Raw genomic sequence first — 72089 nt, forward strand, 5'->3', positions numbered from 1 at the left:
TGCTCACAGTAATCTTTATGAAATCATGGTTTATAAAACCTAGAGATACTCCACTTAGTGTCCAGTACAGTAGTTTCTAAATAATAGAATGAAAGATATACCCTGTGGCTGAAATAGAGAATAACTGATGACTGATAGCCTGTGAATGTTGACTTATTTCTATCATTTACTGGTTTATTTCATTATGATACTATTTCTTTGAGCACTATTTTCAAAAGATGACATTTCACTAATGACATTAAAGAAACAATAATCTATGTTTCTGTTCCTGAAAATGGTATCCAAAACTTTTTCAAAAACCTTGGAATTTTTTCTTCTCATTCTAATATGTCTTATTCTATTCCATATTTATTTTATTTTAATATTTTAAATTCATGTACCATTAAAAGATTTGGTTTTCTCAGAAACGTCAGGTATTATAATAGGGTCAACTTTGAGCATTCATACTTAATCTAATTGCAATTGCTTTAGTAATTAAGAAGTTCACACTGCCAGTAAACTTAGTCAAAGTAATTAATTGTAATGATTGCTAATATAAAATATTCTGTATGCATTTCAGAGATATTTATTTTGAAATTGAATTTATACCTCTGAAAATGGTGTTAGTATTTGAATAATAAAAACAATCTACACAAAGTATGGTCATAGCTGTCTCTTATACAAAATCCAAGATGTTATTTAGTACCTTATAAGTAGTGTGTTGAAATTTACATTTTAGTTTCATTCTCTAGTTTTCTTCTTCCTCTGATTTCCTGCATATGCCTAGTAATACTAAATTTTTTGTCCTGATCCAGCAATTTACGAGCAAGCTAGTACTGTGAAACACAAACACCTGAAGAATTGTATTAGTGAGTCATAGCAACCAATTATTTCAGGCAGTAGGATTCTACTTTATATAGTAAACTTAACTGGATGGAGTCTTCAGAAATGTTATTTTTCCATTATGAATTCAGAAAACTACAGTGAAGTACTCTTACAATATAGTCAGACATATCATGGCACATATTAAGTCTTTTGGATATTGCTTTCAGTTTTAGCTATATCCATGCGAATAACCGAGGAAAATTAGACTATGTTCAGGTCAAAGTGGAACATGCAAACTGTTTTCCATATCATCAGGGGAAAAGAAGTCTTCAAGTAATATTCTTCACAACACAAAGAGCCCTTTCCAACGAAGAAACAGGAATGCCAGAAGAGATTTCTAGAAAACATGAAGAGAAGGCTGCAATTCAGACAACTGAGTCAACTATGTATGAGATCTATATGGGACCTAGCTTGTAAGTGGTAGCATCCAAAAGGTCTCATAATTCCAAATGCCTTTGGTCCAGGCATTGTCTATTTTAGGAGCATAAAGCAAACAGTACCAATAGGTGTTGAAAGCTATGCTTTTCATTATGCAGTTTAGAAAGCTTCATTTAAGTAGCAAGAGAGAATAATTTCCCAATGACAAATTTACCTCATCTAAGATCTGAATCACGCTTTGAAGTGCACTTTGTTAATTATGGAAAACTTAGGACTATAATGTTGCTAATTTAGCTACTAAGTGATTTAAGCTAGTGCAATGAATCTGAGTCTCTGTGTCAAAGATGACTTTCTGGTCAATAGCAAAAAAACTGTTCTAGACCATAGGGAGTTTAAGAATTTGCAGATTTGGCATGGTAAGACTGGATTACAGCAATGTGATTATTTGTCTTTTGACAAAACTGGGCTGTGGTATCTTGCATAATGATAAATTCTTTGGGATAGGACCTGGGGGAAACACCCCCATTCATATATCCTGGATCCATTTTGTATTTCTGCAAAATATACACATTCCTCCTGATTAGCCATTTAGACTTAATATTCTAAAACCAATAAATATTTTCATTACAATTTTCATTACAGTCTTGCCTCCAAAATGAGTAGCAACACAAATGAAACACAGAGTAAACTCCTGAGTACTACTGCTTTTCAGTTGGATCACCAATGGTTGGCTGTTTATTGTTCTTTTGTTTTAAACTGTGTCTTGCTAATTTTCCTTATTATTCTTGGACTAATATTCATTGCTTTACATAGACACTCTTGAAACTTTTTATCTTCCAGAGAATAGTAAATAATTTAGCCAGTCTTGTTGCTCCAAAAGTAAACACTTATGCTTATCACACATGCAAGAGAAGAGAAAGAATATTTAGCCTGTTTATGTGGGTGGATAAAGAGATAAAAAAATAATCTGCTTATTAAATTCTAATTCTGGGTGAGTGTTCAGCCAGTTGTATTTTATAGTTTCATTATAATTTAGTGCTTTGAAATACAGAAAAATTACAATATTTGGTCTGAATATGACTTTCATATAAACCTTTAGGAAGGGAAGCTCTCGCACTTGGACAGCCTTGACACTATTCCAGAAAGACTATATGAGGATTACTCTGCTTGTCCATAATGTTTTAATTGACAGGTTTCCTAAAGCTGCTATCATCCTAACTTGTTACAATATATCTATGGATTTTTTTGAAAAGTATTTTGTTTTAAACAGTCGTTATTTCTGCTAAGAATATAGCTGTCACCTTAGTGAAGTTCTCTCAACTCAGTTTACATTTGCCACTTTTTGGGTGGGATTAGTCTCACCTAAGTTTAGACACCTAAAATTTGAGCCAATCATACTGGCTCGTGTATACTCTTCCAGAATAAGCTTCATTTCATAAATCCTCAAAAGAATGTGGAAACCTAACATTCAGTGGACTTCAGTTTGAAAAACATGATCCAGTCTGAACAAATACTGTTTACAAACATGATATATCCCCACTTAGTAACAAGACTGGTATCTTAAAATTATTCCAATTTGATTCCAACCTGAATGAGTTAAAACCATGATGATATTCTGTCCAGAAACATCTATCTATTTATACACTCTAATACGAATTTAGCCCAGCAGAATTTAAAAAATGAATTCATTTTTTGACACTGAAGTCTTACCACTACAGGAGATTTATTTCCTACCTGGCTGGATCTGTAGTCCATGACCGACATGAATTCTACAGCCAAGTCTTCTTGCAGGTAATTTCTCCATAGACAAAATCATGCCAAAAATTCCCATTTCCTCCCATATGTTTTAATGGAACACATGAATTAATAGAGAAAAAAATCAGCTGTTGCATTGAGAGCTCACTTGGTGCTACAAGACATGCTGAAGGAAACATCACTTTAAACAGAACTGTAACCATCTGTAACAGTCTAATTTTAAAAGATCATAATTTACAGTTGCTTGAGATGTAAGCTACAAATTATGGAATTACATCTTTTTTTCTCTTTTTTTGTCTTTTTTTTTTTTTCTTTTAACCAATGCAACATGCATCTGTATTATCCAACAATCCATAGGAAGTATTTTTTAACAAGAATTTCATTGCACATTGAAGAGTGCTACAATTTCTAAAATAAATTTAATACATTTTTGGGGTATTGAATAAAATGCTTCCAATATTTTCAAATTTAAGCAAAAATAATATTTTAGAGCATCTAAATTATGAACAGTGAGGTGGTCATCTTTAATGAATTAACTGTTTACAATCCATGCTGGTAAGCAACCTTTTCTAGCATTTCTGTCTGCCAGTAAACACTCTTGGAATGTTTGACGTGCACTCACTCAGGATAAAGCCTACTGTATAATCGATAACTTGACTAAGGATTGGACAAAAATGGAAGATAGTGAACAAATGGTAGGCTCACAGCTGGACATTTCTTTAAACTAGTTTAAATGTCAATAAAAACTGAGAAGTAAATTGCAATCTGCAAAAGGCTAACAACTTTGTTTGTTTTCCCCCTAGGAGAAGGAAGAGAGCTCAGAAGAAATGATAATTCTCTGACTGAGCAGAGTTTGGCATTGTCCTTTGCCAAAGATTGGACTGTACAGATCATTTTATCCACAAGTAAAAAAGACAAAATTTTATCTGTTAAGCAGTCAGAGACCATCAACCCACCCTTTTTGTAAAAGCCTGTGTTTAATGCCATGTCCCAGTAAGCTCTGAGGTATACAATTGATTTCTTTGGCAATATGAAGGGTAAATTCAGGGAAGAAAACCCAGCTGACTTTAAGATGAGCTTGGTTATTTTATGCATGATATCCTATGATATGAGTGTCTGGAATAGGCCTTATTTGAATGACACAGGAAGTCTTTTTGCCCTGTGTGCTTTTATTCTGATGTAGCATGTTCAGTCAGCACAGAGCATTGCACTGTAAAATGCCTTCTTCACACAGAGTTCAGTAACCAGGCTGGGAGCTGCACACTAAAGCAGACTGAGCGCCTGAATGACCTAGAAGTGGGTACCCCATGCGCAGCACCTTATAGAGATCTAATCCAAGTACAGCATAAATAACCTTGTCCAAAATAGGTCGCTGTAGCCTCTCTTAAAAGAGCATGTGTATGCAGTGGGAAAGTGAATTTAATGCAACGTAGCTGTACCTTATTAACTCCTCTATATTCCAAACTGTGATTACCTTTATGAGGTTTAAATGAATATGCTATGGAGCTGGATTGACTAAACTGCAAAGAGCATTTACATTTCAGAATGAGTGCACTCGGCACAAAATGTACTTTAGAAATGCTTCTGTGCAGTTGTGCAGTTTCAAAGTATATGGACTGAGAATTGCTGTCAACCTGCATACTTTTCAGCAGGTGATTCATGTCTGCTGACAGATGAGCTAATGAGGATTACATTTACTGTAATATGGGTCCTAGATGGGGATCCATTGTCCATGACTTTCTAGACCACTCTGTCTGCCATTTAGCATTTGTCACAAGTCTAGGGGTTGTTCTGATTTCTTTTTCTTGATAAATTCTTCTAAGTTGTCTGTCATCCTGTTCTCTGTATCCATATGCCAGATATGCTGGTCTGGGACCAGCTTTTTTAAAACATTTTTTCTTCTTTCTGAAGCAAATAATAGAAAGCACTAAATCAGAGAAGCTGATGGCCTCTCTACTCTAGTTCTGTGAAACACTGTTCTATTATCAACAAGAATCTTTTTTATAGGTCATGACTCACCTACTGATCCCCCTTCTAAGATGCAACTTTATTTAGAAGTGGGGTGAAGAAAACAAATTACTTGAATCAGTGTAGAGAACTAGAGTTTTCTGCTAGAAGATATCAGGTTAACATAGATTTATACAAAACTCATGTCCAAGTGAGAAAACAATGACAGGAAAAATGGTTTATTTTGTGTGTTCCATTTCCCCAAGGTCAATGTTATACTTTCCTGGAAAAGTTTTAATTTTTGTTGTGTTCAATTCTTACTTTTAACATCTTCCTCAGAACAGATTCTTATTATAACTGGTTCAACTGTCACTGACTTCAAAACTATAGATTGAAAAGTTTTATTGGTATTTTAATGTTCTATTCAAAATGCAACCTATGAGCTGCCAAAGTTTCGTTAACTTTTCAGATGAGGCAAAACCTGGCTGAAGCCAACAGTTGATTAACAGACATAGCTTTTCTATGGAAATAATTATTGTAAAGTATCCTGCAATCCACAAATGAAGATGGCTTCTTTATCTCAGAGAATAAGAAATAGTTTCTTCATTAATTTGACTTTCTGTTGGTTTAGGTCAGCACAGTATGTTGTTAGAAACATAGTTTCTATTATAATAAGATAAGATCTGGCAGTAAAAAAAGTGAAAGAGCTAGGCACTACAGAGCAATGAGACACCGCAAAGCCCGGGAATAATTAGAATGTTACAGTAAGAGAAATTTTGATAAAAAGAGGAAATTTGTAGAATAGTAAAGAAAATCTATCTTCAGCAGAGTAGGAAGGAACTCAAACAGAAATATGCCAGGCAAATTTTTCCCCCATGTGAAGGGCATATACGGTGAAGTAAAGCAATAGTCTCACAAAATGATGTACATTTTTCCATATTCGACTATTCAGAACACGTCCAGTGCCATCAAATGAGGGTGGAAGAATTAATCATTGAACCTGGAAATGGTATATGATTATGCTGATTGAAATCTGGTTGGATATCACAAGAGGAAAATAAAGTTTTGGGGTTTAATGCTTTGTTTTTGAAATATGTACATATATATGCATATACATGTATGCAAGCGCAATGCATATTGATATTCTGTGTATCAGTTCTGGCAGAAAAAGTTTTGTAGATGACTGTTTACTGAAGAGAAAAGACGTGTTGGTCCAGATCCTTGGGACTATTTTGTCCAAGCCCTTTGTAGACTTAAAAGGTAAATCACGTCTACATCAAGGATCTCAAGGATTGCTTTGCTCTTGTGGAACAGTTTTGAGCATCTATAGGCCTTTCTGAAGTCATACTCACTGCAAAGATTGTTCTGGCTGCTGGGGAATATTGAAACACTATTTTCTTCCAGGTGGAGATGGATCTCTAGAGCTGAAAATGGCATGCAGTAGGACAAGAGGGTGTTGGCACCACACAATTGAGACAAATGAGCTTTCCATTCCTTAACTACAATGCAGAATATCTCCTCTGCCTAGCCATGCCAGTGTTCCATCTGCATCTATGCCTTTAATATGGGGATGAAAGAAAAGCCTGTTTGAGCTACTGTTTTCATTTTAGAGGAAATGAAACTAACCTGACAAAGTACGTTGGCTGCCTAATGTCTCCTGCTATAGTCCCTCCACAGTGTTCTTCATTTCATTCCTCACATAGAAGACACTAACAATATTTCAATATTGCTAGTGGATGGAAATCAGGAATTGGCTACATCTAAGTCTAAAGAGGAATTTTTAAAGACAGAGTTTACAGAGAAATATAGCAAGTGAAAAACTATAATGAACCTATAATCAGACAAAAAATAATACTGGTGTGATCCATTAGATAAATATCTTAGCTATACTTTGCAAGCAAAAAGCAGACTTCTCAGCAGTCCAAAGTTCACAATTTCTCTCCCTTCCTTTTCTCCCAGGCAAAAGGAAGAAAAGAATCACAACTCAGAATTCCACAGAAAGAAAAAAAATTAAGCACACAGTCTGAAGTGAACCACCTATTAGAAAATTTTTTTCTGTACTTCTGTAAGCACTGAGCACTGGAATTGTCCCTGATGCTCTGAGTGTGATCTCTCTGAACATTCTACAGCCCTTACTATAACTTGTTTGTAATATCTAGGTTTTTTTGAATGTAAGATGTGTGCTACTTGAACTACTTTAGCAATTCAAAGTCAGCTAGGTGTGCTTACATACTTCCTCTGTTTCAGTTTATCCTATACTTGTATTGAATAAGAGTTATATGATTTGCAGACTGCTAAGCTGGAATACTTCTTACAATCATTTAAATATCTTACATCTTTCATTTTTGTCTGTTTTCACTGTTTGAGGGTTCCCCCCCCCCACCCCCCCCAAACTGGAAGCATCTTCCTCTTCCCAGAAACAACCCAAAGAATAACCCCTTGTTCTCTTCCTTCCCATAGTCTTAATGCCTGAGGAAAAATAAATCGGAATGCCTAGAAACATGTATCAGTACCTCTGTTTGGCTGCAGGGTACTGCTGAGAAATACAAAACTAAACTGTAACTAAACTATAGCAACCATGCTGATCATGGAAGGCTAGTTAATTATAAGTTTCCCTTAGGTGGGAAATTTGCTGGTGGAAAATATGTCATCTCCATGGTGTCACCTGCCAAGAGGAGGATGTGTAATCTCTGTGGCAAATCCTGCAGAGAGACTGTGTCCCAGTATTTATACTCTAAACTATATCACAAAACACTGACTCTTAGGGAGAGTAGAGCAGGAAGAGAATCTAATCCTGTCTAAATAAAGTGAAAATCTTTTTTCAGAAGCTGCACTAGAGAATATACCAAACTGTAGAACTTACCATTGTGGATATGCTTGACTGAATTGTAACTATTTTTCCAAAGCAACAGCTGGAAAAGCATAGCAATGAACCAAGACATAAAACAAAAAGAAATAATGGAAAATAAACATCTACTGAACTTTGTACATTAAAAACAGAAAAGAAAATAAAAGGGCACTAAATTCCTTATATCTTGGATGTAACAAGAAGCCATATTTTTTGAGAAACATCATGGAATTAACTGACATGACAAAAGCTTTTATTTTTTTTTTCTTCCATCTCTCCCCTGTCTATCTTTAATTGATAATATGTCAACATATTGCACGTTCTAACTCCTGTTTAATTATACTGTTAGAAGTGACAGTATATGTGGTATTTAACTAGACTGGCTCTACAGCTCTTCCATAGTTTTTCTTCCTAAATCTATGACACTGCAAAACACAAAAGCAAGTTAAAAGGATAGAAAAGGTGATGGAAAATTTAGATTCCCATGGGTACATTATTGTGCCAATATGTAGGAGTACACCTGTGCATTTCCCACTGAAAGTCAGGCAGCTGAACACTTTGCACTTAGTTGAATGTATATCTGCTTACCAGAAAGACGAACTAATGATTCAGAGTGAATCTAGGTGCCTGAAAATTCCCTAAGAGCCCTGAGTGAAATGACCCTAATTTTTAACCAACTCATGGTTGAAAGTGAAGTTTGCTTTGCACCCGAAGCAAAAAGTCATTTGAGCACTTGTAGTTAATAAGCAAAAGTGCTGAAGACACTCTTCTCATGCTTTGAAGAGTGCCCTATAAACTCTCCTTTCAAATGCATTTCTCTTCAAAGAATAGCCGAGGTAGGAATATTGTTTTATAAAATTACCTAGTGCCAACAATTTGCATTGGGAAAACCTTTGTCAAATAAAGGCATAAGCTTTGTTACCGGAAAGGATTCAAACACACATTTCCTATATCTTGTGTCTTTTTTTTTTTTTTTTGCCTCATGTTGTAATTTGTAGTTGTTCCCTAGATCATCCCATGCTCTGATTGTATTTTATATATGCAGACACTGGACAAAAAATAAGGGAGGTGTTAAAGAGCAGGAATGAAAGTCTGCAGGACTAGAAGACCCCCTCTCAGATGAACATCTTAACTCTTTCACAGCAATTCAGCTCCATCTGTGGCGTCCTCCTTCTGCTGGCCAATGAATCCTAGACTGTGTGGCCAGTGCACACAGCCACAAAATGACACACAAAAGCCCAGCACCAACAACACCTTGCCTTATATGCTTGAATACGAAAGGCATGGGTTTAAAAATCCCTAGACACAGATAGAAGTAGATTATCCTATGGGCAGAAGGGAAGGCTGTCTCTTCTCCCCAAGATTACAGAGAAAGCAGCAGCCGCTAGTGCAGTATGCAAAATAACATTACTTGCCCTCTGAAAAGGCACATCAGTCTACACCGCTCAAGACACACAGGCATTGGGTAGAGATCAATTGCTCAGTCACCTTAGAACTGGCATGCTCCAGGCATATGTGTAGAGACACCTGTCCTCAGTAAAGGCACCTTCATGGGACTGCTATTAGATGGATCCAAATTTCTATATGTTACCTTTAAGCTCTTGCTTCTTGTCCACAGAAAGCCCTGTAACTCATCCAAACCCAAATCCTCAGAGAAATAAGTGAATATTATTCCTGTTGCCACCATTTAGTAACTCAAATTGACAACATATAGTGATGTGTTGAGGTTTTAGTACCTCAAATGGAAAAAGTAATGTAATTGTACCATGCTGAGACAAACTGTTTTGATTCTGTAACATCATCAGTAATGTTGAAAATAATTCATAACTTAGAAAATAAATCATCTCTATCTATTAGATTCAGCACTTCATTTTGGGAATGGTAAGGAGAAGACTGAAGTTTAAAGTAGTCAGTTCTGCTAAGTCATGACAACAGATGAACAATATTTGCCCTTAAAATTTAGAGGACCTTTAAAGAAAATAGTTAAAGCACATTCCTTTTGCATATCTTTTACCAATCCTGTACCATGATTTATTAATCTTGGGTCATTAATCTACGAGATCAATGCATGCTCTCATTATTTCTGTTGCCCTTCTGCAACAACAATACACTTTGTTGTTGTGCAGAGATTCAGAATTTGCTGGTGAAGCAGGCAGTGGACTGAGAGTCAGTTCTGGCACATGGGCATGATAAATTGGGATAAAAGACCACAAAATCTTCTAAAAACAATCTTTTAAACAGAGAAACAAGCAATTTTGGTGCATCAGAGTTTAAGTCTTTAGTTTGACTACTTGAGATCAGGATATGTTTTAGTAGTAAAGGATTTGTTGATCAGCTAGAAGTGGATGAAATTATTTAAAGTGTTCAAATAAGAGAGTATAACAAAGATGTTAAGTCAGCATGTGGTAATAGTGTTACATGCAAAGGCACGGCCAGCAACTGAAGAACAGAATTAAAAAAACCAACTAATTCCATTTATAATAGCTAATCACTCTTCTTTCCCTGCTGATTTTAGATTCAGACATAAGCACTGGAACAGATCATTGATAAAGAGTATACACAGAATTATTTATTGATCCATTCCTGGCATCACATTGAAATAAGAAATCTTTGAACTCCGTTATGTGTACAGTGCAAAAAAAGAAAAGAATTGTGAAAATAAGCACTGAGAAACTATTGAAGTTATACTTGAAACAGTGTGTAGTGTTCCCTTTTTTGTGTGCATCATCTTTGTCCACAGATAGTTGTGCTGATTTTAGATCGCTGTTAACAAGAATGAGCTGATATTATGAGCAGGAACAACTTTTACCATCCCTATTCTGGATTGGTGTTAGTTTATGTGAAGTATTGTACAAACACATAGCAAGGTTCTTTTAATTTACATCTTAACAAACAAGAAAGGTAATGGAAAACAAGCACTTGACGAGATATAACATTCTCAAGGTCAATTCAGTTTGACTGATAGACAAACTAGGAACTGAACTCCAATTGCGAGTCACAGTTCTGTGGTTTTTGTGTGTGACTGTTCTGTCTCTAGAAGAAGTCCAAACCATTCAACAAAACAGTGCAGATCTCAGCATATTGATATGTGAATCACACTACATTGCACTGTGGGGACAGAATTGTAATGAAAGGTCTCAGTCACGTTTTCTTGACCAAAATAGATTCATTAACGTCAACTGTGAGTTCAGTCGATAGCTTTCACAGTTCTGTAATCTAGCCAAATGGGCACTGGCTTCAGTTTTCTTTTTTTTTTTTTTTTTTTTTTTTTTTTCCAAACAGTAGCTCACCAAATGTTAGATGTGTTTCTCGGTAACTGAGGAAAGAGCAGATTATTGTTGGGATGTTCCAATAGACATTTCAGAGAATCTCCATATTCTGAGAGAAGGTGGAGCATTCAAAGGCTTATTTTCAAAATCCCAGAGGGGAATTAAGCTGCCGAATGGGAAACAAAAAAACATCCAGAAAAAAATCCTCAGTTCTCATTTTAACCCTACTAGATTAAGTGCACAGGAGACCCTAATAAAGTGTTTTTATGAGTAATGAACTTCTAGCATTTTTATAGAATATGGTGTGTACCCTTTTCTAAACTTCATTTAGACTTTCCAGGTATCCAAATTTGAGTCAGGCACTCCATGTTTTAGATAATTATTGACTTCAACATATATTACTACCTAGATTATAGAAGGCCCATGATCACTTGGTTTTCAGCAAGTCCTCAGCATGATATTCTGCTAACAACTTCTGAATGCCTTGGCAGCTCTCTGGATGCACCCACCCTGAACCTCTGTGACATTGAGGGGACAAACCCTTATCATTAATTTTATGAATTTGTTGCTGTTATGTATGAGGAATACCAATGTAGAAAGAAGGAGTGTAGGCAGATCTATAAGTCTAAACATATCTACTTCAAAATGAAAATAATCCTTGCAAGAGTATGAAATAAAAAATAAAATAAAAAAACACAAAAAATGAAAAAAAATAAGGTAATAGCATTGTGTGTAAGATGTTTCCCACAACTATCATAATGTCTGATATTGGTTTCCTAAATTACCACAATAATGTTAATTTGTCTTCATATATTAATATGTTGGGTATTAGGGATATAGTTGGCTTACTGTGCTTTAAAGAAGTCTTTAACAGCTGTACTAGCTATGACATCTGGCTAATCCTTGCTAATCCTGAAAATTAAATATCTGTTCCATCATTCCATTGGGCAAAGATGTTAAGTAGTTATTCCAACTGTTTTTCATTTGCCTTTCATCTGGGCACTTCTCCCAGTCTGTGATCCTCGTAATTAATTCACTCTTAGCTTTACAGAAGGAGTCATGGTTCCAGTCACCCTCCTGCATGTTGATCGTCATGCAATATCATGAAGGAGGAACATGTCTTTCTTTTAAAATATTGTCTTAAACCTGGCTGTCATACTTGCGCATTTCACCCAGCATATGGATGCATCTGATGTAGTACGGAACAATAATCATCTGCTTTACTATGCTGTAAGCTCAGAGCCTGCACAGCTGCTAACTTGTGGAAACAAATGTTACCAAGAAAAACATCATTTCAGTAAGAAGAGTTTACATGCAAAAAGTACAAGCAGCATCTTACATGTTACTTGTACTTGTGTTGATATGGCCTCTATATGAGTATCTTCTTTGCAGGAAGAGTATGCTAAAGCAGATATTTATATTTCTATCAATATGGAATTGAAAGTTTTGGTTCACACAACCTACCTCATCCATTACATCCCTGAGATGAAAGGAACACTACAGAAGTAATATTCCGGTAGCTTTTGCACATCATTTTTATTTATGGCAAATCTGTGTAGGTCTGAACCCTGAGGGAGAAAGATACTGAAGGAGAAATGTCAAGGCACAGCCTATTTGTTCAGAGCAGAGCACTGGACTTTGAATATTTTTCCATCATTCAGTTTTGCAGACTAACTAGTAAAAGATTTATAATAATCTCCTCAAAGAAAGTTTAGCATATGGAAACTACAGAGTTGTGCTTCTACCTTGGCCTCAGTCACTAGAAACAGATTTTTTTTTTTTTTTTTTTTTATTGTAATTGCACACAGTGGTGCTATTCCAGGAGACAGGTCAAATCAGTAGCATCTTAACAAGCAAAATCCTAATGCAACAAACAGTATGCTGCAAAATGCACATGCTTCTCTCTCTTCTCTAGTTGTATAATTCTGATCCAAATCCATAAAATCGTAATTGATTTGAGGCTCAGCTATTTAGAGACCATTTCTCTAACTATAGTATTCCAAAGCAGTTGTGTTCATTGAGCAATCAAACTCCTCTCTCTTTCCTCCAGCTGCATCATATAATTTTCAGCTGCTCGTTTTAAGTTAAACTCCAGAATAAATGTTAGCCTGCTTTATCAAAATTTTAGACACAACTTTTCAGATTTGCTTCCAAATAAATTAAACTACAAGAAATCTCCTAACCATGTATCAGAAAAAAAGAAAGAGAAAACTTTTGATTTTATTTTGCTTTCTTGTCACCGGAGGAACCTAGGCAAGACACTTCAACATTTAAGCATTCACAAGTCTTCTCTCAACTTCAGGATAACCCATAAGCATCTGAATCCCTTTGTGTCTCCATTTCTGCTCTGGGCATGCATTCAGCTGCCTGAGGCTGTGGTTATACGGGCAGCCAAGCTCTTTTAATGGCTTGTGGCTGCCAAGAAAGGGAAGCTTTGCAGTTCTCTTGTTTTCTCTCAGTTGCTCCCACTCTCCCCCGTTCCCCTCCCCACTTATTTCTAAAACAGATAAACAAAGGATGTGAACCTGAATTTATCACTTCCCAGATAACATCTGCTGGGGAGATAAATGTCCCCTCCCTCTTCCTCACATTTAAAGGAAAGAAAGTGCTAGTCTCACATTAGCTGCAAACCAGTTCACGACTGTTTCATGTTGTTTCCCACATGCAAAGTATTAGCAGTGACACTGTGTAGCAAGTTCAGTGTGGTTGTTTTGTCATGGAGCTTAGTGGGAACAACTCTAAATTATCCTACCAGATGATTCAGAAATTTGTGGGCCACTTAGTTTATTTACTGTATCAAAATACCTGATAACCCTTTCAGATGAAGAAAAAGCATATTTTTTACCAGGCATGTCTGAGTTCCAAATATCTTCATTAATCCAAAATCAAACCAATGCTTTTTACCTCTTATATTTAAATGCTGGACCCATATCTAATCTGATGTGGTATTCTTCGTCACTTAACTGTCTTATTACTTTGTTTTCACATTCTGATAATTAATATGGGTCCCGCTGAGTCTGCAGGACTTGTAATGGTTTCATTGTCTTTAGAAAAATTACATTCTTGTACAGTTCTTACTGTCACTGTTTACTTTCACTGTTAAATTAAAATATACATTGTTTCTTCATTTTTTTTTCCAGTTTACTGATATCTCTACTTATTGACCATATGCTCCTATCAGTGGAATGAGATGAACTAACTTGTATATTTATGGATTTGATAAACATACACTGTTTTCTCTCTGAGGTTTCCCTACTATTTCTGTGAAGAAGTTAAGGCTTGTAAAATGTAGGGGATTAAGTCTACTTAGTGAACACAAATTTCAGTCATTTCAAGCAAATTAAAAAGTGCAGTTGTAAAATATTATATTTTACCATTATTCTTTTAGAGAAGGCAGGGATCTGGGTCTACAGGTAAGTGATTTTGTTTTCTTGCAGCATTTCTACTCATTGAACAATTTTATTTTTGTTCATCCTTAAGCTATTTACAAATCTAAAGCGGGCAAAAAGTTTTGGATTAAAAGAAATGTTAGAGGGTAGATTGACAGAAACTGCAGCTTGACTTTAGTAGTTCAGAAAGCTCAAGATGTGGCAGATATGGATCTTATTACCTTTTTCTGTCTGTGGGGTTTTGATCTACTATGTGATGGCAAAGTACCTTAATATTGAGTTAAGACAGATGATAGGTGGAGTCTTTATTCCTCCTCTCGAAGCTGTTATATTTTGTATAAAATATTTATACAGTCATTGATTAGAGAATGAGATTTAGCTCTTAGACAAATTGTAAGACATTAATCTGCCCTGTACTTTTAACCTCTGTGATGGCTTCATCAGGTATTCAGACAAGAACAATGATCACAGGAAAACCACCATCCAATCCCAGATGACGGCCCAGTTTCACCATTTCAAAATCTCTACTCAGTATTAGCCACGAGCAGCTGGAGAATGAAGATGCAAATCTTCCCAGATAGGTAGCACCGAAGCAGATAAAATACCAACTATATCCCCATGACCATTTTGCTGTTCTAAGAACTAAATTTCCTTTTACTTTTTTTGCAAGTACATGAAATCAAATGTACTTATAGCAAAGTACAAAGGGTTGTACATATAGGAAAATGTTACATAATTTGGAATAACTTCATTCCTTCATGCATAAAACAAAACAAAACCAACCCCCACATTTAAATTTAGGTCATTAATAACCAAAGTTCTTACTATATTATGAACCAGAGACTGAACTGATCAAAGCCTACCTTGCCTAGGATCTCATTTACTAGAAATAATTCAACTTCTTTAAAAGGTATTGGTTGAAAATAGAGGTAAACTAATTATTCTCTCAGTTACACCAAGTAGCTGTGGATGTGTATACAAAGTCACAAAAGGTCTACTCATATTTTTTAATTACTTGATTGATTGCTTTTAGAAACAAACATTTCAGGAAAAAAATCTATTCACATAGTGTAAATAAAGCCAAAATTGAAGTTGCTTTTTTATTAATAACTTTAATAACCTTTTTATTAATAATTTTATTAATAAGTAACTAACAAGCAGTCAGTGAACTATGCATTCATGATAGGTAAACCTCAATATCAGACACTTAAATAAACACCTAGAAAATTCAAAACCACCTTCTACAGCAAATCCTGATGATATCCCCCACCAAGACAGTCACACACACACATGCACTCCCTCTGACAGGCAGTGTAAGTTATAAGCACACCCCCATACCACACGCACATCCTTTCTCAGAGTGCAGATTCCTCTATTTCTGTATCCCTCTGCTGGAGATGTAGGTGCTCTAGAATTATGTGTGCTCGTGCCAGTCCCTACAAACCAACAAAACATATTCACATGAGTAAGCCCCCACCTTGATTTCACCCATATACATCAGAAGTGTTACACCCACACTGTCACTCCTCAAGCTAGATGCACACACCCCATGGCATCTGATGGAAGGACACTCAGTAAGGTTGAGGTAGAGACTGCAGTATCGGTGGGGTGATTTCTGGCAGTGTCAAACCAGGTTTTGACAGCTTCTTTGTTGCTTTCTTCTCTCTCCCCACTGTTATAAATTTTCAAGTTTCTTTTGTAATTCTCAAGCTGACTTCTTTGTTTTTCATCTGTTTAGTATGGCTGATGGATGTCTTCTTCTTTAGCATTGTCAATTTGGGGCAAATTCCCTCTTAGACAGCTTTGGACGTTCTGTTGACACTCACTGTTATACTTACATCCCTGCCTTATGTTGGCATCCTGGCAACTTTGCTGAGGGGAGGCTGGGCAGGCACCCCCACAAACATTGTTATGGAGCACAAGGGATTCTCTCACTGAGTCTTCTCATTTTCAATCACATATAAAGTTTGCCTTGTAGTGAAAATAATCACAAGTGATTACAATGTATAATTTGTGAGTAATGTTAAAGTTTTAGTGGTCTCCCAAAGTCATTAGGCATAAATAGTCTCAGGACAAGTGCCTTTTTGGAGGAAGATGGAGAATTCAAAATAGCTGGAACATTATTTGAAACTCTCAGTTAATGAAGTTGAACTTTATTGTAGTATTCCAATTAATGAATGCATAAATTTCAATAGACATTAATAAATTTTTTCTCATTAATCTTATCACCATCTCTCTTAAAAATAATAACATGTACCATACTACCACACAGGAGCTAACCTTGCTCATTAGAGATCTCTTTCTTCCAGATTTCCCTTTTCTTGGATTCTAGTTTTCTTTCATTTTCAATTAAATGTATTCAATTATTCTTTCAGATTGCTGGCAGAATTTGCTTCTTTCCCTCCTATCTATTCTTTAGTAAAAGCAAGAAATGATAGTTTACTTCCAAAATAAAGGATAAACTTGGATAGTTCAACATCCAAAATAAAATAAAAATACAATATGGTTCACAAGGTACATTGTTGTTAACATTTTGATGAAAAATGTGCATGTCATTTGCTTTTAGAGAACACACTCTCACTAGATAGGAAGAGCTCCATTCTTAACCAATCACTGGAGGTGACTGAAATACAAATAATATCTTTCCAGCAATGATAATATTTTCTGCACACCAATAGCTGCTTGATTAATTCAGATTTTAATTAGGATTCACTTTTATACAGCCAAATACTATTCAGCTAGTGGCTTATTTTAAACACAATTCCTTTTTCTCATGTTGGAATTCTACTCTGCTGCTTAGAACTAGACGTAACTTTCCATAGTGATTACCTTTGGAAATAATTTCCCTTCAATCTCTAGGGATTTTTATCAACATTAACCCAGACAGTGAGGTAAAGAACTGGATTCATACAGCTAAAGTTGAAGAGAATTATTTCCAGGAATCTGTGAGAAACTAAAAGAATTTGTCCTCAGTTTCTTGGTTCAGCTGGCACCATTCTGTAAACTACTCATTCCTTCTATCAATCTCTTTATTCTAAAGGTAATAAAATATTGCTACTCATGAAACACATTGTATTAATTTTTCAGTTAAGCAACTGTAAGGCTGTAAGGAAACAGCCCTCTTAAAAGAATGGACATTTTTTTACGGTTCTGAACAGAGGCAAGATATAAACTATAATATCATATGAATTACCAGCAGTTACTCATGACATGCAGGACATATGATGGTATTAACTCATCAAGGAGAGTTGATAAGGGTTGGATATTTCTTCTATAAACCTGGTGAATCAATTCTTTGCCAATATGTTGATGATCATCATTTAGGCAAATACTCCTCCACCCTCAAAAACAGTCACACTTGAAGATACATTTTTTCTTATTCAATATTCACGTGAGATCATTCTTGGATAACATATGCAAGACTGGATATTCCTTTTACAGTATTTAAACCATGGATTAAATCTTCTTCAAACCAAATAGTATTAAAATAGGAACTAGAGAAGATTCAGGGTATTACTCATACAGCAGTGGAACATACAAGAGGAAATAACCCGAGAAAGAAGATGAAAAATGCCATAGACATCACTTTCTCCTTTTTTTACAATCACAATGGAAGTAGTAGTTTGGGGATAATAATGATTCTATGCATTATGCATGTTTGATAATGCCTAGAAGGTGCAGTGAGTTTAAGAAGCACAAGGAATTTAGCTTATGCTGGTAATTTGTGACTAGTACGTTAGCAAATGATATAGAAGATGACATCTGAGAAACAGAAATAGAGGTTGGACAGACATTTGGCACATCAAGCATATAGACAGAGACCTGTGAGACACAAAATGCTAGTGGGAGACAATTTCACAATAGGGTAGACAATTTCGTAAGAAACAATTTCACAGGAATACAGAAGCAGAAGATGAAGCATCTCTTGACATCCCTCTTAAAAGTGAGAAAGAGAATAAATGGCAGGAACAAAAAGGAAAATGAAGAAGAACATGGAAGTAATAATCAGAGTGATAAGGGAAGCCCAACATCAATAGCAGCTGAGATGCCAGTAACTCTGACATTTGGCTGCAAGCTTTGATCAGAAGGGTGACTGTGGCTTTCATGGTGACTAGCTCTATCTAAATGTCTGACTCCAAAACTGGGAGGCCACATTCAAATCCCCTATGTGAAGGGTCCTGGTTTTGTCCAGACCATGCTGAGACACTGTCTGGAGCAGTGCTAGTTTGACATTGGCCAAACCAATACCAGGAGACATTATAACAGATGAACAGTACAGACAATCTTGAGCCAGTGTCTGAGTCCATGCCTTGTCCCTGTTTTATTTACTAGTTGAGATGTAGACTTTGTTTCATGGAATTGTTGATACAGAAGCCACTTAGAAAAGATCTGGTCTGCAACTGGAAGGTAAAAATTCAGAATAATATCTGTAGTTGGAATTTCATTTTTATGGAGAAGAAGAGTTAAAGTCATAGCTGAAGGAAGATGAACATCTGTAAAAAATACATAAATGGAAAAAATGCTTAAACTACATGCAAATTAAAAAATTATTAAGGAGGACAGAACAACTATAGAAAATAAATATTTTTTTGAAAATTAACTGACTGGTTTATTTAGATCATGGAAAGCAATGAAAATGTATTTCCCCAACTGGAATTGGTACATTCTTTTATATTATAGTCTTGTATCTTTTTAAATTTTCTTTGATCAGTCCTGATACTGTGTAGAATTTGTCCTTCCTTCATTCTTCCAAATCCCATGCATGTTTGAAATCCTTACTCTTATCATCCACATACCATATTGAAATATGTTTAAATGTGATTTGACTTAAGCTTCAAATCTAACACTCAGCACTATGTTGTTGAGTAGTTACTGGCTCATTTTCTCTAAGATATATTTATTTGAAAAATTCAAGTCTGTGGAGAAAGCAAACTTGAACTGTTTGACATTGGTCAATAGGCTGCAATTGCCTGAGCATGTTGGCAGTCATCCACAGAATTAGTCACAATGTCCTGTTGACCCAGTTTGAATCCTGTGTTGAGATTATACATACTGTATTATTTGGATACAGCTTTGGTTTGGGGAATACAATTTCCAATTTATGCAAGTTTTAATTCTGTTTTCACAGCTGTTGACTAGCTGTCTCCCCACTGCTTTTATCTTGAGGAATTTATCATGTTCTATTCCCTTTTGATGCTTTTATTTAGTGTTAGGGATAGGTTTGCATTTCTTTGCCAATACTACATTCTAAGTCTCACACAAAATCCTCTCACGGGCCTTATGAGAACCCAGCGTGGAGGCTACTGAGACATTTTAGGACCACATCAATCCCCCTTCCAATATAACAGGGTTGGGTTATTTCCCTATATTCTTTAGTCTTCATGCTATTCATTCTTTTTTTCTTCACCAGTCTAAACACCTTCTCAGTTAGTCATAGTGTAATTCAACTGCAATTTAATAACAGCAGCAGTGACTGATATTCCACCAGGCAGTAAGTGAAACAAGGGCATATTCAGCTTCCTCAGTATCTGTTTAAAATCCAGTATCAATTAAGCCCTGGAAGAAATAAAGAAGGATCTGGTAATTTTTTTGATAGGCACAACTTAACCATTTCATGTTTACTCCTTGCTATAACCATGCAGGCAAAGAATTCTTAAGTCAAAATACAGAGTTATTAAAGAATATGAGCTATTTATGAAAGTGGTGCTGCAAGATTCATTTATGTTGAATAAAGACTTTAAAGTGAAATCTAGTAGAAATCCATTAATGTGTAAATGGGAGAGTAAATAAATGCAACTTTCTGGGGACATGCATTACACTGAAGATGTTACTGCTAAGGCAGTGGAAGAAGTAAGACTGACTTATAAAGGTGTACGCTCTCCTAGGCAAATATGCATAAAAACCAAAAGTAGTGCTTGGCAAAAAAAAAAAAAAACTTTCTACTTTTGCGCAACAGTTTGATTGTAAGCTTTTTTGTTTTATAGAAACATATGAATATGATTTAGAGGAAACTAATTACTACTGAGATGAAGAAAGTTGGTGCTTTTTGAGAAGCAGTGAAGCAGTTCTGGACAGAAAATAAATTCAATTCTTATGTTGGAAAAATTATTGGAGAAAATCTGTTTGTGTTATCCGTAATTGGCTTGTTTAAGCTTATGTACTGTGATGATATCATGATACAGAGATGGGTCTTACCGAGAAGAAGAAAGAAAGAAAAGAAAAAGGGTCCAGAAGGGAAGATAAATAAATAGGCACTGTTAAACCTGAGAGCTATATTCTGGGTGTACAAAGATGGCAATGATTAACAAGGAACCTGAAAAAACTGCAAAGATGTCATCAGTACTCAGACATGTTTAAATAGTGTTTACTCTGTCCTGATGTTTTGGATCCCCAACAATGCGTAAGTAGTAATATTTCCACACAGGTCCAAACAGTATGTGCAAGAATTCTGTCAGATTTGTAATTATTCTCTTCTCCACTTCAGAGTTGGTATTTGTAAGAAGTATATACCAACTGTGTATGGGCTACATGGTCAAGAGCAAGAATAACTATTCCAAACTGGTTAGGCTAAAAATAAAAAATAAAAAAAAAAATTTAGGGAAGGACTAAACTGTTTTTATGAGCAATAAAACTATTGCCTCTTTCCTATGGATTTCTGATTTTTTTTCCCCCTAATATTCCAGTCATGTTAATTCCTTTTCCTGCCTAAATCCATATTTACAATACAACCACTCTATTCCCAAAGCCATGCTTCAAGCCCTAATTCCCTTTACACATCTCCATTTTTTCCCCATATCTCTATCTACTCTTTTGGTCTGTACACTGACCAAGAAACAATACATATTGGAACCACCCAGAAGATACATATTGGCTGACTAGACACCTATGTACGGTCAGTCCTTAGCAGCAATGTTTGAGTTCTTCCCACTTCTTTTCCCAGCAGAAATTTGAAATATCTTCTATTAAATTTTGGCCGAAACAAGCTGACAGGTTAGAAAAGTATATCAAGGCAGATAAACTCTCACTATAATAATGAAGTAAACTGAAATTTTAGAAAGTCAGCCTAAATAAATTTAGATTTGTTTATATAAATTATTTATGTATAAATGTACACTAGTGAAAAAATATACTACTTCTGTTTGTTAGTTAACAAATGCAAACAGTTCCTGGGATATAAAGATATAATTGAATTCTACTTGGCTTGCACATCATCAAAATCAATAAATCTTTTGTTATATGAACTCATTTAAAATTTCTCTGGAAGTTTTATATGCCAGAATCCAGTTCTGGATCTTATATCCACAGTGACAGTGCAGTGCTGGACATACAAAAAAATAACAATAATGGATTTTTGGTCACTAAAACTAGCTCTAGCTCAATAAATACAAATAATGAGGTGACACAACCAGGCAATTGTTCTTTTGCTCACAGTCAAACTGTAGTTGATTCAACTTACACTTTTTTCTTGTAGCTGTCACTTATATAAACTTCAGGAGAAAAAAACACAAAACATTAACTTCAATGGAATAAGCCTATGCTTAACTGCTTTTCTAAATAAGTGTAGATTTAAAAGCACATTTAAAAATTAGGTGGAGGCATCCTTGACTGTTTCTGAATTAGGTTTTTAATTAGTAGAGTTGCTTACATGTAACTGAAATTTGCACAATTATGTTATTATTTAAGTATAGCTTCCCAAGGAATGAGAGTTTGTGCAGTTTTGTGCTGAGTATTTATGTGTGTGTTTGCCCCTCTCTCTGCTTTTCTTACCTTTCCAAAAACTTCCTATTGAACGGCCCAGCTGAACTATATGTGGGAAAGAACAAATAACTTCAGTTCCTAGAAATTTCAGGAAAATCAGCAGCCATGTGGGGGGACAAACTGGCATTAGTGCTCTCTGTGGGATAAAGGCTCCAGCCTTATTAGATACAAGAGGCTACACCTCAGAACTATTATGATTGCCATAATAATAGGAAAACAACAGTTCTTGCCTCATAAGAGACACTAGATCGTCCAGAAAAGCAGCCATAGGAAAACTGGCTTCATTAGTTAGACAGAATTACTAATTTACATAATTTGAGTGTGAATTAGATGTTTTAGTCTTCCTAAACACTATGTATCTCTAAATCAAACATGCAACTGGTACCCTAGGTTTTTTTAAACAGTGGAGAGCGAAGTATGTAAATTAAGAAACTTTTTTGAATTATTCCAAAAGTGTGTCATAAAAGAAACCATTGGAACATAAACTATCTTCCCTCACTAGTGCATTCTGCCTCAGCATACCTCTGCTCTCCTGCTGTTTTCATACCTGAAGCCCCATGTATGAGCTTTCTGTCTTGCAGATTGATTTCAGATATGTTACAATCCTGTCTTCATCTGGAGCTGAGGAAGCCCATACTCCCACTGGGACAGAGAATTACTTATATTTCAATTGTGTTTCTTGTTGGGATGTCTATGAAAGGACATTTTCCTGTGCCATTACTCCAACAATAATGAGGAAGGCTGGAATATTTGTCAGCAGAGAAGTAACTGAAATAATAAAATTAGCAAAACCTAAAAGTACAGCAGTCCATTGCTAGTACATGAATTTTCAATTTGAATATTATTGAATAATTCAATGAGAGTAAGCACAGTGACTAACATTATGTTATTTTAAATCATTGTTTGTGTGTGTGTGTGAGACTGTGTAAAAGATGTTTATAAAACCTTAGTGTGCCTGACACAGACTAGCATTACTCTTACAAATATAGATGTCATTTACATGACACTGTATTTATTTCCTAGATAGGATTTCAGCAATCCTTGGCAGGAGATATTGTATAAATAATGTTATTATTTCTTGGAGCAATTTTCAGCAGACATGACCACTTTCAAATTTATTCATCAAAATATCTTCGGGTGTGCATGAAATTTTTTCTTTGAGTATCCTCTACAAAATGTTTCAGCAATGAATACAGAAACAATGATGGCTGCTGTAGTCTTCTGTCTTATGATACTTGTTTGACTCGGTAAGAATGTAAATTATTAATTGAAGAGCTATTGGTTATCGAACAAAAGACATTAGCAGTATATAGGGTAGAAGCAGCTTTGCTGGTGATATCGTTTGAAGCAAAATCTCCAAAATAATAAAAAAAAAAAAGAGAGCTTTGCACCTTTATATGTGTATACAATTTTAGAGTTGAGCAAATAATGGAAATAATATTCTTGATAATTGCATAAATAGACAGGCTCATTTAGTTTTGAAAATGCTCACTGTCTGTTTCACCTACGTAACCAGCAACACACTGCAAATTTTGTAACATCTAAGTAAGTAATTGAATGGTACTGTGAATTGAGAATCTTATGATACAAGACAAAGTAAAAAAAATCATGTTATGTTACTGGTTATATAAATAAGCCAATTAATAGAAAAAAAGCCCTGTATTTTTGCTAAGTAACAGTGTGAATTAACAATTACCTGTGAATTAAAAATTACCTGTTTGTTCACAGCCTACAGTCAAAAATATTCAATGAGGAAATATGTGAATAATTCAGAGAAAAAAAGTTCAAAAAAGAAGCTCCAAATCCATTCATCTTCATATATAAATTATTCATGACAAATTATTCACAAAGCTCTGATTTCAGGTAAGATTAATAGCTAATATTTAAAATTAACACCTGAAGTTTTATATTTTGATTTCCCACAAGCCTTGAGAAGTTAGATGCCAAGATCTCATCTCTATAGGGTTAAAGTACCTAAATCACAGAGGCAATCTGGAAACCCTATTGATAAATTAATACCAAGTTGAATAAACAAATGGAAGTTGTTTGACGAGCAGAAAAAAATAGCTAAACCTCTTTTGTTGTTGATTCGTGTCCTTTATGCCCTATGCTCCACTTTCTTTTTGACAGACCTCCCTAGGCAGCAGCCATCCTAAGGTGAGTCCATTGTATGGACATTACACACCTACTAATTTATGGGAAAGCAACTGTCAAAATGGATTGCATGATGGCTGACTTCTACCACCCTTTCACACCAGGTACATACTTTCATAAAACTTCAATCACTTTTTCAAATATAGCTGACATTGGCCAGCCTGCCTAGAAAAGGAACGGACAGAAAAACAGATACGTGGATCCCCTAAACTTGTAAAAAGTTCTGAGATGACTGAAATTAGTTAAAGATTGAGGAAGATCTTGGTAAACTTTTTTCTTTCTTTCATTGTCTTCAGTGAGCAGCACCTTTGCTAAAAAGTGTACTTTATGGGGAGATAAAAACAAGTCCTGTTATCCATGTTAATTTAACAGAACTAACAAATCTGGCAGAATAAGAAAAAAATCTTTACACTTTTCTCAGTTCTCCAGGAATGTGAACTTTAGATCACTTGCTTAGTTGCCAAAATATAGTTCTTTAGATAAGCATTTTAAACTATAGTACCCATAGCTGTAATTCATGAGTAGCTGCTATAGCTGAAGGCTATGGGTCAGTTAAAGCTCTGAAACATTAAATATTATTCTAAGTTGTTATTAGACACAATTCTGGCCAGTACCCTTATACTGTGTCCCATCAGTCTAACTCTCACTGTGTCCTCACTGTGTCCCAGCAGTCTAACTCTGAACATACTTCTAACATTGATCAGCTAGCTCATCTTCTGAATGAAAAAGGCTTGAATAAGTGGAGATTATTTTCAATCTTTCCATTATGTTTTCAGTATTGCAGATAAACACATTCACATTCTTTGGGTCAGGATGCTATTATACATGCAATGAAATAATTCCTGCTTAAGGAAAAGATTTTTATGACTTGCAAATCACATGGAACATGCTATCATAAAATCGTTGAATCAAGATCAGAAAACAGACTACTAAACCTGCAGCCAGAAGCTTGAGATGACAACATTTGAAATGGTAATTATTTTTTCCCAATGGATCTGTTCTTTCTGGATAAGTTACCATTGAATTTAAATGAAAGGGAGAAATTAATCACATGGAAAAAATAGAAAAAAAACATTATTTTTTTCATTTATCAGTGGTCTGAAACTCAGATGATGTTTAGGCTGGAGACTTTAGCAAGGATAGCTACGGGTAAGAAATGGAAAAGTTTAGAAGTCATTGAGGGACTGAAATCCTCTAAACACAATTTAGCACTGAGTCAGTGGGACTTAAGTTTTTAAGTCACTGAAGTGCTAAATCATGCCTCCAACACTGGTAACATGTTTTGTTATAGTCTATATTGTTTAGCAGATGGGTCGCCTCTCTTTCATTCCTAGTCTTGAATTTTTATGTACTGGGTGTACTGAATCACAGAATGGTTGAGGTTGGAAGGGACCTCTGGAGGTCATCTGGTCCAACTGCCCTGCTCAAGCAGAGCTAAAGCCAGTTGCCCAGGATCATCTCTAAATGGGCTTTTACTGTCTCCAAGGATGAAGAGTCCACAGCCTCTCTGGGCTACCTGTTCCAGTGCTCAATCATCCTTACAGCAAAAAAGTGTTTCCTGATGTTCAGAGGAAGCCACCCATGCTTCAGTTTGTGCCCATTGCCTCTTCTCCTGTCACTGCACACAACTGAAAAGATCCTGGCTCCGTCTTCTTTGCACCCTCCCTTCAGGTATTTATACACATTAATAAGATAACCCCCCAAGCCTTCGCTTCTCCAGGCTGAACAGTCCCAGCTTTCTCAGCCTTTCCTCACAGGAGAGGTGCTCCAGTCCCTTAATTCTCTTAGTGTCCCCTCGCTGCACTCTCTCCAGTAAGTCCATGTATCTCTTGTACTGTACTCAGAAGTGTACCCAGCACTCCAGGTGTGGCCTCACCAGTGCCAAGTAGAGGGAAAGGATCACCTCCCTCAACCTGCTGTCAATGCCCCTCCGTTAGATTACCATTAGTCTTCTTTGTGGCAATGGCACATTGGTGGCTCATGTAAGAAAGACAGCCAGACAGACATATGTACTCATGTACAAAACATGTTCATGTGTACTCATATGTACTTATATACTCATATGTACTCATGTAAGAAAGAAAGACGTACTGAAAGACATACATAACTTGTAATGCCCACAAATTAGTTGCTTTTCTCAGAGTGGTTTTCTTTTTATTGTTTGCACTGGAGAGACATTTAAACCCTGTCTAAAATTATCTGCAAGCTGCTTTTTAAAAGATTAAATACTGGATTTGTTTCTCAAATTAGTATAACAGTTTTAGATAACAAATTTTAAGACCTTGTTTAGCCCCCTGGTGGGACCTTCAAAATTCAAGTGCAGGGAGTCTACAAGTAGATCTAATTCCTCCTTATCTTAAAGGATTTATTCAAAACCCTAAAAAAAGAATTCACTTGCAATGGTGGAATTTCTGCAAGATTTTATGGTGATTCAGAACATTGAATATTGACTTTTCTATAGCTAGTTATTTATATAATATATATGTGTATATATATATATATATGAATTATAGAGCATGAGTTCTACAATTTCATACTAATCTATCTTATTTTGTGCTCCAACTTCTGGAAATTGCCAATACATAGAAAGCGATTGAGATGATCATTTAGGCCTTAAGATCAAGATAAGGTTTAGGGAAATCTATATTTTTTCAGTTTCTGGATCTGAGGAGCTTACTATTTGTAATTTTTAGTAAGGAGCTTTTTTGCCCCTATTCTTTGTCTGAAGAAATAGGACAACATTATTTTGCTGTTTTACAAGGACATTGTGATGATTAACAACAGAGAAAAGAGCATTCAGATTATGAAGCACAGTCAAGTGTACTTATGTGGTACCTGCAAGTTTCTCCTTACACATAAATAAATAAATTAATCCACATACAAAATTTTATGTGGCCATGGGAGTCTGCCATGGAAAGTAGCAGAAGAAAATACTGAGATTCAGAAGAGGTGAATATCTTCATGATTTATTTTGTTAACAGTAAATATATGCTATTTCATTTAGGAGAGATCAAAGCAGGTATGTTATACTTTCATGTATAGAAGAGGTAGCAGTAGTCGCTGAGAAGTACTTGTTGGACAGCATTAAAAATTCTGATCTGTTGTCAGAATGAAGATAATCAGAATATATTATTTTTCTCTGGCTGCTCTAGAAGGAGCCAGAGCAAGTGAAGAAAAATGGTTCAGTATTTACAAACATAACTAAAATTTTACAAAAATAATGACACTGAAAATCTATTTTGTTAAAATTAATGAGTTTTAGGAAAAATTTTTTAAAAAGCATGGAAAGTTCTGAAGTAGGAATAACTGAAAAAAGCCTTGAAATGTGTCATTTACCTATGTGGTGGAAGGAGCTGAAATGGATGTTGCAAGGAAACATTTCAAGCTTTAAAACATTATCTCTACAATGTCAGAATCACTGGCTGATTTGATATACAAAAGATAACCTTGAGAAGGGAAAAAAATCTTTGTCGTGGGAAGAGTTTAAAAGGATTTTCAGTGTTCAGTGTCTATACAATCACTTTTTTCTAATGCAAGCTCATTACTTATTTTATCTGACTTGAAGCAGTATTGCTAATACTCAACTTCTATCTAAAGATGAAGCTGGGGAACAATAGGAAAGAAGACATGTAAAAGGAAAATGGAAGGTGAGGAAAACAAAATTGTATTTGAAGATATAGTAATATCAAATTTGATAAATCACAGCTGTGGGTTTAGAAGTGATTTTCTCAGTTGTAATTAAAACAATTATTATAGCAAGCGTCATGAATGGTAATTGATTCAAGATTTGGCAGTTCCCATCAGTTCCCATATCCCCAAAAATTGATTTATACTCCTTTACTGGTCCTTCTCCCTTTCTGGCACATATAACACAATGAGTATGCAATTATTTTCACATGGATTTCCATGTCAAGGAACCTTTTACTTTTCATAGAAGAAAAACAGGCACATCTTGTGTATTCCAAAGTCCTGCTGAAAGCAAGGCTTTGATGCATTTGGACGTCACAAGTCATCAAGAAAACCAACAGCCCCAAAACGATATGTTTGCCCTTCCTCAAGAATTCTGGGCGAATTTGCACAACAGTTTTTCCCAGAAATCCTTACCAGGTCTGTTGGTTAGCCATTGAGAAAAAGCATGTTAGATTAGATTCTGTATTTGAGGAATATTTCTGTCTGCTTGGTGTTGTGACCAATGTATTCAGCTTTTAGGACTCCCCAGTGATGAATTAGGAAGGCCCTGGCTCATCTGTCAGTTCCAAGAAAAAATCTCTGCAAAAATCTCTGCATCAAAATCATGTTTTGTGTAGCATCTTCTTTAGGGGGAGCATTAAAGATGGAGACTTCCATGCTAACCCTACAGGAAATTGGCACTGATTACCTCTCCCAGTCTTGCCCTTGAAATCTCTCAGCACCCTCTCAAAAGTTAGGTTGCATTCTTCAAACTGGTGACAGTTTAATAGAAGGTCACAGTAATGTGGAGACATTACACCAGTCCATCAGTTATTTTCCTTAATCCACAGATGGTAAACTTAAGTGTGCTAATAGTTGATAAAATTTTCTAATATGCGAAAGTAAGACCAATGCTGAAAATAGAAAACTGTTAAGAGCATTACTGAATCATGCAACTGATTTATTTGAGGACCTTAATATATTAATTTGTAAAAGCTTGTAAGAGCTTTCATTCCTTCTAACATCATCTCAACTCTTCCCAGAGCATTCTTAAACAATTTAAAAAAAAAATAAATTAAAAAAAAAATGTATTTTAATGTCTGTCTTGGACCCTTTGACCACCTCACCCTCTTTCCATTTCCTCAGAGGACTATAGGAAAAATTCTAGTTCTTCTGCTGATAAAAATTGTTTTGGCTTGCATCATTCAGTATTTCAGAGTCCTGAGGCCCAGGGTCTGTAGCCACTGTGTTGGGTAAGATTTTATTTGACCTTATAAAGACATTCTTACCATTTTCCAAATGAGCACATACACAACCAGCCCATAATAGTTCTGAATATCAGATTATGAACAATAATTGTGAAAATAATTTTGATGGTTTGAGGTTTTTCCTCTCAATGAATACTAAAATTAGTGAGAATGACATTAGTGTTTTCTGTATTGAGTATTTACCTACTGTCATCCAAGAAGACCATTGTGAATGCAGCTGGCTCTTTGAGTATCTCAGATTACAATGATTTAGATGAGAATCATAGAATGGCTTGCGTTGGAAGGGACCTTAAGGATCATCTAGTTCCATCCCCCCTGCCATGGGCAGGGACACTAGACCAGGTTGCTCAAAGTCCCATCCACCCTGGCCTTGAACACTTCCAGGGATGGGGCATCCACAGCTTCCCTGGGCAACCTGTTCCACTGCCTCACCACCCTCGTAGGGAAGAATTTCTTCCTTATATCCAATCTAAATCTACCCTCTTTCACTTTAAAGCCATTACCCCTTCTCGTATCACTACATGCCCTTATCAGAAGTCCCTCTCCAGCTTTCTTGTAGACCCCCTTCGGATACTGGAAGGCTGCTATAAGGTCTCCCTGGAGCCTTCTCTTCTCCAGGCTGAACATCCCCAACCCTCTCAGCCTGTCCTCATAGGAGAGGCGCTTCAGCCCTCTGATCATGTTTGTGGCCCTCCTCTGGACTCACTCCAACAGGTCCATGTCCTTCTTCTGTTGGGGGCCCCAGAGCTGAATGCAGTACTCCAGGTAGGGTCTCACAAGAGCAGAGTAGAGGGGAAGAATCACCTCCCTCCACCTGCTGGTCATGCATCTTTTGATGCAGCCCAGGATATGGTTGGCTTTCTGGTCTGCAAGTGCACATTGTCGGGTCATGTTGAATTTCTCATCAACAAACACCGCCAAGTCCTTCTCCTCAGGGATGCTCTCTATCCGTTCTCTCCCCAGCCTGTATTTGTGCTTGGGATTGCCCCAACCCATGTGCAGGACCTTGCACTTGGCCTTGTTGAACTTCATGAGGTTCGCACGGGCCCACCTCTCCAGCCTGTCAAGGACCCTCTGGATGGTGTCCCTTCCCTCCAGCATGTCGACCGTACCACATAGCTTGGTGTCATCGGCAAACTTGCTGAGAGTGCACTCAATCCCACTGTCCATGTTGCTGACAAAGATGTTAAACAGTGCTGGTCCCAATACTGACCCCTGAGGAACACCACTCGTCACTAGTCTTCACTTGGACATCAAGCCATTGACCACAACTCTTTGAGTGTGACCATTCAGCCAATTCCTTATCCACTGAGTGGTCCATCTGTCAAATCCATGTCTCTCTAATTTAGAGACAAGGATGTTGTGCAGGACAGTGACAACTGCTTTGCACAAATCCAGGTAAATGATATCTGTTGCTCTTCCCTTACCCACCAACGCCAGATTCTATCAATTAGCCTTGCTCCTGCTGAAGGGTACCTCCTCAGTAAATACAGCATGACCTAACTCACAGCCATTCATTAACTTATTGTTAAACAGAAAAGTTATTTCTCTAATATGTTTACACACCTTTTTTCAAAAGCTGTGAGGCCACTTTTTCCCTGTTTCCCAAATCTAGTGTCCAGCTTGCCAACATATAAAGCCAATATCACCTTACTCACCAGCTCAGAACTTCTGTTTATCACCCTTTTACATTATGGCAAGGTTAGGAAATCTCGTTATTTTCCCTTGAAAATCTTTTTAAGCCCTTGTTGTAAATGGTACATTGTGCTATGCAAAAGGCAGATCTCCTGAGGCAAGATAAAACTCCTCTATTTGGACTTCTAACAAAGAGCAGGAGGAAACACTCTCAAAAAGAAAAGTAATCATGAGACAAATCAGTACCAGCTGTAATGAACACCTGAGACCCTTAAATCCTATAGAATGAAAATGGCTTTTTGCCTCCTCCTGTAACAATGTGAAAATGGGGCTTTTAGGGGGGTACTGTCTAACTTTAATTTGATTACACCCACAGCATACTAATTCACTGGACAGTAACTCAAAGATACATCATGTTATCCTTTAGTTCCTTTCTACATATACTAATACTAACAGCTGGTTATTGAAGGATTATTTTAAATTTTTTTAGTGTGTAAAAGCCACAGTCCATTATAAAGTCAGTGCATTAGTCTACCGTTTGGGGTTTAAACACTTTCATTGCAAGAAGAACTGTACATTTTTTCTGTAGGCACTGTATTATTCTTACTTCATTCACTGTCATAGTATTGACTAACGATCCAGGGCTTTCTTACTCCTTTTTATCTGTTTGCCCTAGTTCTGTCACTGACCCTAAAAGACAATATGAAAAAGTGGGACTTGCTACTGGTAAATATACAGTGAAAAATTGATTTTTTTTTCCCTCTCACTCATTCAACTTGAATGGAGTTACTTCAAATTCATGAAGTAGTGTGAGAAGCAGAAATTAAGCTTATCCTTTTTTTCCTTGAGCTTTGTTGTTAGCCTTACTCCTTTTTCAGCACTAGATCAGAGAAAAAGAAATAAACAAACTGAATAGCTAAACTCCTAAATTTCTTAATCATGCTGTAATTATTGACAGCAGACAAAACATGAAAATTGCTATCATTTCTTCTCCCATGTATTGTAGTGTAACAGGCTTCCATTTAAACCTCTGGAGTAAGAAAGAAGCATAATAGAAACTGTGTGTGACCTGAGGACAGGACTCAGAGCCAAGAATTCATGGCAATAATCACAGATCAGATGCCCTCTAGGACTTGCCCCTCTGCTAAAAAAAGAAATAGATACTAAATTAATTCACTTACCACCTACTCATCATGTGTGGTTGCAAGAGAATTTTTGAGGCATCTCAAAAGCTATGCAGTCTTTGGAGACCAAGGAGAGGAGCTTGACAAGAGAAGAGCAAATAATATCTTGGTTTGCAGTCTTCCTGCTGGTTCTCCATTTTTCTGTTTGAGTTGTGTCTAGCCTTTAACTTTTTCAAGTGGATTTTTGTTAAAGGAAGATCAATGAGGGAAGGGAGGTCAGTCAGATAGGAGAGAAGAGAAAAAGAAAGGAAGAAAAGAGTGGAGAATGGCATCAGTGGGAGTGAGACTGAAGCAATGACTCCAGACAGAATGATGTGAGCTGGAACAAATAGCTAGGTGATACCAAGGGTGTTCAGTCTGAAAATTATACATACCCTGGATAGAGTCAATGCACAAAGGTCCCTAGGTCAGCAGTAAGCTCCAGGCAGCTGAATTACATTTCCGATCTTAAGATTTTTTTATCTTAGAGACTTTCTAATCAGCATGAAAGGTTAGTGGAAAGGGAAAAGTGAGATGTGGCTGCATAAAATTTGCCTGTAACAATTATTCTCAGGCCTCACTGAATGTTTCCTGACAGGATTGGGCTTTACTTTACACTTTGCATACAGTGTAAAAACAGCTGTCCCTTAGGTTTCCCTTACTCTTTTTTTTTACATCACATATCCATTTTAAGAGGTACAGAGAGAAGGACAAGCAAAGTAAACGAATGTCTGTGACTTGAGCCCAGGATTTGGAGCTTAGGATTTATGCAAAAATCCCAGTTTTGATACACTCTAGGACCATTCTTAGAGTTGACTCCTTTGCTAAAAAGAAAATGGAATTAAGACTGTCAGAGCAGGACTGAAGAGGTAGCCTTAATCTTAACATATTTAGCTTAATTAAGGCAGATCTTGCTGAACGTGTTAATCTTTGGCTGGCCGTTGTGGATCTCACCTTGCAATACCTTGGGCATAGCACTGGATATCTTCTAGGAACTTTATGGAATCCTTTTTCACTCTTTCTCTGGATATCTTTGAGAAGAAACCTTCTATTCTTTTGACATGTCTCCCTCAAAGGCCTAGCTCAGATATACATGCCCACACCAAATACAAACATAGTCCTTGGATTGTTATAAATGCCTCACATATAGGACTAGAGGGAGCATCAAGGCAAGACAGTAAACCACCTTAGTAGGCAGAATTCAAGGAGGGTAAAAGTTGGGTTTGTTCAAATGTATTTGCAACTTCTGCTGTTATAAAATAGAAGGAGGAAAAATGAAGAACATTTTACTGGTCTCATTTGCTTATACATGTCCTTAGCAGATAGGTGTGCTTCATACACTGAGCTGATTTAATGAACTAAAATATATGTTTTTTCCTGTCCTGGTTTCAGCTGGGATAGAGTTAATTTTCTTCCTAGTAGCTGGTATAGTGCTGTGTTTTGGGGTTAAACCACGACATTTCCCTAAACATCGATCAAGTACAGACATTTCTCAAGTATGAAAAAGATGTCTCTACCTCTCCTGTTAAAAAACGTTTAACTTAGATAATTAAAAAAGGCTAGAAATTTCAAAGAAATCTTGCTTTGTAGATCACACTGAAATCTGAATTTCAAGCCAACTGTAGAGAAAACTGATTCAATGATTTAAGGATTAAGCATTTTGATGAAATTTACTGTATGGTTTTCTGCTTCTACCCAGCATTTAAGATTGTCCAGTCCAACAATTATTTACCTGCTTTCCTTCTCAACTTTCAAAACTTATAAACCAACCTTTAAAATACATAGCCTGATCTCTCGAGCCCTCCATTATCTACCGGCAATACATAACCAAAGAGAACGTAATAGTGAAGACTAAAAGTCATGCATATTTGAAAGTAACACAGATTCCTCAAAACTGAACACAATGCAAATTCCAGACCCTTTTCTCATTTAGGCTATTTTTTTAAAAAAAGGGACTTGGGTAATGCGAATCAGACAGTAGGAGTGGAGCCACTGAATCTGAGCTCACAAGGTTTATGAAACTCAAATAACTGTGTTCAGTTTCCATTTGCTTTTAAATTCTTTTTTCTGTTGTGGTACCTAGTAAATTCTATATAGATATACACCAATGAGTAATAGAGTACAGTTATGTCTACAGCAGAGAGTTTCTGAAAAATGTATGTGCAAAGAGAACAGTAAGTGTGTGTTTATGTACTAAGCTGTATTAGAAAAGAAGAAATTGTCTTTAAGAGACGGTGCACATTTTGTTTTCATCATGTTACTTTCAATGTGTTAACAGTTTTGTTACCTCTATAAGAAAATGAAACCTGAAAATGAAAAAGAAAATCAATATTTTATTTATGAACAAATTAAATTCTTTTCTCAAGTAATGATTTTTATCTTAAAGCTGTGATAACTACCTTGCTGCTGTGTCAGGTTTCTCACCTTCTTTTCATACAACAGTTAGCTTGAATAATCTCCTCACTTTCAAACGACTCCTGATTTATGGTTCTTTGAGCACTTCGGGTAAACTTGATCATTCACTTACACTTGGCCTTTAATAGCAACAGCATCACTTTGAAGACTGTAAACAGATTGTGCTGAAGAATCAAATTCTTCAGGCAAATTAGACCTATTAGTTTTTTCCCTGTAACTGACATTCATTTTAGATGTCTTTCTGTTACTTCTACGTATCTTTCATTTAGTGATTCTAAGTAACGCAAAAGTCAGCATAAAGAAGAAAATTAGTAGTTTGGGATACTTTTGTTTAAAAATTAATCAATGCAGTTTGTAACTTTACATTTTTAACCATTTCATTTTGGCTAGATCAAGCAAATTTCCTCAGTAAAGGATTTAGTTTCATTTTTTATCATACTACAATTCATCTGACTTCTGACCCCTTTCAGACTTCGATCTCTTTACAGCTTGAAACAGATTTACATCTAAAGGGTGCAAAAATGTTTACCAATTTAAAATTCTATTCTATAAATGTTTAAAAAATCACTGTTTGTTCATGTGAGCTTATTGATAAAAGATACCTGATGGAAAAACAATGAACTAAAGGGAGGAAAATAGTTTAAAAATCAAAGTGCAGAAATAGTTTAAGAAAAAAAAAATGGGCATGTGTTTCACAGTTCAGCAACATACTCAAATTCCTTTTAAACAAACTCTAAATGAGGTACCAGGAGCCGTTACAGACCAGGAGAAATTTATTCTGCTGACAGTAGCTAGCATTGTGCATTGCAGATATAGCCAAACATGAGAAAAAAAAAGATTTCTACAGAATATCTATAAAAATTCTCATTGTCAATGCTGAGAAATTTATAATTGTTCAAAAAATATCATGTTTTATTTCCTTTAAACTGTGATTTACTTATCTGATGTCAGCAAATCTGTTCAGTGCAATGCAAGTGGTATTTTGCTTCTTAGTTTCAGTGAGAAAGGGAAACAATAATCTAACAGTGAAAAGATAGTGAAGAATATGACATATACCAGCATTTGTCATGACCATATTTGCTCATATTTCTCTTTTATTCTCTCCATTCAAAAATCCCCCCAAATGGAAACATTTAATCCAATAGGTATTTGAAAACACAATGGAAAAACAGGTTAGAAGGAATTTATACTGCATACAGGTTCCTCTATTAAGAAGAATACCTACATTTTAGGAAGGCACATTTAACGTTTTACCTAATGAATGTCTTTTAAGAAAAAAAATACTGTAAGTATAATGTAAAATAATTCAATATTAGAGTAACAAAAAGCTTGATTCTATTGTAGAACCACATAAGACTCATCATAGAATTAGGGTTGAATGTGTATCATCCCTCCCTATTTTTTTTTTTTATTGTTTTATATAGCAGCATTTACTCTTTGGTTAGAATTTAATGTCCTTTATAATAAGTTTCTTAACATATAATGTATTTTTTAACCTTGGGTCTGCTACCAATTGTATTTGCATCTCCTCCAGCACCCTTCCAAAGAGTAGTGTTGTTTGATGCCTAGCCTATGTATATTGTTCTTTTCAAAAAAGTACAGAGCAATCTTCACAGCACACAAATCCCTGCAGGCAATATCTCTACATTACACCATGCATACAATACTCCCAGAGTCCCTTCCAAAATTATGCCTTCTCTCTTTTTTTCCATCCTGTCTTAGCCTTTCCTCACTCTTAATTGCCTTCCTCCTTGAAATAGGATTTTTTCTTCTTCTACTTTGTAGATGTATTTTCAGGTAAATGGTGAGCAGCAAATATTTTACTTTTATCAGCTGTTAACTTTGTTTAAACTCAGTGCTTCTGAAAGGAAGACACATATTTAAACAGAACTGGAACTTTTCTTCTTTCACTTTGCCATCCATAAACCAGGTCTGATATTATACCATGTTCTATAAAATATGTATATAAAAATAGTTTTAGAATCTTTTTTCAAAACCTTGTGAAGAGTTTGACTCATGTAGTTCTTCAATCCGAAGATACCGAGCCATGCAGCTAAAATGGGTATTTTCAAAACTAATATTCTTCCAAGGAGATTATTATCCCTGGACTGGCTGGGATGAGTTAAGTGATTCAGACCAGAAGCATATCTGTACAAGTTGTGAATTGCTAAGAAGCTGCAGAAGATTCTGGTTTAGCCTTAAGAAGCCAGGAGGCCTAGGACACCACATGTGTACACAAAGATGTGCATAAGAACATCAAACAAAATGGGACCTCCACCTTGGGTTTGTCTCGGCTGGCTTATAACATCTGCAATGCAGAAACTTCAGTCCGATATATTGCAGACAGTACCCTAGAACATATCTGTAACAGTTTGATCTACACTTGCTTTCCTCCTAAGGCCTGTGGCTTGGCACCACTTAGTTATAAGAAAGGGCACATGTAGCAAACACATTTTCCATGCGCAACAATTCAAATATGTTTCTCCACTTGATGTTAAAAAAAAAAAATGGAATTTGAGAAACCACATTGCTAATAGAATCAATGAGAAAACAACTACCACTTGTGTATGGATAAAGCTAAGGAATGACCTGAAGAGGAAGAAAAGCCATCCAAGCTGAGTCCAAGCTGGTACAAAATTACACCTCTACTATAACTCCTTGACTGTCAGGACACATACTGAAGCCCTGCTTGACCGCTTGACCCTGCTTGAGTCATTATCAGCTTGGCAAGAGGTACAGATATTGGAGCACAGGCACAATGAGATCTGACCATCAGAAAAGCACAATTGTAGTAAAGTGTATTTCTCTTGTACTAGGAGCCTGATATGTTCAGATTACTTCCACTTGCAATGCTGAGCACAAACAGACCCCCTGCACATGAGCAGCTGATTCTTGGGTCCTCCTTCCAAAGTGGTTCTATAAAGTGTCTTGAAAGAGCACTGAAGAAATTAACATCCTTAGGATAACATTAGTCTGCCTTGTTCCTTCCATAGCTTATATTACGAATACCCTACCAGGTTCACTTAGTAATTCTATTTAGATTCTCAGACCATTCCAAGAGGAAAAATGAATATCACACTGCTCTTATGAACAGGATTTGACACATTTCCACACTATTACAATTATGTAGGTAGAGCAGTAACATCAGTTAGTAGACAGATGGATTGTTTTAGAACAGATAAAAAATATATAAATCTGCTTTTAAATCAAATTCTCTTGAGAAAACACAAAGATATACTATTAAAAAATTATTTTGAGGGTATATATTAATTTGAGGGCATCTGTTACATCCCTTGGGAGATGCTAAAATCTAGGATTGAGAACCACAACAGCCAGTGTGCTGGGGAAGTCACATACATAAAATCAAGAGAAAACCCTAAGGAGTGGCTGGGGAGTTAGTCATATAAGGAGACACTTCTGCTCATTTCATATCCAGAGTCTGGAACCCTCTCCTGAGATAGATCCTTTCAAAAGCCAAAGCCTTTTCTTTTAAAATAAAGCTATGATGCACTGTCATCTACTACCAGACTCATGTCACTTTTCCCCTGAAGAATGCTCTAACAAATTATAGTGCATTTTTGTTCAGAAACCTTCTTTAGCTGCCAGATGAAAATTCACAACTGTACAAAGGAGAATTCAAGATCCATTAGAAACACCCAGCACATGCCTCCGTAGCCTTGTGGGGTGGGCACTCATCAGGGAAATAGTCAATTATGGGTTTCTTGTCAAGTCTGCTCAACTTTTTTCCCCAGCAGACCAGTTACTAAAAAGTATAAAAAAGCCTCTTGAAGCAAAGGCAGAATTTATGAACACTATAAATGCTGAATTATAGCATAATGTATTTTCTAGTGCTTCTCACTCCCCGCCAATTTCTTCTTTCACCTCTTTCTGTATGTTCCTATGAATCACATAATATTTCCTGTAGAACAACAGAAGAAGAAGTAAGGCGTGCTCCCCCTTGCTAACCTCAGCCTACAGTATACACTAGAAGTAAAAAACACCTTCAGGAATGTGTGAATTTTAACCCCTTAAACCGAGAAGGGCATTGAACCTGAGTGTATGAATGCTATAAATCTTGAACATGTTTTTAGTTCATTGAGAGCTCTACTGTCAATGTCAGTCAGTTGTTCTTAGGAAATGCATGTTAAATGTCCTTTGGAGACCTTTGGTACTTGGCTGCTCTTAGGCATGTGATAGCTGCTGAGCTGTGTAGACTGCAGCAGTTTTGGTGCACTTGAGTGAGAATGTCACACTAGGCACTGGGGAAGTTTCAGTCAAAAGAGGAGATACCTGTGAGGTTTAAACACCTGCAAGATTAGACTTTTTATCATCATTTATAACTTCAGTCTGTAAAATCTGTCTATATCGTTCATTTGATATGTCCTTGGGATACACAGACCTAACAATTTACAATTCACTGCAGCAGGGTAAAGAAAAAAAAAACAAAACCAAAACCAAAACAAAACAAAACCCCAAAAAACTAAAAAAACAGAAAAACGCCTTTGAGGTAGAAGTAAAAACAGAATAAAAATATGATCTGTTTTTTCAAGGCAAAGCAATACATTATTTTTATTTCCTAGCTTAGTAGCAAGTTATTTGTTTGCCTAAATTGTTCAATCATTTTTTAGAACAAGCCAGAATTTAGCCTGTTTCTTCTGCCTAAGACAAGCAGTCAATTTTAATTAACTCAATGTGCAGGAGTCTTTGACATTTGTGGAAACTGGGCACACAGCCAATCCCCAAAGCACCTCTGATCAGTTTGCCTGGAAAGAAGTAAAGGAAGATGTTTGCTTAGAGAGCTTAGAATTATAGTCTGAAATCTCAACAGCTGGAAATAAAATTAATTACACAGTCCTGCCTTCTTTACCTATCAGTGTTGCACCATTAGCATCCCTGAAACTACTCACATGACTGAGTACAAGGGAGCCTCTGCTCTAGGGATACTGTTTACTATATGAAAATGTTGGTATACCAGTTCAGCATTCATGGTTCTGTTGAAGTTTGGTATACCTAGAACACTTAATGTAATAATAATAATAATAATAATAATAATAATAATAATAATAATAATAATAACAACAACAACAACATCAACAACAACAACAACAACAACAATAATAATAATAATAATGCCTATGTTATTTAAATTCATGCATGTCTGTGTGTGTGCTAATGTATACAGCACTTTAAAAGATTTAGCCGAGTAATTTTTGAGGTAACAGTGAAAAAAATTGTCAAAGACTTTGTTTTATACATTTTGGACTAAGTCCATGAGACATCATTAAGGTGGTAGGAGATCTACATTAAATTTTCAAAGAGCCAGCACCTTTTATTCTTTTCTTGAATCTGAAATATAGAATCCTCAGTATGTGCAACCTTTCCTCCACTCCTATTATAAAGCAGCATGTGTATGAATGATAAACCAGCATGTGTGTGAATAAAGGTAATTTATTTTACAATTGACTAAACCTAGAAATAACAAGGTAACCTTTTAAGATTTGCAGTGAGATTTTCTCAAGAAAAAAAAATGTGTATTTTATCTGTCTAATCAAATAGTCACATTTAGCCCATTGCAGCATATTCTAGTCTAAGAAAATGAAAGTTTGTTTTTCTCCTCAAAAAAAAAGAAATCAGCTGAAAACATGCTGTGTGTAGAATATTTCTTGCATTATTCAAATCCTTTTTAGGCAACAAAATGTTTACAGTATTGAAATTTAAAACAAAGATAAAAATTGCCCCTTGATGCTATTAAATCAAAACTTTTATGGAATTTTGTAGAGTATTAAAGGACATTTTACAAAGAAAAAAAACACCACTATTAAAGCAGATCTGAATGAACTAAACTTTTGCTATTGTTTTCAACAGTCAGAGTGTCAAACCCTGCTCCCTAGATGTTTAAAAATTTATCTTGATTTTGCAAAATTGCTTTTGATACAGAAGATTTTCATCAAGATACAAATGGAAAAGGTGTGAAATGGAAAAATATTAACCTTGTATGCGATCATAGCAAATGCAGAACCTCAAAGCCTATAAAATTATTGATCTGCTTCTGGGTAGAGGGTTCACTGTCAAAGAACCTACTGCAGAGCTGGGACCCCAGTTTTTAGCAGTAAATTTGCACAGAAGCTTCAAGATACAATGTTTGGCACTTCTGCCAGTGTAACCAGTGAGAAAATTTTCCACAGACTGCTTTAACATCTTCACTTTAAAATGAAGCTGCACTGAGACTTGGGAAATGGTATAAACTTTCTTAGTCTGAGCCCAGAAAAATGGAAGTAAAGTCTAGCTTCTCTTTTCTGGTCCTTGTATCCTCTAACAGTTATAATCCCTAACTGGAATTTTTTTACTCCATTTTCCTCCAACTCTTTTACCAGACTTCTTTCATTGATAAATCTGAAATGTAGCTAACCCAAGTACATTTTTGTTGCTTCAATTAAAAAAAGTATTATGAATTTCATAGTGGTGAAACATGCATTCTAAATTTAAATCATGCACCTTTGTCTTTCTGTGCAATGCTATAAGAGACATAGCACATAGTTGAATAGCATAAAACATAAAAAGCTTACTCTTTTTAGGTTTTGTAAAGAATCATAGAATTTCTGTGAACTGGATGTGCTATAGTTTCCAATACCTGTAGATGACAGTGTAAAATATGCAACGGCTCCCTGAAAAAGGTCTTGTGTTCTAAAAGAATCATGCTCTAGTGACTTTTTTTCTAGATTCATTGTGCTATGGACTTGCCTAAGATAGCAGTTGAAGTAGTGTAAGTTTTATTACTGAAAGCTACTTATTGAGCCTACTATTCAATCAGCATTCTTCTGATATCATATGCACACCAAAAAACTATCTTTCTCCATAAATTCAAAATCCAAAATATTTCTAGTCTGTATCTGATAAGGGAAGTCAAATGGTGTGTTCTGTTTCAAAACCTTTGGCCACATCACTATTTAATAAACTATATTAAAAAAGCTGTACAGTTGTATCTCCTGTTGCTTTGTCCTGACTGACTTAAAACTGGAAAGCTACATTCAGTTTTGAAGTAGAAAAGAGTACGGGTAGCAGTCTTGCAGTCTTCTGAGAGATAGAGTATATCAGTAAGGTCACAGAGCATTACTAACATTGCTAGCAGAGTCAGCATCGTGCTGTCTGGCACATATCTCACATACATCTTACTCAGAGCATAAGCAGAATGAATACATGAATGTCTGCTTATGTCCATGTAGATTTTTTTCTCTGTCTTCCAGGATGTCTTGTCCTATTTCAACAACATGAAACATTGCAAGTTCTCCAGAGTAGAGACTGTCTTGCAGCATGCATGTTTGGTCATTCACCATCAGCTGATGAGTTAGATATAAAGCAGGCTCATAGGTCCATGCAGAGATTTATATCAGGAGATCCAATATGATTCATGCATATAGCAGCAGAGACCAAAAGAACCTCAGCATCAACACCCCCAAACCAGCTGCCAAAGTCTGCACAATATAATTTAAGTTACACTGTACACTGAGTCTCATTTGCTATTTCCCATTGCTTCTTACATGCTCTTAAGCTGTATTTCCCACTTTACAGAAAAAGATGCAAGATATAAGGTTCAAGGTGCAATAGGTCTGTATTGTGTTTCCCTTCACATTCAAAAATCAAGAGGCTCTTTAAAACATGAAGTTTTAAAGAGAAATGTACCAGCAGTGGCATTGTACACCATTCTTACTAGTCTTTAGGTGCCTGTCTCCATAAAAACAGTGATTCTGTCTTTTTTTACCCGATTATTAAAATTAAACATATGAAGCACTAACCCCCAATTATGCACCATAAAAACAATAACTTTGATTATTAGAAAGATTCCTGACACAGGAATGAGTTATTTGTCAGTTGAGCTCCTGAGAGTTAATTTAGCAAATAATTTCAAACTACTTCAAGATATTACCAGTTTAGTCATGGGTGTTGTAGAATCCAGTCAACTGCATCTCCACTACAGACTTTGTTGTCCTTTCCATGTCCCTCAGAATTATTCACATCATCTGCTATTCATAAACCTTTTACTATCCCAATTATTTGCTGTCCCAGATGATAGCCACTAGTTTAATATGGAAGGTACAACCACTTTTGATACCTGCTTCTCAAGTAACCAAAGGACAGCAATGTAACAGGAAAACAAATAAATTTTCCAAACCCAAAAGATAAGTTACTCTGCAGACCCTGAGACATGATTCTCTGAGTTCATTTTTCTGGATTTTGTAAACCAGTTTTAGAACATTTAGTAGTTCATTGTAGTATCAGAATAGAATCTATGACATGGTTAAAACTGAGGCAGCGTAGAACACAAAACTCTCTATTAAGCTCTGCAAGGTTTTAGAGTGGTTTCCACAGAATTCTTATTAAATCTTTATAGATCTTGTTTTGTTGTTTTTAACTCCATTAAGTTCTGTGTAACTGTTCAAAAACACTCTTCTTTTTCTTCTTATCCTCAGCCCTTTCCTCTGGCAGCTTTGTTGAATTTAAACTTCACAGAACTCTCCTGAAATTGAAAGGAGTTTCCTTGAAAAAGAAAAAAATATCCAGAAGCATATCTTCCATGAAATGTGACAGCCTGGCCACAAAAGGGACATGTCTAGGGAGGAGGAGATTGTGATGATAAGGATGGCACACTAATTTTAATAATTCATTTGAGAAATGTTGTACTTGATGTCTACTAGAGCTGGTAAGCAAAGTAGAAAACCATAACTTGTAAATTATTGAATTTCACACTTCCATGGCTCAGTGGGCAATCATACACATATTCTTGTACAAGTCCTGAAGGTCGTCATGGACAATGACTCCTTATATGTGTTATAAAGTTGATAAACAAAGTTCTTAGCAAGACAGAAGCAGGAAAAGAAGCTCTGCAGTTTTCACGGTAAGTGTCAGAGAGAAAATGAGTCCTGAATCTGACTTGTGAGTAGCTACAGAAACAGCACTCTATTCTATTGTCTGATCTAAACTCAGCCATCTGATGTAGACTGGAATAAATTACTGAAATCTGAAACCTTTTTCACAAGCTGAGATAATGAAACAGCTGTTTTATTTCTTTGCACTAGTGAAGTTTCAGTTTCAACAAACAAACTTAAAAAAATGGTCTTTTGAAAGAATGAAAAAAATGGGGTTTTGTCATCTATTTCTTATCACAAGGGCAAACTCCCTTGAAAATGCGGAAAATAGATACATGGAGAAGGGGCAACAAATGGGCTTTTTTCAGAACAGTGTACTGTACTTATTTATTAGAGCAAGAAAATCTTCCTTGATTTCAAATATAAGCATGGGGGAAATTACATTTAGAGCAGAATTATTTCACATTCTCCAAATTATTTCAAGGTGTAACTTACTCTCCCATGTTAACTGTACACAGATCCTCAGGAGACCAAGAAACCCAAAGTGCATGATGCACACCTGCACACCAGCCATCTGCAAAGACCAAACATACAAATCTAATTGTGTCTAACAGAGTAAATATCTATCTACCTCTGCTTTTGGACAACAGCAACAAGTTATTTTAATGCAAAAGCAAGTAGGTCATTACAGTATTCCATGCAGCAACGTTAATTATCAAGCCTACATCTGATGATGATAAAGATGGTAAGGATCATTTGCCTGCAATGGACTACGATCAATCAGGAGTAGTTGTTCTTAAGTATCTGAGCTTTCTTTCCACTATGTTCTATAGCCAGTGTGAAAAACATGCATGTAGGTGAATTTAAGTCTCATATTAAGATGCTTACTCCCTTTAGATATTTGAGATACCATTTAAAAGTAGTATTTTCTGTATCCTCTTCCAATACTAAAACCATAGATTCTAACAATTTTAATTTTTTGTTCACAAATCCCTAGGTTTCCAGAACTCTTTTTTAACTACATTTATTAGAAATTTTTTCAGAATTTATACACTTATTATAACATACTTTTTTTCCCAATTGTTCTCATCTCCTACCCCCAGGGTATCAAAGACACATAAAAGCAGTCGTAAGCCTGCTACTTCACTTCCAATCCTGCTTTAAACCTTAATATATTGCATATAGTGTTTTCATTTGTATATCAAAAATCAAGCTATCAAGTTTCCTGATACGTTACACATCATTACCTTTCCAGAAATGTTAAAAAACTGTGCACTTTTTCAACTGATCAATAAACTGATCTATCAATATTCTATCAGTTAAATAAGCATGTTCAACAGTAAGTACTATTAAAAATATTAGAAAAAGAAAAATGAAAGGAATTGCTTAAGCACTAATATCAGCATCTGAATTCCTTATAATATGAATTATAATGCACATTTTCAGTTTACTTATAATGAAAAGTTAGCAAAAAGGAGTAACATCATTCCAGAACAGTTCCTCTTGCTAGCCATTCTCTGCCCAACACTGTACTCACTTGGTAGCTTCATACTCTGTGTCCTGAAAAATGTTTCCAATCACAGGGCTAATGCCAAGTTCTTTCATTCCTTGTGTATACAGAGTTCACTAAAAATTTGAACCTCCCTATTCCTTCAGCACTAAGGGTTGTATTGTACTCTTTCACTCAACCCCCTCCCTGTTCCCAGATTAGTGTGTTTTACCAGCAGCTAAGACGACTAGTCTCAAAGGAGACCCAAAAGAAACTGGGCTGGGTAGCAATCTTTGTTGACAGTCATATCAGACACTACCCTGCAAGTGATGTATTTTCTCCACATAATGTTTGAAGATACAAGCACAGGGTTTGTAGAGTTAAGGCTACATCTTCCCATCTCAGTGAAGACTGCAGAGACCCAAAGTCATCCTGTTCATTTAAAGTCTTGAAGATATAGATAATGTCAGCTGAGTAACCTCCAATTTGTATTTTTATTGGTTTTATCAAAATTATGTGCAGACATCCATAACTCAGTCCCCCACTCCCTAAAGCTCCCTTTTCATAAATATCTGTTATTGACAGGCACTACTCTCTCTGCCAGTAAATATGCCTTATAACTGGAAAAACATGTACACTGGCTCATCTTAATTAAAGGACGACTAAGAAATATTCCCAAAATTCCGCACTCAAAACATTCAATTAACTTTTTATGTGTTTCAAATGATTATTTTCTCTTAATAAATCCTTGACTTCTGTTAAAATCCTCATTTATAGACATCAGTCATGTAGCTCCTATTCCATTCCCATTAAAATCTGCTGGTGAATTTTGAACACCCACTAGCTTTTTTTTTTTTTTTTTTTTTAGTTTCTAACACATTGTTTCCACTAAGCTGTTTTCATTCTAACTTTCTGAAGCTTCTTAAAATTGCTTTCTAAATATTTCCCTGTAATTCTACTTATCTTGAATTTTATAGGTCTTCCTTGAGGAATCCATCTTTCTCAGGATTTAATGAGATAATGACATTAATCAAAATAATTGATGAAGGATTTATTATGTTTTCTTACTATGATCACAAATGTATTAATAAGAGACTTCTCTAAAGTCCTACAGAACATTTCCTGTTCAATGCAAACATGAGATGAGAAGATGATAGAGCTCTTAGAGTCAAAACTGGCAAATATATGAACTTAAACTATTCAACATGAAAGAATTTCAGTAACTAACAAAGATAAATTATAACCTTTCTCATATTCAGAGTGTATACTCCCTCTTTATCACTCTCTACTTTTTCTGTTTACTAAGCCTATTCCATTCTTACTTCCTTCTCATTTTTACATATCAATTCAAATCCTATCTTGTTTTCTAATTGCACTGAAATCAATTATAAGCTTCTTATAAATAATGACCACTTGAACTAGCACCTAACAATCAAAAAAATAGAAGCATATTTGTTGAGTGTGACCTGGGGATTTTTTTGTATGTGCTGAGTATCTCTTTTATTAAATAATAATTTTAAAAAATATTTATAGTTCTGCTTCTTATAAATGTTTTCAGTTACAGTTTCTATCAAGCCAACTAAATTCTCTAATTGTATTCTATGTTTGTCTTAATATCTTCAAAACTCAAAAAGGAAGTTTCTTTCAGTATAACTTAATCAGTTTCAGTATTCATAACGTTCTATCATGTTTTCATTCTGAAGAAGGAAAAGAGATTTTTCAAGAAGTAACCAACTTACTTCGTTATGAGAAGTAACAAAATAATATGGTATCTGAGTCATCCTGTTCTTTGCATTTATCATCAAAAAGGAATGAAAGGTTAGATCTAGAGAGAAACTAGCTCTGAAATCTAAAACAGGACTAAAATGGAATGAAAGAACCAATAAAGCCAAACACATGATGTGTCTAATTAGTTGTTTCAACTTGAGCTCCAAGTCCCATGGCATCTGCACTAAGACTTCTCCATTTTCTTCCCTTCCATTTGGAAATCCCACCTAGAAATTGTAAGAGCATTTAATACTTCTCTGGGCTTTCTGGATGGTGGCTTACTGGAAAAAGAACACAAGCAGCAGCTGATCAGTGATAGAGCACACACATAATTCCTGTGATGCACCCAGGAAATCCTGAATCTCTACAACATTCCTTCCACAAAGATCTGTACAAATGTTGGAAAGGCAGAATACTTGATACACTGTGACTAGACAGGTCCCTTTGCATGGAAAATATACATGTTTGCTACCATAAGCAGAAGTACAGCTGCAGAAATATGTGCATACATGTATATATACTGTATAACAGAAAAATGAAGGTAGTTAAAACCAGTTTTTAATTTAACAGTATTCCACCTGTACTGTTTAGACAGTATGATCATATTTGATAACTCTGGCATACTGTAGATATATGTGACTGTACAACACAGGCTTACATATTTCTGGCCAAGAAAAGTAAAAAATTAATATACTCTGAGAAGCTGCCTTTATATATAACTTCAGCAAAACCCACAAATAAACATCACCTTAACCTTTCACACAAGTGTGGAGCTTCCTGCAGATTCCTTCCTTCTGGTTCTCTGGACTTCTTTGTCAGGAGTTTTGCAGCCAGAGATTAATCTCCTGCTTTTGATTTAGTGAGCAAAAACCCACATCTGATTCTGTACAGATATGTGCATCTAAAATGGAACAGATGAGTATGACTCAGTAGAAATTACCATCTAAAATCAGAAACAAAATCTAAAAAAAAGTTTTGATTTTCCTTCTAGAAATTAGTAGTAAATCAGTGCAGCAAATTAGGCTTCTATGTAAAAATCTCTTATTTTATTGCAGAAGTAAAAGAAACATGATTTTCAAAAGCTCTGAGTAATACAAATGAAGCCACAAAGACACCATATACAGCTTCTATAGAAAGTAAGATTCATAAAAGATGAATCTTAAATGAATAGCTTTAGGAACCAACATTTAGTCATTTTAGTCAATGTTATATTTTCACACCCCAATCTCTTTATGTCTACCTAATTTGGTATTCTCTTAATTGCTTTGCATGCAAGAGTGGACTGTTCAGTCTTCTTACAGCTGGCATGTTCTGTACGTTGCTGGATATCTTGGAAAATCAGCAATTGTATGTGCTTGGATGCTCAAGAGCAGCTTTCAAATCAAACAGCAGCTGATAACGCATCTCTGAGAGAAGAGCTAAGTTCATTAGTATATACAAGATCATACCAGATAAGCACATGTTGCATTTATGTATCTGATATTCACAGATACATTTGTGGTCCCATTTTTGTTGTGAAGTAAATAATGCAATTTAATAACCTATCAGTAATCACAGAAGTTCCTCTTTCAATTTAATAGTAAGCAGATATTTGTGGCAGGTTACTCGTTAAAAATACAAGTAGTTTCTGTGTTCCCATTGAGCTACAAACTTTGGTGCAATCACTCATTATGGACCAGTAAGCATAGAAAAAAAATTCTACTTGACCTTTCCACTAACTCATCCTCAATTGCTTTCATCCAACTGCATCAATTCAAATGGTCTTGCAGAGTTTCTCTGACATCCTTATCAGCTCTTTGCTGGATAATTCAAAAAAGTAGGAAAGCAGGACTCCATCAAAATGGGAGGGCAACATTGGTCATGGTATGTGACAGGTCGCTTTCAAGCTGGAAACTGAGCACCTGCAAAGAACCTGACTGGCTGGCAAAGTTTAAGACCAAGTAAAAGACATCCTTGTTGGAGACATCATAAGAATCAAATAATAAATAAGCAGGAACTTTTAGCATTAATTTATCACCTAACATGGCCATTCTGACACACTGTGGGAAAGAAGTAGGGATCATCTTTAAATTCAATCTGTTGTTGATGTTAATGTAGTACAATCCATGATGACAACTTGGGCTAACATATTATGCTGCAAGCAATTTTGTAATTTTTGTCACTATGTGGGGCCTCTTTAGGCTTCCAAAAAGATCTTAGAATACCAAGAAAAGCATGGAACCTAGGCATTTTGGATCTCATTTAAGAGAAAAAATAGTTGAAATATGTAATAGGAGGAATGATAGAAAAATAACTAGAGTTATGTCCAAACCGAGGAAAGTGAAGTACAACCACAAACTGGAGAAGGAACTATAGGAAGGAGCTAAGCTGGAAAATGGTAGGAACAGTGAACTTTATAGATCATTGTGATATAGCAGCTGTCACTGTGGTTGCTGACAGAGGCAAAAGAAGGTGTCCAGAGAGAAGGAAAAAAAATTAAATAAAATAAAGGAAAGACAGCCGAAAAAGAAAGAAAAGTTGTACAGTGGAGACTAGAATGTACTAAAAACAGAACACAGATTTTGAGATACATAGACAAAAAGTTAAAGGAGATGTTTTATGTCTGTCATTGTTATACTGTACTGTAAGCATTTTACTGCTATTTTAAGTGATGAGACCTACATTTAAATTTATCAAGTTGCCTTCTTTTTTTCAATATACAGCTAATATCTGACTAGTGATTAAGTCTTGGCCAAAGCACCCAACTTTCAATGTAAAGATGAAAGATTATTGAAAATAGCGAGAAACAAATGTATCCTATTGGCAGAACATCAAAATTCTGGAAATTAGGGAGCTGTTCACTTTCTATCACTTTTCAATATTCTGACAAACATTAGGAAAGCTCAGCAACATGAAATTTGGTAATGTGACCACAGTGACACTGTAAAGAAGCTGACTACATCTGATCAGAGTTTACTTACAAAAGTTAGGTTTTCCCTAGTTTTAAGTCAATTAAAATCCTCTCAAACTTACATTTCATTGCAATGTGTTGTAATCTGTTATCTAGTGCCCCCCACATGCTATATCATCAGTGACTCTCTACAGTGATTAACTTTGGAAATTTAATTAAAATGTAATTAATTTTATGCTTTGCTTATTTAGCAGATCTTTGGTGAAAATAAGTTATTAGCTGAAGCTTGGTTTAAACCTTTTTTTTATATCAAAAGCTCCTGAATGTTTTATAAAATGAACTATGCTCTGACAGTAATGAGCAGGAGCCCCATGAATGATCACCATGTCTATGGGATAGAAGAGATAAAACAGGCTGATTGAGTCAGTCATGGAGCTTCCAACAGTGATTGGAAGTCTCACATTAGAAAATTATTTGCTATAGTATTTGTGCATACCCTGATCTGCAGTTCCTTGTGATTATAATTGTAATCTCATTCATTTATCTGTTTATTTCTATGCACAAGAGGACTAGCATCACATGAAGGCCTGGCTGCTAGTTGTCTCTTTTTCCACATCAAGCGAAGTTAGCCTACATGTTCTGGCAAGACACCAGCAGGGATAATCACCTTCTGCTGATTTTGATACAGCAAATGTGCAAGTAGCAAGGCTAACATTGAAGACTTTGAGACATTCCATAAAACTACATGAATAGAGGTTAAACACTTTTCAAAACACAACCCAGTTAGCCATAAACAAGGGCACCAGCTGTAGATATTTTCATTCACATTCATCCCATGTACCTTGAAGCACCTGAGACTCTTTTGTTACCAGCTTTGTTATCTGCAGCTCCCTTTTAGTTAGGGAGGGAAATGGGCACTTCCAAAAGATGGTTCATCCTGTGTAAGATCTAAGTCACTTTCATCATCTTGGATGTCTTCCTGCTGAAGATTAGGCAAGATGAGTCCAGGCCAATGACTTTAAGGCCTGGGCAAGCTAAAATGTCACTTCTGTTAGGATGTGCATTCAAGGCATTCCCTGATTGTAGCATTTAGACAGACTTGTGATCAAAGTAACAAATTTACTGTCCTGCTCTGAGCAGCAGTGATCAAGCACAGGGCTGCCAACAGGCACCTCTGAACAGTCCCAATTGCATCTGATCCTTCCCTTTTAATTTCTTTTCTTGATCTTCTCCAACTCTACTCTGTTACCTTCACAGATAAACAGCCTTCCTCTGTTTACCCTTTCCCCATTGACTGTTTTATGACCTTAACTGTTATTCATGATACGATTGCCCTGACTGTTTCCATCTTAATAATCTCCCTTTTTCTAGCAGTCCCCCCTCACTACATCGGTTGCTCTCTGAAGAGTTTTGGTTCCCTCTGTCGATAACTTATTTGTGTAGCCACGTTGGTTGCATAGTCTTACAACTTCCAGATAAGTCAAGAGTGGATGCCAGTGCAGGGCATCTGCAGGAACAGCCACAAACATTCTTGTTCTTTATCCTAAATGACAATCAGCCTTCCTCTCTTTTGGCAAAAGGATGTGCTAATAAGTCAAAAGCAAAAGCGTAACAGCATTTATCCACACTTCATTCAGGCAATATAAAATGTATCCCTTTCTGAGAACCTTTTGAGGATCATCGAATAAATGAGATTATCCGTTTGTTTGTTTGTTTGTTTGTTTGCTGCTAGCACCTGGATATGTCTTGCACTTCCACTGCAGGAAGAGAGTCTCCTTGGGGAGTTGCCACACCATTGCTTACCAACTATATGCTTACATCAAAGTTTTTTTCCATAGCAATGCATTTGAATCTCCCTGAAGGAATGCCAGTAAACTATACTGACTATGAGGAAAATGCAGCTCTCAAATAGCCAAATATCCTATCCCAGCTTTTACTGGGATATCCTCAGAGATTTTTTTTCTGAAGTGGCTGTTAACTCTAGGATTTCTGGGCAAAAAAAAAAATTCCCAGTGTTGTGACTAAGTCTCAGCTGCTCTGGTAAAACTGAGAGCAGTATGCACTGTGCACAGTTCCCTCAAGTATGGTTTAGAAGACAAGGTCTGTCAAGCTGCTGCCAATATTTTTTAATAAATAGCATTTAACTTCACTCAAAGCTGTTCCAAATGGCACCCTGTTAAAAAGGGTCCTCAGGAGCAAGACCCTAGAAATCCAACAGCAAGGAAAGGCACTTCAGCCAGAGTGGGGCTGCCACTGCTGTACAGGGGCAAGCAGGTCTACCAACATCCTATTCTTCATCTCTCAGCTACTCTGACATCTACTCCTATCACATGTCCCACAATCTCATTCTCTTACTGAACCTCTTTATCTTTCCCAATCACTTTTCCCCAGCTGTTACCAACTATAAGAACCCTTCCAAAAATACATGCTTGTTCAACAGATAATCTTTTAGAAAATAGTCCAACTATTGTATGAATTTTCTGCTTCACTCAATTGTATTTCCCCCACATAAAGCCCCTTAACAAAAGCAGATTTCACCAACCTTTTTTTTTCTCTCCATTTTCTGCCAAACTCTAGATTCAAGCTAGCAGTGGATGAATGCAAGCTGAATGAAATGATACTTCATGGCCAGACTGCCATCAATGGCAAATTGAGACCCTTTGTATCTTCATCAGTAGCATTGTTTAATTCCCCAGAATGCATGATAAAAAAATCTCTTCTGTCTTTTTCTTTTTAAGAAAACTACACTGCAGAAACCTTTGACTACAAAATCCACATTTCAGTCACCAGTCCAACTCAGACCTCCAAATTTTAAAGTAATGACCACTTAGATTGGTTGACTTTTTATTAGCTTACCTTTCTCAGCTACAAAGCCCCTTATAAAGTTAGGGACTTTCAGAAGACACTAAAATTATAGACATCTACAACAAATATACAGAAATGTGGTATTCAAGATAGCACAAACAGAACTCAAAAACTTTTTCCTTATGAATCTATGATATGTCATAAATACTATTTTCACTAATTGGGAGTATTAGAAATGTAATAAAATATTCCTTTAATTCTTGATCTACTTATTCCTGCTTTCATTATGCACCCTAAATATTCTTTTTTATCATTTCAATCAGTTGGCATGACTTTTTACTAGACCAATATAGATCCCCAAGTATACTAGCACATACTTAAATATCGTTACACATTTCAAGTTTAGTAGCTGACAACTGAAATAATTTTGTGATTTTATGCTAACTCTGCTTAAAAATCAAGTTAGTTATGCACTGAGCTCATTTGAAATGCTTAGTTTGAACCTTTGCCTTAGTTTAACTACAATAATCAGCAAGTTTAACTCTAATAATCAGCAAGAATTTTCATTTAAGGTTGACACTAATATTTTTACTGTGTCTGCACATCAACAAATATTTAGAAACTATTAGTCATGGTGCACAATACCTTCAGGAAAGACCATTGTCGATTTTAATACATATTTAAATGATGTAGGTCAGGATCTATTTTTCCTTTGTCTGATCTGACAAGGTCTTTCATCATGGTAGCAGTCTGAGTTGACAAGGCATTTAAACATGGGCATAATGTTAAGTCTAGCAGTCTGATTGAAGTCAATGACACTTTTTAAATGCTTAAAATTAGGCACATGGTAAATTGCCTTACTCAAACAGGGTAATAATGATTATAGTTATTAGATTGTCATATAAAGGTAAGGAATCACCTTTGTCTGAAATTTCTAAACTAAATCTGGATAAATACCTGAAGAGCATGCTGAAAAAAAAAAAACCACAAAAACAAAAACAAAACAAAAAACCACCAAACAATAGAGAGTAGATGTAGATAATCAAATTATTTTTCCCATTTTGAAATTCTTTGGTTGCATAAGATAGAGAGATGTGTTGAAGAAAAATGACTCTAAATGAGATTAAACTCAAAATGTTGAAAGATAAGCTTTCTGAGGATTTAAAAATACATATTTCTTTTTAAAAAGTCCTTTAAAATGTGTTTAAACAGTGAAAATTTTTATATTACAGGAATATTCTCTGTTTCTATGAATGCACATACACATGAGAAAGTGTTACCTTACATGAGCTATGGATATCATCTATCTGGCCTTCTGTAAGGCCTTTGACACAGTCCCCCACAATATCCTTCTCTCTAAATTGGAAGGATATGGATTTGATGGGTGGACTGTTTGGTGGATAGCAAACTGGCTGGATGGTTACATCCAGAGGGTAATGGTCAATGGCTCGATGTCCAGATGGAGATCAGTGACAAGTGGTGTCCCTCAGGGGTCCATACTGGGGCCAGTGCTGCTTAATATCTTCATCAATGACATAGACAGCAGAATCGAGTGCACCCTCAGCAAGTTTGCAGATGACACCAAGCTGAGCAGTGCAGTTGACACAGCTGAGGGATGGGATGCCATCCAGAGGGACCTGGACAAGCTGGAGAAGTGGGCCTGTGTGAACCTCATGAGATTCAACAAGGCCAAGTGCAAGGTCCTGCACATGGGTCAGGGCAACCCCTGGTATCAGTACAGCCTGGGGGATTGAGAGCAGCCTTGCAGAGAAGGACTTGGGGGTACTGACAGACGAAAAGCTGGACATGAGCTGATAATGTGCTCTCGTGGCCCAGAAAGCCAACCGTATCCTGGGCTGCATCAAAAGAAACGTGGCCAGCAGGTCGAGGGAGGTGATTCTGCCCCTCTACTCTGCTCTGGTGAGACCCCACCTGGAGTACTGTGTCCAGCTCTGGAGTCCTCAGCACAGGAAAGACATGGACCTGTTGGAGCGGGTCCAGAGGAGGGCCACAAAAATGATCAGAGGGCTGGAACACCTCTCCTGTGAGGAAAGGCTGAAAGAGCTGGGGTTGTTCAGCCTGGAGAAGAGAAGGCTGCAGGGAGACCTTATTGCAGCCTTCCAGTACTTAAAGGGGGCCTACAAGAAAGATGGGGATAGTCTTTGTAGCAAGGCCTGCTGCAACAGGACAAGGGGTAATGGTTTTAAACTAAAGGAGGGTAGATTTAGACTGAACACAAGGAAAAAAATTTTCATGATGAGGGTGGTGAAACACTGGAATGGGTTGCCCAGAGAGGTGGTAGATGCCCCATCCTTGGAAACATTCAAGGACAGGCTAGATGGTGCTCTGAGCAACCTGATCTAGTTGAAGATGTCCCTGCCCATTGCAGGGGGCTTGGACTAGATGACCTTTAAAGTTCCCTTCTATCCCAAAGCATTCTATGATTCTATGTTTCCAAGCATGTATCTTAGTATTTTAGTTGGATGTGCTCTACAGTTTCTGTGACTTTAAAAATAAATACACTATCAGAAAAATAAACTGTTTTCATCATCCTGTCTTCTAGAAAATTTATTAATTAATTTATTAAAATGTTTTCTAAGCTTTCTGACTCATCCCTTGAAACAGCTTATGTATATCCAGCTCTGTTGAATATTGAGGAAGTAAAAAATACTACATTTAAACAAAAAAAAAAGGTCTAATTTTAAGGTAGTTAGAGCCAGGTAAGAGGACCTATACATTGTAACTATAACTGTATTTAACCTAAGAGAAGCTTCATGTTCCATAATTCTGAATATATTTCAAAACCTGATCAAATCAATCAAAAGAGTTCTACTGATTTCAGTTAGCCCAGCATCAACAGCCCTACAGGAATTTCAGTTCACTTTTACCAGCTATCAGTGTTTACCCACTATACAGTGTTTCTTAACACATACAATTGGCACTATACAGCAGTTTTGGAATGGTGGTTTGTCCAGTGGACATTTACTTTATCTCCTGCCATAACAGATTCATCTTTAATAGCAACAAATGTTGTTCTCTGTAAAGTTAGTTTTGAATCCTAGCCAGATGCTTTAACATTTCTAATACACTTGCAGTTTCTACTGACACTTTTACCAGCTGGCATATTTTTAAAAAGTACCTCAATTTATATGATTAAACTGTCCTGTAACTTTTAAGTCTATTGAGGACTAGCTTCTTAATAATATTTAACTTTCCTTCAGATTATAGTGTGTCATTTGAGAGTTTTTCTCTTTGCCTGCCTCTACTCTAATTAAACCTTCCTGGTACTTTGGTAAATCTAGAGTTGAATCAATTGAGGCTATCATCTCTTCTACTGGAATAGATTTGGACACTAATGAAAATTTTAAACCTCAATTTAAGCCATTAAACTCCTTTTCACTTATTTTTAATGGCTAATATATAACTATTTTTACAGCTCTAGAATGATTAATTATAACCTGATTCAGTTTCAGACTTTAATCAACTTTTCATCGTTTTGTTTGATTATATTTTACTTACACATTCTTATGTGCCTATATAGACTACCCAAAGCTATGAAATTTTCTTGGTCAAAATGTTTCTCTATGTTCTGTGCAACTTGCTCAGTCATCCAGCAATTAGTTCCGTGTTCACTGGTTTTGAATACCAACTAAAAAACTGTTCTTTGTTTGGCAAATTTGTTCTTGAAGACAGTGGTTGCATTATGCTATGACTTTATTGATTATTCTTATCACCCAAGAACTTTCTTGTCCAGTAATCAAAAGTTAATATCTAGGCTGCAGAGTAGTACAGGCATATCTAAGTCAGTTTTAAATAAGTTAACGCACCTAGATGGACAATAGGCTGGACATCAATAGATTTTTTCAGTGTCCTCAATGATTTTTTCAGGCTATTTTAAGCTTTGTGCTTCTGCTGCTAAACCACTCTGATTGCTCATGCAAGTTATTCTAAAGAGAGTTTGGATGCATCTACAATATACTGCAGCTGCAGGGCACACTATGATTTTACAAACTTTCTTACTTTTTGGCATCTATTATAGTACAATTCAATGTCCTTGAGCACAAATATGAGTTATTCCACAGCAATTTTATTGGATTTTGAATAAGATCATTACCCTTTGCAAGTATTATTGTGTCCTTTTTCTAAGGAAGTTACCATTTTGGATAGATGCTATGCAGTTACATAGGTCAAGCTATAATCATCATAGGTCTAATTATCATTTGGAAATGAAATACAGTTGGGCCTCTTCATCATCATCATCATCATCATCATCATCATCACAGGTTAAACCTAATTTTTATCATAGGGGAAGAAAATGATGGTACATAATTTCCATTCAGCACAGTTTTCAAAGACGAGATATGCATAAAAATGTATGAGTGAAAAGCACTACAGAGCTGTTATTGGAAAGATCTAAATATTTTCTAAAAATCTATAAAATTAGCTTTATAAAGTAAGGGTTTTCCGTTTGCTGTTAATGCATTTTTAATTATTTTAACAACCTTTTTTAGAGTTTAAAGAAATTTGCTTTTCATATTTTACTCATTTTATACCTTCTATTGCCTTAATAGGGTTTTTTGCCCACAAGTCAGCAATAGCAAGTTTGAAAAGTACAATATTTAAATACACTTTAAACTCATGAGTTTTCTGACATTTAGAGTTGTATGGAAGTTCCATTATAAAAAAAATCAGTCCCTGAGAAGATCTTTTTCTTGATTCTTTTAAGATCTGTAGGCTGCAGTTCATATTATCTAGAATCTTTAGAGGTAGCTTTAGGTTGGGTATTATGTATTGATTGATTCAGACAGGATGAAAAGATGTCTATAAGACATAATCAAAGCTATAAAATTTTTACTGTCATAGGGACTTTAAGCAGAGTGCATTTACTACAGTGTTTCTAAAGTGTTTATGACCAGGGTATCTAATGCAGTGACAAAAGCTGTAGTATAGAGGAGCTACTCAGAAAGGCAAGCACAATTGATGCCTGCAGTTGCAATCTCAGTATTGCAACATGAAAATTAAAAATAAACAGAAACAAAGCAAGACAACATGAAGCAGACAGAATTTCCTAAACTCAAAAGACTTTGCTCTCCCACAGCCCAGTACTTCAATACAAGCAGTGTCTTATAAAGTCAAGGACTGGACGTAGAGTGGAAGGCATAACACACATTTCCAAAAGAACTACACTTTATGTCAGTAAATGAGAAAAACATTCCCCACAGTCTTATTCTATGTGTTTACTGGCACTGTAGCATGTTTTTTCACAAAAATGTAATTCCACATGTGGAATACCCAGTGTTGAGAGGGACATCTAGAGCTATGCCAATGACCTAGTTGAACTGGCATCCCTAGGAGTAGCAATTAACATGTCAGGGCTTCCCTCAGTTAATCCTGTCCTGACCACTCAGCATGTTTTGAGAGCATAACATGGAGCTGTTTCATGGTACTTTCTGCTGAAAGAAAGTCTTGATTCCCTTTCACTTATGAAAAGTTTTCTTTAGATTTTCTTTAGGCTGTACATACTGGAAAAAAAAAAGAAAAAGATAAGACAACTTATTATAGAATACTCTGAGAAGAAAAAAGAGAAGAGAAGAGAAGAGAAGAGAAGAGAAGAGAAGAGAAGAGAAGAGAAGAGAAGAGAAGAGAAGAGAAGAGAAGAGAAGAGAAGAGAAGAGAAGAGAAGAGGAGGTAAGATTTTTAAAAAGTCAAGTCTTCCTCTGTTTTCATGAAGCTGGCCTAAAGCACAAGCTCTTCAAATTGAGAAACTATAGAAAGAAGTCAATATGTCTTTTCCTGTTAAGCAGTAAATAAAATATTCTGCAGTGGATTTTTGTTTTTCCTTTTGTTTCTCTGAAGCAAAAAGAGGTCTCTAAAGCATTGAAATTCATGTTTTCTTACTCACTGTATTTTCTTTTATATCAGAAATTATTTTGCTCTAGCAAATGCCAAAATTTCTCTGTACTTTGAAAATTTAGTTTTAATTGAGGAAGAAATTAACACTCAGACGTAGAGTATGATTGGTTTTCACATGCTCTGACAATAAAGAATACACTGAACTAAAATAGTCATGGTCCAGCCAAATATATGAAATGAAATAATTTACCTCTGTTGAATATGCATTAATGAATAATCTGAAAACCTGGCACTGAATACTAAGAAAGGTGGTTTAAACTTACTGTTTTATAAATGTTCTTGATGACAGTCAAGAAAATCTTTTGAGTTAGTTACTTTTATGGAGCTTTTTAATGGGCCTGTGGCAAATGTATCAAATGTATTAATTCTGAGTAATAATTAAAGGCACATATTAAACCCACTAAAAAGCCTTTCTCTTAATTTTTATTTCTACTTCAATTAAGGATGATAAAATATTTAATGAAAAATAATAAAGTACCTTGAATCTTTAAGGTTTGAAAGTTTTCAACAGAACTTAAGATATCTGAATTAACACACACATTTATTTTTTGGAACCAAACAAAATTCCTGACTTAAAGTAACCTCTTTTTGGAGTACAAAAACGTGAACAGGTAATACCAAATTCGGCTGGTACATTTTAAAGAAAAGATGGGTAAACAAGGTTTCTCAGCTGATAACTTAGGCTTGCTCACTTTTCATTGCTTGGCCTAGGAGACCAAAAGAGTAATTTACTCATTTCTACATTGTCTTATTACCCTTCTGATGCATATATGGTTTAGAGTTTCAGACAACACCACTCTAGTTCACACATGCTGTAAAGCAGGCCTGGTCTTTATAAACTTATTTTAGGTAGTGATTGTATTGACATTATATATACAAGATAATAATAAACTTCTCACATGACATTGTATTAGACAAGAAGTATTCAGTTCTAATAACAATCAGATCATCAGTTTATATGCATGCTTTCTAAATACAATTACTTTAGTGTCACCTGCCATTACCCATAACATTTACTGGTCTCATTTGAATTGAGGATTTGTCAGTTTTTACAGCCTCTGAATCATAAGCCATTTGTTTCTAAACTGTTTTAAGCTATAAGAAAAAAATGATCTTATGTCACAAATCTCCACTGAATTTTGATCTACTGCTCACACTCTGTCAGCTACAAACTCAAATTCAAAAACGAAGCCTACAGAGGGTGGAAGCAAGGACAGGTTGCCTGGGAAGAATACAGAGAAATTGTCCGAGCAGTCAGAGATCAGGTTAGGAAAGCTAAAGCCCTGATAGAATTAAATCTGACCAGGGACATCAAGGGCAACAAGAAAAGTTTCTGTCAGTGATAAAAGAAAGACTAGGGAAAATGAGGGTCCTCTCCAGAGGGAAATGGGAGACCTGGTTACCAGGGATATGGAGAAGGCTGAGGTACCCAATGATTTTTTTGCCTCAGTCTTTGCCAGCGAGTGCTCAAGCCACACAACCCAAGTCACAGAAGGCAAAGGCAGGGACTGGGAAAATGAAGAACCACCCACTGTAGGAGAGGATCAGGTTTGGGACCATCTAAGGAATCTGAAGGTGCACAAATCCATGAGACCTGACGAGATGCATCCGTGGGTCCGGAAGGAACTGGCAGATGAAGTTGCTAACCCACTATCTATCATATTTAAGAAGTTGTGGCAGTCCAGTGAAATTCCCACTGACTGGAAAAGGGGAAATACAACCCCTATTTTTAAAAAGGGAAAAAGGGAAGACCCAGGGAACTACAGGCCAGTCAGTCTCACCTCTGTGCCTGGCAAGATCATGGAGCAGATCCTCCTGGAAACTATGCTAAGGCACATGGAAAATAAGGAGGTGATTGGTGACAGCCAACATGGCTTCAGTAAGGGCAAATTGTGCCTGACAAATCTGGTGGCCCTCTATGACAGGGTTACAGCTTTGGTGGATAAGGGAAGAGCAATTGACATCATCTACCTGGATTTGTGCAAAACATTTGACACTGTCCCACATAACATCCTTGTCTCTAAATTAGAGAGACATGGATTTGACAGATGGACCACTTGCTGGATAAGGACTTGGCTGGATGGTTGCAGTCAGAGTTGTGGTCAATGGCTTGATGTCCAAGTGGAGACTAGTGACAAGTGATGCCCCTCGGGGGTCAGTATTGGGACTCACACTAACATCTTTGTCAGTGACATAGACAGTGGGATTGAGTGCACCCTCAGCAAGTTTGCCGACGACACCAAGCTGTGTGGTGTGGTTGACATGCTGGAGGGAAGGGGTGCCACACAGAGGGACCTGGACAAGCTTGAATGGTGGGCCCATGCGAATCTCATGAAGTTCAACAAGGCCAAGTGCAAGGTCCCACACATGGGTTGGGGCAATCCCAAGCACAAATACAGGCTGGGTGGAGAATGGATTGAGAGCAGCTGTGGGGAGAGGAATTGGGGCTATTGGTTGATGAGAAGCTCAACATAACCTGACAATGTGTGCTTGCAGACCAGAAAGCCAACCATATCCTGGGCTGCATCAAAAGATGCATGACCAGCAGGTGGAGGGAGGTGATTCTTCCCCTCTACTCTGCTCTTGTGAGACCCTACCTGGAGTACTGCATTCAGCTCTGGGGCCCCCAGCAGAATCATAGAATCATAGAATTGTTAAGGTTGGAAAAGACCCTTAAGAACATCGAGTCCAACCGTTAACCTAGCACTGCCAAGTCCACCACTAAACCATGTCCTCAAGCACCACGTCTACCCTTCTTTTAAATACCTCCAGGGATAGAGACTCAACCACCTCCCTGGGCAGCCTGTTCCAATGCCTGACTACCCTTTCGGGGAAGAGGTTTTTCCCAATATCCAACGTAAACTTCCCTTGGTGCAGCTTTGGGCTGTTTCCTCTCATCCTATTGCTTGTTACTAGAGAGAAGAGACCAACGCTCACCTCGCTACAACCTCCTTTCAGGTAGTTGTAGAGAGCAATAAGGCCTCCCCTCAACCTCCTCTTCTCCAGACTAAACAACCCCAGCTCTCTCAGCTGTTCCTTGTAAGACTTGTTCTCTAGACCCTTCACCAGCTTCATTGCCTTTCTTTGGACACACTCCAGTACCTTGATGTCCTTCTTGTAGTGAGGGGCCCAAAACTGAACACAGCATTCGAGGTGCAGCCTTACCAGTGCCGAGTACAGGGGCACTGTAATCACCTCCCTGGTCCTGCTGGCCACGCTATTCCTGATACAGGACAGGTTGCCATTGGCCCTCTTGGCCACCTGAGCACACTGCTGGCTCGTGTTCAGGCAGCTGTCAACCAACACCCGCAGGTCCTTTTCTGCCAGGCAGCTCTACAGCCACTCCTCCGCAAGCCTGTAGTGTTGCATGGGGTTGTTGTGACCCAAGTGCAGGACCCGGCACTTAGCCTTGTTGAATCTCATACAGTTGGCCCCGGCCCAATGATCCAGCCTGTCCAGGTCCCTCTGTAGGGCCTTCCTACCCTCCAGCAGATTGACACTTCCAGCCAACTTGGTGTCATCTGCAAACTTACTGAGGGTGCACTCAATGCCCTCATCCAGATCATCAGTGAAGATATTGAACACGACTGGCCCCAACACTGAGCCCTGGGGAACATCACTTGTGACCAGCAGCCAACTGGATTTGGCTCCATTCACCACCACTCTCTGGGCTCCGCCGTCCAGCCAGTTTTTAACCATGCGCAGAATGCATTTAGCCAAGCCATGAGCAGCCAGCTTCTCCAGGAGAATGCTGTGGGAGATAATGTCAAAGGCCTTACTAAAGTCCAAGTAGACAACATCCACAGCCTTCCCCTCATCAGCTAAGCGGGTCACCTTGTCATAGAAGGAGACGAGGTTAGTGAAGCAGGACCTCCCTTTCATAAACCCATGCTGGCTGAGCCTGATCCCCCGGTTGTCCCACACTTGCTGCATAATGGCACTCAAGATGATCTGCTCCATGACCTTCCCAGGCACCGAGGTCAGGTTGACAGGCCTGTAGTTCTCCGGATCCTCCTTCCGACCCTTCTTGTAGAGGGGCGTCACATTTGCTAACTTCCAGTCATCTGGGACCTCCCCGGTTGACCAGGACTGCTGATAAATGATGGAAAGTGGCTTGGCAAGCTCCTCTGCCAGCTCCCTCAGTATCCTCAGGTGGATCCCATCTGGCCCCATAGACTTGTGGGCATTGAGGTGGAGGAGCAGGTCGGTGACTGCCACCTCTTCGACAACTGGGGCTTCATTCTGCATCCTATCTCCATCTCCCAGCTCAGGGGCCTGAAAACCCCGAGGATGACCGGTGTGAATATTAAAGACTGAGGCAAAGAAGGCATTACCTCATCCTTCATCACAATGTTTCCTTCCGCATCCAACAAAGGATGGAGATTCTCCCTGGCCCTCCTTTTGTCACTGATATATTTGTAGAAACATTTTTTGTTATCTTTAATGGTGGTGGCCAGTTTAAGTTCTAGCTGGGTCTTCGCCTTTCTAATCTTCTCCCTGCATAACCTCACAACATCCTTGAAGTCCTCCTGCATCACCTGCCCCTTCTTCCAAAGGTGGTAGGTTCTCCTTTTTTTCCTGAGTTCCCGCCAAAGCTCTCTGTTCAGCCAGGCCAGTCTTCTCCCCCGCCTGCTCATCTTTCGGCACATGGGGACGGCCTGCTCCTGTGCCTTTGAGACTTCCCTCTTGATTAATATCCAGCCTTCCTGGACTCCTTTGCCCTTCAGGACTGCCTCCCAAGGGACTCTGTTAACCAGACTCCTAAACAACCCAAAGTCTGCCCTTCTAAAGTTCAGGGTAGTGGTTTTGCTGACCCCCTTCTTTACTTCTCCAAGAATTAAAAACTGTCATTTCATGGTCGCTAAGCCCAAGACAGCCTCCAGCCACAGAAGGAGAACATGGACCTTTTGGAGTGAGTTCAGAGGAGGGCCATGAAAATGATTAGAGGGCTGGAGCGCCTCTCCTATGAGGACAGGCTGAGAGGGTTGGGGTTGTTCAGCCTGGAGAAGAGAAGGCTCCAGGGAGACCTTATAGCAGCCTTCCAGTACCTGAAAGCTGGAGAGGACTTTTGACAAGGACATGTAGCGATAGGAGAAGGGGTAATGGCTTTAAAGTGAAAGAGGGTAGATTTAGATTGGAAATAAGAAATTCTTCCCTATGAGGGTGGTGAGGCAGTGGAACAGGTTGCCCAGAGAAGTTGTGGATGCCCCATCCCTGGAAGTGTTCAAGGCCAGGGTAGATGGGACTTTGAGCAACCTGGTCTAGTGTCCCTGCCCATGGCAGGGGGGGTTGGAACCAGATGATCCTTCCAATGCAAGCCATTCTATGATTCTATGATTCTATGGTTCTACGATTCTATGGCTTCACCTCAGGAGCCTACTACATTCTGTATCTCCATTAAAAATGTCAATCCCATGTTGAATACATTCATCGAACCAAATACAAACAATCCCAAATAGCTCTGTCTTAGGAGGCCTTGTATTAAAATTGATATTTCTGTTGACTGATTAATTAACACTTTTTTTTGTTTTTGTTTCAGATTCTTCCCATTTCAGGGAGTAAGGTTCATATTTAGGAACAATAGCTATAGGGATTGTATATGCCATAATCTTTTTGATCATAAAACTTAGCAAGGACCATCAAAAGAAATTATTTTCAACATTATCAGTATTTCAGAAGAAGTAGAATGGCATAATCAATGGTGAATTAGAAACATAAGTCAACTTTGGGACATTGTCATTTCTTTGGTTAAAAACGTATTGTCCTACATACAGAGCTTTGCAGCTTGACTAGATATATACAACACAATTTTTGATCCATTTTTTTCCTCAACATTCTAAAATCAACTAAAGTGCAAAACTATCATTTATTCCACAAAAAAGCAGCAAAGCTAGTGAAGTACAATAAAAAAAAAAAAGATTGTTTGAACTGTGAATCATAACCCCCGTTAACACTGCATTATTTTTACCATCCTCTTTTGCAAATATGCATCATTCACTGGTTTAGTGGCAGCTGACAGGTGGGTTAAACATGCTGCTGAAAGAGCAAGAGGAGGAAGAAATGTTTTTGATGATTTCTGAAAGGGATTCCAGTTCTTATTCCTCTTCACAAGGAGCCCACTTTTCAGGGGTCTTTCCCAAGCATTTTATCAGAGATGTATGTCTGTATAGGTGCAAACATTCAAATAATTTAATCAAAAGTGTAATCAGTAAGCACCTGGAGAAATATGGACTAAGTAAATATGTTCACTTAGCTCCATAAATCTGCTATTTTGTTATAAGAGGGAAAGCAATGGGTACCATCTATTTTCATTTTAAAACAGCATTCTGCAGAGTCTTATCATGAGGGAGATTTTGCAAAAGTAGCTTGGAAGGCACTATTTTAGTTTATTAGAAAGTGGATAAGGGCAGGAGGGCAGATTGTAAAAGTAAAAGGTCAGAGAATAAGCAGGTACTCAAAGACTGTAGAACCATGACTGTTACTGGAGCTGATTCTATTCTGTCTTCAGATGAACCAAGTACCACCAAAAAAGGAAGATATAACTTGCTCTAAACACAGCATTTTCTGTGTTTGAGTGTTAGACCTGGTCCCGCAGGAGCCAGTGCCTGGTCCAGTATTACTTAGCATATTTGTTAGCAGTCTGAAAGATACAGTATAGCCCATGCACTAGTGCAATTTGTTGTTGATAAAAGACTGAGAATAGCAGCAAATTGCTTGAAAAAATGCACGATTGAAGAAAGGGGCAAAGTCAATTACATGTGACTCAATAGAGGTGAATGTAGAGTGTTTTTTGTGAGAAGAATAAGTGGGGAATAATCCCCTACCACAGTGGGGAATAGTGTCTAGTACTGAAGTCAAAGATCAGAACAGGATGATGAAACTGGATGCTGGAAGAAAGTACTTTCTTATTACTATTGCTGATAGCTGATAGCTGTTTTGTTATTTATTTGTTGTTATTTTTTTTTCTCATAGAGAAATCAATAGGAATGAGTATACGAAGCGTATAGTTGGAGAAATCTAGTGGTTGTCTACAAAACAGTGGAGTATATCAGCCTGACTATGCCAGCTTCCATCTGGAAACTTGGGGAACTCCAGCAGGAATTCAGTGGTAGCCTGGCCTTTAAGACTGAAGTTATTGGTTAGGTACTGTTAACCTTGGTTAGCCTCGTGCTGTGGTTTTCTAGGCTAACATAAATATAACTTACTCTGACAACTATACTGTAGTTACTTAATTGGTATCTTCAAGAACTAAGTTTATAAGAAGAGCTATAACCAGCAAACTAATGAACTTCCGCAGGCAGCAATTGCATTTAAAAACAAATCATTCTATTTTCTGGAAGCTATTTAATGAAGCTATTAGTGACTGCCTTTTCTTATTAGTTATTTCTATTAGTATACAAAGACTGTTTTATACAAATATTATTTAGAAGGCATCAACTTTTAGATTTGATAACATACATGCAATACGTGTGTACACATATATATATAAACATATAATGTGTACGTATAATGCATATGTACTGAATACAATGTGTATGTACATAAACAGAGAGAGATATATGCATGAGTCATCGTCAGCTGTGATGTTCAATATCATAACAACATTGTATGGACACAAGAAGAAAGAGCCATGGAAACTCAAGTAGTTTGCTTGGTTTCATGTACTGCATGCCAGTTGCTATCACTTCTAAATGTGGTGAGGTCAGAGTTAGAGAACAATATGCAATTGGTTGGGGCAGAGCATCTTGAGTCATTTAGTGCTGTTTTACTGAATGTAGCAGACTCTTATACATAGATTAGAAAATTTAAGGCCAAAAAGAGGCACTAGATTGTTCACAAGGTGCATAGAATTTAGCCTAGCAATGTCTTTAACAACTCCAGCATTTTGTGTTTGGCTACATTGTCTTGTATCCACATTTGAGCTGAAGCAATTAAGAGTAAAAAATCCACCATTCCCTTTTCTTCTAGAGTCCATTGTCTTCACAGTTAAAAAAATATGAGCTTTATTCTTAAGGATTTTTTTTGCTCCCACTGGTGGTTGTACGTTATTGCCATCATGATAATCAAGTACCTCAAAGTCCTGTCGTGGTTCGTTCTTGCTGTTTTCTAGTAGAGTGAAAAACCTTTAAGTACCTGGTATTTTCTTCCTACAAAGGTACTTATGCATGATAATCAAATCAAATCAAATCAAATCAAATCTTTATCTACTTCTTGATAAGCTAAGTAGACTGTAATTTACATCTCTCACCAAAAGGAGTTTTTCCAGACTTCAGATTCTTTTTAAAATTCTACTTGCACTGTTAATTTTTCATCTATCCTATAAAAGTTGGGATAAAACAATAACCTATCCTGTACAAAAAGTAATGACCATTTGACTCCCATTGACCTCTTTATATATTGAGGGACTAGGTTATCTTTTTTGGACAAACATCTTTCTTGTAGTCCACATTGTGTTTTCTTTTAAGACTTTTAACAGTTTCTGAGATAACAAGCCCTGGTCCCTCAGTCTTTTGTCACAAAGCAAGTGCCCCAACCCCAGTGTCACGGTGGCCTTCTGCTGAACTGAATCCAGTGCATCAATGTCTTTCTTGTACCAGGAGGCCCCAAAAAAGGGATGCAGAATTCCAGCATTCTCCAGGACACAGTCCCCCATTCTGCAGGTGTAACTGCAAAGTCCTTCCTACCTTTATGGTATTTGACTATAATAAAGCAAATTTTGTTTCAATACAAACAATTCAGTGTACCCTGTGCTCTTCACCTATCCATGTATCACCTAAAGAATAAATCAGATTTTATTTATTCCCACATTATTTCTGAAAATACTTAAGCTCAAAAGCAGATGTCCATAAAAGGTTGCTTAGTAACAGCCATTTTGAACAACAATACATCTTTAAAAATTGTTTTCAAAATCAGCTATTTATCAGTCATTTAACTTTTTAAAAAAGTGTTTACTGTTCTTATACAAAACTATTTTGAAACCAACATATTATGTGCTCCTAATCCCTTTGATACAAGGTATTCCATACATGAGATTTCCAGTACTGGTCATATTTGATTCCTCATTAAAAAGCACCATACACAGATTTTACTTATTTTCCATAAAACTACACAGTCTAGAAGTAATCTTATCTGTAAGCCTGAATTCTTATTTGCTAGAATATTAGAAAACAGACTGGCCTTGGAAATTTAGTTCTTTCTTTAAACTTCTGTTCTTAACCATAATAGTAATAAAATACCTCTGGTTCTAAGCTGAAAGTATTTATCTCAATTTTTGCTTCATAAATATGCATAGACTTACATTAATTGTTTTGATTTCTTCTATGCCCCCCCCCCCAATATTTCTCTGGCAATAAAAAATGACTTTGTGAGTGGCCACATTATACTAGAGTTCCTGGAATTTAAATTTAAATTATTTAATTTATAGAATACCTTTATTTTAACAAGAAACATGTGATTAGTAGAAAAATCACATCTGTTTTACGGTTATCTATATTTGTTTGTCTGATGTGTCTACTGAAAAGTGTTTTGCATATTATTTGTGAATGTATGTGTACATGATAATATGGTTTGCAAAAGCATACCCAAGGCATAATCACATAACAAGTACACTATTTCTTTTTAAAACAGCTTTAAAAGTTACAGTCTAAAAAAGAAGCTCATTAGCATTCTCCTAGCAAATGCCTATATCTCGAAAATGTTGGAAAATACCAAATTAAATTGTGTAGTTCTCACTCTGAAATTTGGCCCCAATAAGAATTCGAGTCAACTACTGATTGAAAAATGACTACATTACTTTGTTAATAAGGTACAAGATGTGCGTCATTTGGTCAGAATATCCTGGATTAAGTACAAAGATTCTGGGAATTGTGCTGTCATCTTGCCTTAAGTTTCTCCTTATTGATTGCCTTTCACCACTATCAACAGTAAAACGTAAAATAGAAAATCCTGGTAACTCACAGGTTTGGGTTTTTTTCTTTCTTATTTTTAATAGGGAAGCATTCAGGGGCAACAGCCTATCAAAACAGACAGAATCAGTAACAAGGAATATACACTGAAGTTCTAAAGCAAGACATACAGATAATTAAAAGTGGCATTCTAGATGTAATGTCATAAGTTTTGACGATTCAGTATTCAAATGCCAGTCTTATATTCAGCCATGAGCAGATGTTAGTTTCTTTTTTTCTGTAGAGTCAGGAACAGGGACCTTTAGTAATTTAACATAGTATGAAACATCACCACCATAATTATCCTTACCGAGCATATGTATAACCTGAAACAGATGCTTGCATGTATTGATTGTCTGTCATCATTATTTGTGGCAAACTAAGTACAGGATTAGAAAGTGCTTTACATACTTAGGAAAATGTGTCCACATCATCAAAGCCACTGAAGGCGGAAATCATTCTTTAAAGATTATGGTCCTAATCAATCCACCTTGAATATGTTAAAAAGTTTACATTTAACATTCTGTCCATGAGTGTATTCAAGTGCAATGACTAGAACCTCCCAAGCCAGCTGAGTAATACTTTGAAATTTTAAATACACTTTCACATACTTTGAAAAACCATTTTGTTTCAGCCAATGTTACAAAACAGCACAGTGTTTAGCCAATGGAACCAGATGCAGAAGAGCTCAAAAATACAAAATTTCCCCCTTCCATTTTTTTCTCTTCCCCTTCTCTTACAAAACAATTTAGCAATGTGTGTTATTGCTTCATTATCAGTCTTTGGCATGCAGAACCTCTTTAAATAACAATGCTAACATATGTTCAGTAATTCTTCATTTGGCAGACTGGTTTCCATTGTTAAAGAATCCATTTCAATACCAAGAAACTGTTATCACCTGTGATAGACCATCATGCTTAGAATTTATTGAGGACAACACTAATTCACTTGTCACCTTTTCAACTACATGTGCACAATTGCACACCAAGATCTGTGAAAGCTTGGGCCTTCATCCAAGTGCAAAATCATCTGGAGCATCCCGGTTTACTAGGAAATAAGCAAATATGCATTCATACAGAAACAGAGACCTTCACAGGAAACATAACCACAAATACAGAGAAAAGACTCTGTTCATTAGCAAGTAACACCTAAGTTTCTGAACTTCTCATCTGGGAGCTGAGCTTCAGCCTAGTCTCTTTTTCACTATTAATGAGTGAATCAAGAGAATTGCTTGATCAGTGTTAAGTGCCACAGAGGACAGATGCTATCAAGGCCTTAAGAAAACAACCTGTAAGTTGTCATGAGTTTTGAAATAGACTGAATCCTTTGGTCAACTTTGTGGAGCAGAAAGAGGACTCTCTCTTCATAAAAAAAGGGAATGACCATAAATATATGCCCTTCCTTTCATTGAAGATAAAATCTGATTTATTTTTGAAGACTAGTCTAAAAAGAATGGAAACTCCTCTCTGAATCCGTTTCTTACTTCCACTACTGCTTTTTTACAAAAAAAAAAAAAAAAACAAACAGTAATTCTAACTAGATTCAGGTTTTTGGGTTTTGGTGCGCTAATGTGGGCCACTAGCCTTGCCTTCTCTTTCCACCTTTTCCTGACTGTATACTGAAGCTTCAGTCACCAAACTCTTATCTATATTAGCAGCTGTGATTCACAGTTATAATTTTGAAAATTCCCCCCCGACATAATTCTCCACAAAACTTTCCTTACTGAAATCATGTGTAACTAGATCTCCTACATGCTGAAGTGATTGCATATGACCTAGGTCCATTGAATAGCATCCAGGCTATATGACAGAAAGGAGACTCTCCAGCATTTTAGAAGTCTTTCCTACCCCAAGAAAATGAATAAAATTGAAGCCTCTAAAATCAGACACTTCTTATTTTGATGACATTGCTGTATAATAAGGGTTATGCATCCCTAACTTGTCTTTAAAAAATAACTACTGTATGGCAATCAAAAATCCTAGTAATGAATACACTGCTTAAATTAATCAGGGTTCAAATAATTTTAGCAGGAACTCAGCCCACCGTACACCTACAAAACCTCATTTTCACTTCGCTCAGCATTTGGGTTATTTACCTTGCTCTTTCCCTAAATACCATGTATGTCCTTCATATTATGCCAGAAAGTCACCAGATCTGAGCTATTCTGGAGCAGGTAGGTAGTGCAATGTTTTGAAATCTCACTGAGCTAGAAATGCTCTCCACCATCTACATCTTGCTTTTTATAGGAAGAGGGGACCACCCCCAGGACTTCTGCTGACTGCAATATGGCAGAGGAATCAGCACAAATACCATACCCTTCATATTTCAGCATCCTATATAATCTATCCAGGTCAGTTTTCATCTAATTTTAGTGCAGCGACCAATGTCCAGTTTTTACCAAGGTATCAAAAAATATTGATATATTTAATACAAAGTTGTTCCACCATAGAGAAGATAATTGCTACAGTAATTGTGTGAAATCAGAAAAGTAAACACTTTTTATAGGATTTGTCTGCTGTTATTTTTAACTGCATATTTATAACTTCATCCACCCTACTACTAAGTTGCCTATGGCAAGGGTACAATCAGAAAAAGATGGAACTTTACACTATCTGAAATAAGATAATGTTTTTAATATTGACAATATTTGAGACAAACAGCAATGCCAACAACGTAAATTGTGAGAAACAGACAGAGATGACAGATAAATTTGCCCTCCAAACAACGTATTGCTATAATCGCTTATGTCTTGAAAATGCTAGCCCCAGAAACCCAAAGGAACAATCACAAATAAAATAGATGGTTTTATCTTCCCACAAATATGCTATTATTCATACACTAGATTAGAAATTAACTTACATGAATGATCCACTTGAAATTACTAAAATAACCCTCAAAAATCTCTTTTTATAAAATTTAAAGCAAAGAAACCATAATAGAAAAGAAAGCAGTTAATTAATTTTTTAAAAGATAATTGGGAATGGGGAGAACAATAGATCTTAACTATAGTTGCTGGCAGAATAACGAGAAATGGGGATCATCCTGAAGAAGGATAAGCCTTAGTCCCCAAGCATTGCAAGGCACTAATGAAGGTCAAGTATTTAATATTCTATTCATAACTTATAATAAAATGAATGAACAAGAAAATTCCGTCCTGTAAGAGTCAGATTACTATGTATCACTCATAAAGCTCAAGAGTTTTATATGTGGATCTGTAGATCTCTATTTTTGCAGTCCTTCACTATATAAGACTTCAGATGTGGACAATCATCTTTTACACAGACTTAACCACAGCATCAATGACTTGCTGCTTTGTATGAATGAGTAAAAATAATTCTCTATAAATGCTATGCACATAATACATTACTGTTACAAATAACAGTAATATTGTGTGTGGGAAGAGAATGTGTAAAGATGTACAGGATGAGAAATGCTGGCAATACCTACAGAGATACCATGGGGAAACTTCCAGATTAAAAAAAGATACCTTGATGCCTTTGTTTCCTCATACAATCCTGCTTACATAATTAGCAAGTTGAATTATTCACTAAACTGTGATATTACTTGGTTACAGTAGCAGCAGGTAGCACATAAATTATAACCTGCACATTTCCTGAATTCCAAAGACAATAGCCAAGGAAACTGTGACAGCTACTTAATTTTGTTGTCCATTCTCAATTACATTGCTCATAACTGAAAGAGAGGGTTGCTGGTTTGAATCAATTATCTCTACTTGCTAGGTTTTCAAAGGAAAAAAAGTCTGTAGCTAGTTCAGGAACAGAATTATTTTAAGCAGCAATTTTAACATATTCCTTTATAACTGACAAATTAAAAAACAATGCCAGCGATGTCAGTGATTTCTTATAACATAGTGCATGGCAATCAGTTTTGAGCAGAGAAATTTT

Source organism: Nipponia nippon, unplaced genomic scaffold (genome assembly GCF_047370975.1).
Source record: "Nipponia nippon isolate SJK-2023a ecotype South Korea unplaced genomic scaffold, ASM4737097v1 scaffold_3, whole genome shotgun sequence".
In the NCBI taxonomy this organism is placed as follows: domain Eukaryota; kingdom Metazoa; phylum Chordata; class Aves; order Pelecaniformes; family Threskiornithidae; genus Nipponia; species Nipponia nippon.